Below are 72089 nucleotides of genomic sequence, written 5' to 3'. Positions count from 1 at the left end.
TATACTTTGACACTTTCTCTCTTCTATATGTAATTTTTCTTTCATATTTGACTTTTTATAGATTAAACAACCATAGATATTTCAAAGAAAGTTGGTTTTTCAGCCTTTTGCGTATTAATATTTGATAAATGGCAACGTGATTTTATAAAAAAATATGGTTTACATTAATGTGATCTCTCTTGAATCTTGACTAATATCAGACTACCATTTGATTATTCATTACCGACTTATACAATCAATTAATTAATATTTTTACATAAAACATGATATATATGTATATATTTATACTAGTAAATATTTATGATAAAATGAAGGGTAAAACTCAATTGTCATTAAAAAAATTATTATAAATGATTATTATCTTAAACTTTCGTCAGGTACAACACTCAATAGCCCTCTAACACAATAATTCCATTAAATATTTTTACAAAGAAACATGTTGTAAGGTAGATAAATAAAATGATGTGTTAAATGTCGTTGGATTCAACACTCAGTGGTCTTAAATAAAAAATATGTTTGTTCACTTTTGTAGATATTGGACTTGATATATTTCAATTTTATCTATATAAATAAGTTAAAGGAATGATATGCCCAAATTGATAGTATTAAAGATATTTTAGAGTACAAACTACAAACAAATTAAGTTAAAATGGTGGTAGACTAATTTGTCTGCATTTCATATTAGACTCGAATTATGGTCATAACATCTTTGTAACATCAATTTTATGACTAGATTAAATTTCCATCTCAATATCAGTACACAATCTCATCTATTCCGCACACACGTGATTTTTATTAGCACTTGAAACTAAGGGTGGGTCGGTACGATATATCGTACCGAAAATCGGTTACCGTATACCGTACCGAAAAAATCGGTATGAAATTTTTTCATACCGATATCGTACCGTATACCGAATATACCGAATTTTTGGTATATCGAACTTTCGGTATAGCAAAAATCTATACCATGTACCGATACCGAATTCAAAAAAAAATTCGGTATACCGGCAAAAAAGTCGGTATACCGAAAATTTTCATATATCTAATTTTTAAAAAAATTTATTTTTCGGTATTTCGGTATATACCGGTATACCGAAAAAAAAAATTTATCATATCGATACCGATACAGAAAATTTCGGGGAAATTTTTGGTATACCGATTTTTTCGGTAATTTCGGTAATTTTTTTCGTACGGTTGGTAGCACTTATCGCGTACGCCCAAATTACCCGACTCAATCAGATAAACAATTTTAATGTAGTAGCGTGAGTAGGGATCGTTCCCACGAGAAAAGTGAAATTATTTGTGTTCTTAAAAATACTTGAAATAAATAAAAGGGGATTTGGGAATTTTAGAATTAACTCCTATGCGAGAATTAAAATAAGAAAATCAATAAAATAACGAGACTTGGTATCGGTCGACTACACCCTTGAAATCATTCACTCGATCATCGATTCTCTAAAAATAATTAATTCACATCGAATATTCATCATTGGAAATTTAATTCCTGTTTCACCTTAATTTTAGTTAACTAGACAACAGCAGTCTAAGTTAACCCTTATCCCATAAACTAACCCAATACCAACGATCAGATTTAAATCCACGGTAGCATTCAAACTAGTAAAACTGATAAAGCTAGACAACCCATACACAAGCGGATGAATTTAGCCTAGTCAATTATTATTCCTACGATTTAACAAATTCAACAGCAGAAAATATTAATCATAGTTGCTTCGCAAATCAAAGGTTTCAAACAATTATGGATTTGAATTCTAATTTAGCATTCGACTGTATAATGAAATCCTAAGATGGCCAATCTAAAAATCTCATACACAAACATATCAATCAATTCAGAATAATTTTTGATACTTGATAAAAATCAAACAATGAAAATCTAAATCTTACAAGATAAATAAATTCAAGGGTTCGTCTTCCTCAACCAAGAATAAAAACAAGAAGAATTAAAATCTAAGAACAAGAAAGATAAAACCTAGCCGCCAGATTGTTCTTCGCGTTCCAAGCCGTCAAGAGTTCTTCAGAATCATCCTTTTTCCTCTAAAATTCGAGATATCTATTTTAATTAAGGCTAGAGTCCTTAATAATAAAAATTCCTAAATTACAGAATTTTTCCCGAACAGCACGTCTCGCTCGATCCGCAAGATGTTGCGGATCGAGCGAGAAAAAATTCCGAACCTACTGTTTTCATATTTTTTGGGCTGGCTCGATCCGCAAGATGTTGCGGATCGAGCGAGCAACTTTTTTCCCAGCGAGCAGCGATTTTGCAAAATTCATATCCAGAGATCTAGCCATCGGATTGAGCTGAAATTTGGACATCTGCTTCAAAACATGTTGAACTTTATTCTGGACGGTGGAGATCAGATTTTGACTTCTATAAAATTAAATATGATTTTTGGATCATTGCTGCTCCGTAATTCATTCTCGCGCAAAAGCTTTTCCATCTTTTCCTCGACAAAACGCTACGTCCTATACAATAAACACGGGAGAATGTAATGTAGATGCGATACATGAAATATGAACACAATGCTTAATTAAAACACATAAATGCATGCAAAACAACAACACAATGATATTAAAATATGCAACACAAACATGCCCATCAAATACCCCCACACTTACTCCTTGATCGCCCTCGAGCAAGTTATGCAAAACAATATGCAAACAAAACAAAACAACATAAGTAAGTATGGATCTTGACATCGTAGCCTCAGAAAAATCCAAAATTCAAAACTACGAACACTCTTGATTTTCTACAATCCACCTTCAGTTAAGCGCAAACGTGTGTGTGTGCCATGTTATTCCAGCTAGTGCAACTTCAAAAGACAAAGTTTTAAGACTGTTCGCCGACCTAAGAAACTTAAGTGTACGTTTCACCCTCAAGAATCCCTCATCTCAACAACCCTTTAACACAACACAACTCTCTTGAGATAAAATTACGTACCTCCGGATTTTGCACCCGGTATTGCAATAGCACCAATAATTACCCGCTGACTTAGCTATAACTGGCTAGGATATGAAAAATCATTCTATTTTTTCTTTCTAATCCCCTCGTCTATAGTCCGGATGGAGCATCAACCCCATTTACTCCGCATACTTAGCCTTGATCTTGCTCTTTTAGGATTTCAATCCTGTCAAGGCGCGGATGGAATTATAAATTTTTTTTTTTTTAGGTACGCCCAAGATCGTAGGTGTCACATCAAAAAATCATCAAGGTTCAAGAAACTATCAAGTTTCACAGACACCTATTGCCGTGCAATGGTCCAACAGACACCAACTCGTCTAATACCTCGCTACAGTTCACTGGTCAAACATGTGTGCTTAAGAATATTCACTACTCAACCTCAAGTTTCTCATATCCAATCAAGAGCAAATTTTCACAAAAAACTATTTTCTTACAATCTCTTCATATGCTATCAATTTCCATCCTACTTATGTAACAAGACAAAAACTAACAAATTAAAAAATTAACAAATGATACGAAACGAACTATATGCAAGTACGCAACAAAACAAATGCAGACAAAATGACAAACAACGAATGAAACTCCCCCCCACACTTAACCAAAGCATTGCCCTCAATGCTCTAGCACTAACAACAAAAATGCAAACACAAGATGAAAATGCAAGCGAAAAAGAAAAACAATACTCCCCTGGTTTAAGTGTCGACGTTTTCCTCTGCGATATCTGGCTGAATAACGGAAGATTCCTATTGAAACTTTGGACAACAGATGGGGTGGCTAGGTTCTGAAAAACAAGGTAAATAAAACAAAACAAAACAAAACAAACAAAGATGAAATAAAGGGAAAATACACTGGGTTGCCTCCCAGCCAGCGCTTGATTTTCAGTCATCGGCTTGACTCTCAGAAGCACTGCTCAAAGAGCGGCTGACGCCCAAAGTAAGTGTCATATAACACCACAAATGGGTCTTGGTTCCATATGCCCTCAAGCTTGGCTAGATGTAAACAGATTAAGCTCGTCACCTCAACAACACTCTGAAGCTGGAAAACATGGGAAGAGAAAATCTCTGTAGGCACTTGTAAACCAAAATATTTCGAAACTGGTACTCCATCATATGCTGTTTCTTCCAGTACATCTTCCGGCTGAGGTTCAATAATAAGAGAAGACTCAAGCACCTCTAAATCTTCAGCAGGAATTGATTCGCACTCCCAGTCCTGGTTCTCTGAATCATCATCATCGAGCAAAATTGGGTTGGTCATTGCTTGAGTATCTAGCTTCACCTCTTGTTCTCGATATTCATGGACGAGTGATCTCTTGATATTCTCCATGTGCTCCGCAAGTTCGCATCTAGACTTTTTCATATCTTCTATAGTTTCCACAGTCGATACCACAAGCTTTCTCATGATATCCTCTAGCGGATGTAAGATCAACTGCGAACAACTTCCCTCCTCCTTTTGAAGCTCGAATGGTTGGTCTGTAAAATCTGGGTATTGAGATTGTGAATACCAGTAATAGTCAAACTCTGCCATATCATCTAACAGGTGTCTCATGGTATCATCATCTCGGCAAAATATTGAAACACGGGCTGTGAAAGCTCTATCAATTACCCATCTTCTTGTCACTGCATCCAAACCACCAAGAAAATATGTTAGGAGAGAATAGTTAGAAAAATCACGATACCGGAAGATGGTTGCCAAATCCTTGAATCTCCCCCATGCTGCGTAGAATGGCTCTCCATGTTGTTGGATAAAACTTGTGAATACTTGTAGATTTGACATCTCAAAGTATTACACCATAAAAGTCCTCCTTCGCCTATGAAAAATTCTTTCTATCTCTGGGTCGTATGAAAACTCTTCTTCTTCCGAAGATTCACCTGCACACACGAACAAACCAGAGTAGCACTAGGAGGAAAAAAAAACAAAGAAACAAAAACAAAAACACAAATAAATTAAACGCCTTTCCTCGGAAACGGCGCCAAAATTTGGTAACGCTTAGTCGTATCACGCCCAAATTACCCGACTCAATCAGATAAACAAATAATGCAGTAGTGTGAGTAGGGATCGTTTCCACGAGGAAAGGTAAATTTAAAAGTGTTCTTTAAAATAAAAGGAGGTTTTGGGTTGAGATTAACTACTAAAAATTTTAGCAATTAAATAATTAAATTATCAATATCATGCAAGATTAAAAATTAACTGAGGAAATCAATACGAAATAAGACTTGGTATCGGTCGACTACACCCTTGATATTCATTCATTCAATCATCGATTCACTAAAATAATAATTAATCTCATCAAATATTCGTCATTGAAAATTTAATTATAGTCTCACCTTAATTTTAGTTAACTAGACAACAGCAGTCTAAGTTAACCCTTACCCCATAAACTAACCCAATACCAGCGATCAGATTTAAATCCACGGTAGCATTCAAACTAGTAAAACTGACGAAACTAGACAACACAAATACCAGCGGTTGTATTTAGCCTAGTCAATTATTATCCCTACGAAATAATAAATTCAACAGCAGAAAATATTACACGTAGATGCTTCGCAAATTAGAGGTTTCAAACAATTACGGATTTGAATTCTAATTTAGCATTCGACTGTATAATGAAATCCTAAAATGGCCAATCTAAAAATCTCATACACAAGCATATCAATCAATTCAGAATAATTCTTGATACTTGATAAAAATCAAAAATTGAAAATCAAAATCTCATGAATAAACTAAATCAAGGGTTTTGTCTTCCTCAACCAAGTACTAAAAATAAGAAGAATTAAAATCTAAGAACAAGAAAGATAAAATCTAGCCGCCAGATTGTTCTTCGCGTTCCCAGCCGTCAAAAGTTCTTCAGAATCCTCCCCAAAATTTGGTAGCGCTTAGTCGTGTCGCGCCCAAATTAACCCAACTCAGATTAACTAAATAACATGTAGTAGCGAGAGTAGGGATCGTTCCCACGAGGAAAGTAAAATTTATTTGTGTTCTTAAAACTACTGAAAATAAATAAAAGAGGATTTTTTGGATTTAAAAAAACTACTAAGCAAGAATTAAAATAAGAAAATCAATAAAATAACGAGACTTGGTATCAGTCGACTACACCCTTGAAATCATTCACTCGATCATCGATTCTCTAAAAATAATTAATTCACATCGAATATTCATCATTGGAAATTTAATTCCTGTTTCACCTTAATTTTAGTTAACTAGACAACAACAGTCTAAGTTAACCCTTACCCCATAAACTAACCCAATACCAGCGATCAGATTTAAATCCACGGTAGCATTCAAACTAGTAAAACTGATAAAGCTATACAACCCATACACAAGCGGATGAATTTAGCCTAGTCAATTATTATTCCTATGATTTAACAAATTCAACAACAGAAAATATTAATCATAGTTGCTTCGCAAATCAGAGGTTTCAAACAATTACGGATTTAAATTCTAATTTAACATTCGACTGTATAATGAAATCATAAGATGGCCAATCTAAGAATCTCATACACAAGCATATCAATCAATTCAGAATAATTCTTGATACTTGATAAAAATCAAACAATGAAAATCTGAATCTCACAAGATAAATAAATTCAAGAGTTCGTTTTTCTCAACCAAGAATAAAAACAAGAAGAATTAAAATCTAAGAACAAGAAAGATAAAACCTAGCCGCCAAGATAGTTCTTGAGCCTCTTCTGCGTCTCCTCTCCCTTCCCTATCAATATCTGACTTTAAAATTCGAGATATATCTTTTAATTAAGGCTAGAGTCCTAAATAATAAAAATTCCTAAATTACAAATATTTTCCCGAATAGCATGTCTCGCTCGATCTGCAAGATGTTGCGGATCGAGCGAGCAAAAATTCCGAACCTACTGTTTTCATATTTTTTGGGCTGGCTCGATCCGCAAGATGTTGCGGATCGAGCGAGCAACTTTTCTCCCAGCGAGCAACGATTTTGCAAAATTCATATCCAGAGATCTAGCCGTCGGATTGAGCTGAAATTTGGACAACTGCTTCAAAACATCTTCAACTTTTCTCCCAGCGAGCAACGATTCAGCAACTTTATAAATATGATTTTTGGATCATTGCTGCTCCGTAATTCATTCTCGCGCAAAAGCTTTTCCATCTTTTCCTCGACAAAACGCTACGTCCTATACAATAAACACGGGAGAATGTAATGTAGATGTGATACATGAAATATGAACACAATGCTTAATTAAAACAAATAAACGCATGCAAAATAACAACACAATGATATTAAAATATGCAACACAAACATGCCCATCAAATACCCCCACACTTAATCCTTGCTCGCCCTCGAGCAAGTCATGCAAAAACAAAATGAAACAACAAACAAACACATAAGTAAGGACGAATCACTCATATCATAGCCTCAGAAAAAAACACTTTCTTCTAAAAATAAGTTCATAACGACTCTCAATCATCAATGATGCACCTTCAGTCGAATGCGAACGTATGTGTGTGCCATGTTACCCCAGTTACATGCAACTTCAAAAGAACAAAGTTTCAAGACTGTTCGCCGACCTATAAAAATTCAGTGCAAGCCTCACCATCAAGAACTCTCCTCCCAACAATCCTTCAACACAACACAACTGCCTTGAGAATAATTACGCACCTCCGGATTTTACACCCGTTATTGCAATAGCCCCAATAATTACCCGCATACTTAGCTATAACTAAGACAAGATTAGAATTTCAATCCCCTCGTCTATAGCCCGGATGGAGCATCAACCCCATTTTATCCGCATACTTAGCCTTGAATTTGATCTTTTAGGATTAGGATTTCAATCCTTTTCAGGCCCGGATGGAGTTGTAAAATTTATTCTTTTTTTTTTCTAGGTGCGCCCAAGATCGTTTATGCCATATCAAAGAAATCATCAAGATTCAAACACTATCAAGTTTCACAAACACCTATTGTCGTGCAATGGTACAACAGACATCCACAATATCTAATACATCGCTACACTTCACTGGTTAAATATGTGTGCTTAAGAATATTCAACAAACAACCTACGGTTTCTCAAATCTGATCAAGAGTTAAATTTTTTTCAAAAATCATCATTTTTCAACTATCTCATCATAGGCTAACAATCATCATCCTACTCATGTAACACGACAACACTAACAAACTAACAAATGATACGGAACAAACTCTATGCATATACTCAACAAACGAATGCAAACAAAATGACAAAACATCGAATGAACTCCCCCCACACTTAACCAAAGCATTGCCCTCAATGCTCTAGTACTAACGACACAATCACAAATAACAAAATGATAACGAGATGCAAAATTAAAACAAAACTCCCCTGGTTCAAGTGTTGGCATTGTCGTCCTCTTTGGCCTTAGGCTGAATAATGGGAGACTCATATTGAAAATTGGTCTGCAGATGGGGCGGCTAGGCTCCTGAAAACAAAGAAAAAAAAACAAAAAAAAACAAAACAAAACAAAATAAAAACAAAACAAAAACAAAAAAAAAATGAAATAAAGGAAAAAAACACTGGGTTGCCTCCCAGCCAGCGCTTGATTTTCAGTCATCGGCTTGACTCTCAGAAGCACTGCTCAAAGAGCGACTGACGCCTAAAATAAGTGTCATATGACACTACAAATGGGTCTTGGTTCCATATGCCCTCAAGCTTGGCCAGATATATACAGATAAAGCTCGTCACCTCAACAACACTCCGTAGCTGGTAAACATGGGAAGAGAATATCTCTGCGGGCTCTTGGAAACCAAAATTTTTCGAAACTGGTACTCCATCATAAATTGTTTCTTCCAGTACATCTTTCAGCTGATGTTCAACAAGAAGAGAAGACTCAAACACATCTAAATCTTCAGTAGGAATTGATTCGCTCTCCCAATCCTGGTTCTCTGAATAATCATCATCGAACCAAATTGGGTTGGTCACTGCTTGAGTATCTTGCTTCACTTCATGTTCTCTGTGTCCTTGGGGAATTGATCTCTTGAGATTCTCTATGTGCTCCGCAAGGTCGCATCTAGACTTTTTCAGATCTTCTATAGATTCCACAGTCGATGCCACAAGCTTGCTCATGAAATCCTCTAGCGAATGTAAAATCAACTGCGAACAACTTCCCTCCTCCTTTTGAAGCTCGAATGGTTGGTCTGTAAAATCTGGGTATTGAGATTGTGAATACCAGTAATAGTCAAACTCTGTCATATCATCTAACAGGCGTCTCATGGTATCAGCATCTCGGCAAAATATTGATATACCGGTTGTGAAAGCTCCATCAATTACCCATTTTCTTGTCACTGCATCCAAACCATCAAAAAAATATGTAAGGAGAGAATATTTAGAAAAATCATGATACCGGAAGAGGGTTGCTAAATCATTGAATCTCTTCCATGCTGCGTAGAAAGGCTCTCCGTGTTGCTGGGTAAAACTTGTGAATACTTGTAGATTTGACATCTCAAAGTATTACACCGCAAGAATCCTCCTTTGCCTACGCAAAATTCTTTCTATCTCTGGGTCGTATGGAAATTCTTCTAATTCCGAAGATTCATCTGCACGCACAAACAAACTAGAATAGCACTAGGAGGAATAATAATAAAAAACAAAGAAACAAAAACAAAAAACACAAATAAATTAAACGCCTTTCCCCGGCAACGGCGCCAAAATTTGGTAGCACTTATCGCGTACGCCCAAATTACCCGACTCATTCAGATAAACAATTTTAATGTAGTAGCGTGAGTAGGGATCGTTCCCACGAGGAAAGTAAAATTATTTGTGTTCTTAAAAATACTTGAAATAAATAAAAGGGGATTTGGGAATTTTAGAATTAACTACTATGCGAGAATTAAAATAAAAAAATCAATAAAATAACGAGACTTGGTATCGGTCGAATACACCATTGAAATCATTCACTCGATCATCGATTCTCTAAAAATAATTAATTCACATCGAATATTCATCATTGGAAATTTAATTCCTGTTTCACCTTAATTTTAGTTAATTAGACAACAACAGTCTAAGTTAACCCTTACCCCATAAACTAACCCAATACCAGCGATCAGATTTAAATCCACGGTAGCATTCAAACTAGTAAAACTGATAAAGCTAGACAACCCATACACAAGCGGATGAATTTAGCCTAGTGTTGGGATCGGTTCAGAGGGTAGAGGGGGGGTGAATACACTCTGAAACTTTTCTTTTTCTTCTTTAAAATGATCAAGTGAGGTTTAGTTCACTTAATCAGTTTTCTCAACTTCTAAAACGTTTTGAACAACTTAAATAGTGCGGAAATAGTTCAGAGGTTTTAGTGATGCAAAGTTTATAATGCAATGTATGAGCAGGATGTAAGGTAAATGGCAGTAAATGCTAAAGCACGATTTTATGGAAGTTCGAAGGCTTAATCCTTCTACGTCTCCCCTTCTTCCACTTAGGAAGGAATTCACTAGAAGACTTTGGTTATTACAACGTCTTGTAATACACCCACTTCAGACTTAGGACTTATCCAATGCCTAATCCGAAACTCCTAGATTTACACAGATAAGATTCTCAGTTCTTATCAGACTGGTGGAAGCTTTCAGAGCAGCTTCAAGTCTCTTCAACACTGAGTATAGTTGAGTTGAGCTTCTCAGACTGCAGAGCGGTCGAGAGGCTTGAAAACCCTAGGATGATCCTTGACGATCAGATGTGTGAACTGTAGGCGAGGGTTTATTTGAGCAGCAGATGAATGATCTTGTAAGTGTGCTCAAGTATATCAGATGAGGACTTCTGATATTATTCAAGTGATTGAAATTTTTCTGAGTTGCTTGTCTCTCTTCGTTGTCTCGTATCACTTGTTGTTGTTCTTGTTGTGTACGTTTTTCTGAGCAATCTTCCCTTTATATAGGTCAATCATCAACGTCTTTATTTTGAACGTTCTGATGCTGCATTGAATGCACATTTAATGCTCATAAATGCATTGATGATTCTGCATGAGGATCGTACACTGCAGACAACTTCCAGGGTCCAAAACTGGAATAAACGGTCGAATGCTTTATCTGCAGTCATTCTGTGTTTTTGCCATTTTGGTACAACCTGTTGTCTTGATTTGCAGGAGTCAACAAATCTTCTGAAACGCCAGTTCTGCTTTTAATAAAAGATCCTGCAAAGAACATCTTGTCACAGGTACTTGTCTCGAGATATCTAGATAGGCAGTTGGCATTCTACCGGTAGAGATATTTGTCCTCTGCTGGTTTAAATAACCAGTCGATAGGCTTGTGACTTCAACCGGTCGAGAGATAAAGGCGGTTGACAAGCTTCCGGTAGATAGATTTATCCTCTGCTGGTTTTGATAGCCAGTCGATAGGCTTGTGACTTCATCCGGTCGAGAGCAAAGGCGGTTGACAAGCTTCCGGTAGAAGTTGTAGTAGATTCCTGAAATACAATGGTTGGCAGCACATTCCTATACAATGAGTTGTTGTTTGTTATCACCAAAATATCGGATTCAACAATTTCCCCCTTTTTGGTGATGACAAAACTTAAGTGCTCCAAGAATAGTTGAGAACATTAAAATGAACTTCATTGAGAGAATGAATTTCATTAAGTACAATAAGCATTTTTATTACACCTACAGAAAAAAATGCGGCTGCGATAAGTAAAGAAGAGATAAGTTGTTCATCTTTTGAACCAACTGGCTCCTCCTGACCTATCGCCTTCTCTTCTTCTTCTGTCGGCTTCTTCTTTTCTTCTGGACTCTTCTTCACGTCTTCTTGCCTCTGCTGCTCTACGTTGCTCTTCTTCCCCCTTTTTGGCATCACCTTGGTTGAGCCGAAGGATGACCTCAGTGAGTTGAGTGCCAATGCAGGCTTGCATAGTGTCTATTTTTGCATCGATTTGAGCAAGTAGAGTGGCTTGCATAGTGTCCATCCGATCATTCAACTGCTTATGAAGGCGATTTTCGGATCGGATAACTTGTTCGGAGACGGTAGAGAGCGTGTTGATTTGAGTGCGATGATGATTAGTGATCTCTGTGGACAGACGAGCAAGGTCTCGAGACACGGTCTCGAAATGCCGAATCATCGTCTGGCGTGAATTATCGACCGATAAGGATGAGTTTGTTATGTCTTGAGAGAAGGACCTAACCGTTTGCATGAGCTCATGAAGCCGATTTATCAAGGTATGATCTAGAGCTGCGGCCATGGCTTCAATTAAAGAATCATCAGTCTGAAGCATTTGCCCTTCTGGGTCATTTCTTGGTGAAACCGGGCTAGACTCACGATGATGTGGTGCGGGTGAATTTGCTGGAGAGCTGCCCGATGGACCTTCCAATAATGGTACAGTTGGAGATGTAATAGTTTCAACTGCAGCCAATATGGTTGGTGGAGTACCAGGATCAGCACTTGGTTCATCCATAATGAGATCTTCCATAAACTTTTCAGTAGATGGAGACGGTTGAAGTGCTGGATCAGCATCAGTCACTTGCTGTTCTGGAGATGCAGGTGATACAATAGTGCTTGATATCTCCGTTGGGGGCACTGTTGCTTCACTACTGCAAGGAGCCTCTGTCACAGAGGTGACAGGTATCTCTTGTGCAACCACTTCTAAAACATCTTGTGAATGACCGGGAGAAGTGTGAGCGGTCGTCACGGGAGAGGAGTGAGCAATCACAACTGCTTCCGGTTGAGTAACTGCTTGGACTGCGGTTGAGGAGGGGTCGACCGATGAAGATGCTGCCACATTCGATCTTAGAGCATATGATTGAAAGAGGTCAGCAGTGATGAGATCGGTCAAAATCCCATCTGAAGAAGGGAGAGCATAGACGTCTTCTTCACCCTGATCTTGAGTGAGAAAGGTTTTCATCATCACTTGTGCTTCCAGCACATAAGCTTGTAAACAGGCTGCTGAAGCTGGTGTTTTGACATTGTTGAGAGCTTGGAAGTGCTGAAGTAGTTGAGTGATTTGACGTAGACTATCCTGTAGTCCAGTCAAAATCACAAAGTCATCGGCGGCGGTAGGACTCTTGGATTTGAAATTCTTGACACGCTCATTAATTAGCAGTGATAGCAGGCTTCCTCGAAGCTTCAAGTCTATGAGATGTCTTCTTCCCAGAGCCTCCACGATGTCTTCAGTATCAGCAAATAGAAGCATCTTCTGCTCAATGACGTTTAGAGATTTCCATTTAGGAAATATTTGAGCGAGTGTCAAGTGAGTGCGGGAGTGATGCCATCTGTCAAAACGTTGTAGATGACGCTTGACAGTACGGAGCACGTGAGAGATGATCATATTGAGTTCTATCGTAGCTGCTGGTTGAGCCTTGGGTGTGTATATCATCACACCTTTCCCTTTGTCTTTGGGATCAGCTAGAGTGACCTCAGGAGCTGATGAGGCACCTTCCCGGATTATCACACCTTTTGTAGGACGAGGAGCAGTAGAAGCAACAACGGTGGTAGTCTCGACCGTTGGCAGGGTAGGAGCAAGTCCAGAAAGAGACTTTAGCTTCTTGTGCTGCCTCTTCTTCTCGCCTGCAGGCGTGGATGACACAGCTGCTTTGGAGACCGAAGGGGATGATTTGCTGAAGGCTTGAATCAGTGGAACATTCTCACGTGATTCATCTTCAGAGTCAGATTCGATGATCAGTTGACGCTTGGCAGACTTTTTGGTATGGACTGGTTTGGCCACGACCGAAACCGTTGAAAGCGGTTGAGGGATAGCAATAACCTTTGCGGTTGAGGGCAAGGTGTCGACCGCAGTCTCTTTCTTGTTCAGGAATTTGAGAATCGTAGACTTGTTGAGCCATTTGGTGGGATGCAGAGGCTCAGTCTTGGAAAAGTCCACTCCAAGGACGCCCAAGATGTGGCAGATTTGCAAAGCAAATCCCTCGGATTGCCCTTTGCCCCTGATCATTTCACATAGAATATTGAACAGAATGTCTGACCAGTTTATGTTGATCTTGGAGGCAATACAAGCCATGTATTGAAATTTCTCCAGCGTCACCTTGTCGTAAGATCCAGCCTTGGCCAGAAGATTCTTGGCCACGATATTAGTCAGTAGCCTGAATGGAGCTTTGAGAGATGTCTTCTGGGCCGGCAGTTTGATCGGAGCATCAGTAGTTGAGAACTCCTTCAACCAATAAGAGCAGTTACCATCTGGAAGATCCGTGCATTTTGTCAAACCCCTGGAGGGCAGATCAAATGTGCTGGCGAAGAACTTCTGATTGAAGGAGTAGACCTCTGTCTTGATCAAGCATTTGATAGTCCCATGCTCGATTTGAGCGGTTGCGAAGAACTCCTTCAGAACAGGCAAATCGCAGATGGCGCTGCATTCCAGAAATTTCTTCAGTCCAGAGGCTTCAAGCATGGTGAAGACTTCAGTTATTCCTGCGTTGTTTGCCTTAACAACGGAATCAAAGTTGATGGCGAGGCAAGTCTTCTGGATCGACATGATATCTGTAGATAAGAACTCGAGCAAAGAGTAAGCAAGAGCTTGAGAGTAATTCGATGGAGCGTTTAATACAATATGAAAGTTTTTAGCAAAGGTGAAAGATTGATATACGAGTGTAAAGAAGTATATATAGGAACCTATGGGCCATAGGGTGATGTCATGAAAAGTATTTTTGAAATTCAAAAAGTTTTGAAGAGCATAATCACGGCGCCCAATTAATGTCATTTGGTTCAAAGCACCAAGCTGCTAGTACGAAGCCTGTCAGAGACTAGTTAAAGGCGGATGATATGCCAATATTAATGGCAACGTAACAGCTAATCTATTAATGTCATATTGACAACCATTCCCCCTAAACACATGCATACTAACTTAAATCTACTAAGCCAAGAATATTTCGAAAATATGAAAACTTAGCGTCCGGTAGAGGCTTGGTGAATATGTCTGCTGCTTGCTGATCGGTAGAGATGTATTCCAGCCTGATTTCCTTCTTTAAGACATGATCTCGGATAAAGTGATGCCTGACATCAATGTGCTTTGTCCGAGAGTGCATCACTGGATTGTGAGTGATGGCTATGGCACTTGTATTGTCACAGTAGATTGGAGCTTCACTCGACCGAATCCCATAATCATTAAGCTGCTGTTGAATCCAGAGTATTTGAGCACAACAGCTGCCAGCAGCAAGGTATTCTGCTTCGGCGGTCGAGGTAGCAATTGATGTCTGCTTCTTACTTGACCACGAAATTAGTCTATCTCCAAGGAATTGACATGTGCCACTTGTACTTTTGCGATCAATTCTACAACCTGCATAATCTGCATCTGAATAGCCAATAAGATTAAGATTTGAATCTTTGGGATACCAAAGACCCACATTAGTAGTTCCTTTAATATATTTAAGTATTCGTTTGGTAGCAATGAAATGAGATTGCTTAGGTGCGGCTTGAAATCTAGCACATAAACAAACTGAATACATGATATCCGGTCGACTGGCAGTCAAATAGAGCAGTGAACCAATAAGGCCTCGATACATGGTTACCTCGACCGGAATTCCCCCTTCATCTTTATCAAGCTTAATTGATGTACTCATGGGGGTAGATACAGTTGAGCATTGTTCCATTCCAAACTTCTTTACCAATTCCTTGGCATACTTGGACTGATTGATGAATATTCCAGTTTCAAGTTGCTTTACTTGAAGTCCAAGAAAGAAGTTTAGCTCGCCCATCATGCTCATTTCAAACTTCTCCTTCATCAGTTTAGAGAACTTTGAGCACAACTTGGGGTTAGTTGACCCAAATATAATGTCATCAACATAAATTTGTACTAGTAACACATGATCACCTTTTACAAATTTAAACAGGGTCTTATCGACCGTTCCAATTTGGAAATCATGTTCCAGTAAAAATTTTAGCAAAGTGTCATACCAAGCACGCGGTGCTTGTTTTAATCCATAGAGAGCTTTGTCAAGTTTATAGATATATTGAGGATGAGTAGGATTGACAAAACCTGGTGGTTGTTCAACGTACACCTCTTCTTGAAGTAGACCATTGAGGAATGCAGACTTCACATCCATTTGATAAACTTTAAAATTCTTGAAGGCTGCATAAGCAAGAAAGATGCGGATTGCTTCTAGTCTTGCAACTGGCGCGAAAGATTCCTCAAAGTCTATGCCTTCTTCTTGTCTGAATCCTTGAGCAACAAGTCGAGCTTTGTTACGCACAACAGTGCCATGTTCATCGAGCTTGTTACGAAACACCCATCTAGTTCCAATCACATTTTGATTTTTCGGTCGAGGAACTAGATGCCAAACATTGTTGCGGGTGAATTGATTCAACTCTTCTTGCATAGCTTCAATCCAGCTGGCATCTGATAGAGCTTCATCTATTTTCTTGGGCTCTACCTGAGATATGAACGCGGCATACAAGAATTCATTAATCATTTGACCACGTGTTTTTCGAGGAGCAGAAGGGTCACCTATGACCAACCCAGGTGGATGATCTTTGTTCCACCTAAAATAATTCCCTAAAGGGTTGTCATCAATTGGTTGATGAACGTCCTCGTTTACTGGATCATCATTGGCTGGAGGATTGTTATCAACCGGTGGATCCACTTCTGGCCTTGTTTGATCACACCCGGTAGAGGGAACTGGATCATCCTTCTTTGGAGGATATAGATCACTGTCACTCTCTTCCTGTAGATTTGTGTTTTCCAGTCTGTGACTCAGATCATTTATGCTCCCTTGAGTTTGTTCTGTACATAGAGTAGATTCATCAAAAACAACATGAATGGTTTCCTCGACCGTTAGTGATCTTTGATTGAACACTCGATAAGCTCTGCTAACGGCTGAGTAACCAATAAAAGTTCCTTCGTCTGCTTTGGCATCGAAGGCTGTCAAATGGTTTTTGCCATTGTTGTGGATAAAGCATTTGCACCCAAAAATTTTGAAATAAGAAATATCAGGTTTTGTGCCATTCCAGATCTCATATGGAGTTTTGTTAAATCGTTTATTAATCATAGATCTGTTTTGAGTATAGCAAGCTGTGTTAACTGCTTCTGCCCAAAGTCTTTGAGAAACATTTGAATCAGCAATCATAGTTCTGGCTGCTTCTTTTAAAGTACGGTTCCTTCTTTCAGCCACCCCATTTTGCTGTGGGGATCTAGCAGCTGACAACTCATGCTTGATTCCCTGATCATCTAGATAAGTCATAAGAGTGGTGTTTAAAAATTCAGTCCCTCTATCACTCCCGATTCTATCTATCACAGTAGATTGTTCATTTTGCAAGCGTTTAAAAAGCTTAATCAGGTGAGGTGCAGTTTGATCTTTTGAAGAGAGAAAGATGACCCAAGTAAATCGAGAAAAGTCATCTATAACAACAAGAGCATATCTCATTCCCCCTATGCTTCTTACTGGTATAGGACCAAATAGGTCCATGTGAAGTAGGTCTAAACATTTGGAAGAAGACATACACCCTTTATTTTTAAAAGTTGCTCTCACCTGCTTTCCTAGTTGACAAGCAGGACAAACTTTGTCTTTTATAAAATCTCCTTCGGGCAGACCAGAAACCAAATCATGCTTCCTCAAGTTAAAAATGGACTTAAAATTTAGATGATTTAACCGCTTATGCCACAACCAATGTTTATCATGATGAGCAGTAAGACAAGTAGGTGAAGAACTATGTGAGCAAGACCAGTTTACCTTGTAGGTGTTTAGGTCTCGTACACCGGTCATAAGAGTCTCACCTTTGTCATTTTTTATGAGGCAAGTGTGTTTGTGAAACTCGACCGAATGATCATTGTCACATAGTTGACTAATACTTATCAAATTATAGCATAGTTTGTCAACAAGTAACACATCTTTAATAATGATGTTACCATGGATGATCTTACCCTTACCCACGGTTTTACCTTTGGAGTTGTCTCCAAAGCTGATCTTTGGTCCTTTGCACAACACCACTTCTGTTAGAAGTTCTGGATTCCCTGTCATGTGTCGTGAGCAACCGCTATCTAAATACCAGGTAGTGTCCTTGATAGAAGTGGTTTTCTCGCCCGTTTGGACTTTTAGTACCTCCTCAGCTTCTTCTTCGATGTCGGCCATAAGGCATTCCACTTTTTCATCATCGCTGTCATCTGAAGAGCTTCCGGTATTGGAGTTGTCAGAGTCAGACTCAGCCCACTTGTTTTTGCTTTCGTCTGCTACTAGAACCCTTTGGTCTCTTCCTTTTCTAAACGTCCTTTTATCCTCCTTACCCCTTCTTCTTTCGGAGAATTGCTTCTGATCATTGTTCTTAGGCTTGGTGCAGTCTGCAATGAAGTGGCCTGGCTTTCCACAGTTAAAACAAGTAGGACCATCGTTTGTATGGTCCGATTTATGATATTTTTTAAATTTAGAATTGTTTTTACGCATAAATTTACCAAATTTCTTGACAAAGAGTGTCATGGCTTCATTGCTGATTTGCTCAGCTGATCTCTTTGGAGGTTCCTCGACCGGTGGACGTATCACGGTTGAGGTTAAGGCCTTGGTTGGTTGAGATGTAGATGGTTCATCTTCTGTTCTCATGTTGAGCTCGAACTCGTATGCTTTGAGATCTGCAAAGAGATCATGCAGTTCAACCTTGCTCAAGTCTTTTGACTCTCTCATGGCCACTGTCTTGATCTCCCATTCTTTGGGCAGAGCTCTCATAACCTTCACAGCAATTTCACGGTTAGTATAAGTTTTACCTAAAGCTATAAGATCACAGATGATACTACTGAACCGTTCATCAAATTCAGCCATGGTTTCCCCTGGCTTCATTTTGGCGTTGTCATATTTTTGAATGGCCAGAGTGAGCTTGTTTTCCTTTGTCTGGTCATTCCCTTCACACAGCTGAGTGAGCTTCTCCCAAATCTCCTTTGCTGTGGAACATGACTTGATTTTGCTGAACATATTCTTGTCCAGTGTTTTGTATAGGATGTCCCGGGCCACATTGTCAAGATTGGCCTTCTTTTTGTCCTCAGTGGTCCACTCAGCTCTTGGTTTCTCAATCATTTGTCCTGCACCATCGGCTAGAGCTGGGTTGACCTTCATAATTTTGACAGGACCGTCTGTTATGACATATAGCATGTCATCATCCTGTGCTGCAAGATGTGCCTGCATGCGAATTTTCCAATCATCATACTCTTCTTTAGAAAACATAGGAATTCTGTTGAAAGAAGTCATGATTTGAAAACTTCAGATCAGCAGTTGAGAAAGGAACCCGCTCTGATACCACTTGTTGGGATCGGTTCAGAGGGTAGAGGGGGGGTGAATACACTCTGAAACTTTTCTTTTTCTTCTTTAAAATGATCAAGTGAGGTTTAGTTCACTTAATCAGTTTTCTCAACTTCTAAAACGTTTTGAACAACTTAAATAGTGCGGAAATAGTTCAGAGGTTTTAGTGATGCAAAGTTTATAATGCAATGTATGAGCAGGATGTAAGGTAAATGGCAGTAAATGCTAAAGCACGATTTTATGGAAGTTCGAAGGCTTAATCCTTCTACGTCTCCCCTTCTTCCACTTAGGAAGGAATTCACTAGAAGACTTTGGTTATTACAACGTCTTGTAATACACCCACTTCAGACTTAGGACTTATCCAATGCCTAATCCGAAACTCCTAGATTTACACAGATAAGATTCTCAGTTCTTATCAGACTGGTGGAAGCTTTCAGAGCAGCTTCAAGTCTCTTCAACACTGAGTATAGTTGAGTTGAGCTTCTCAGACTGCAGAGCGGTCGAGAGGCTTGAAAACCCTAGGATGATCCTTGACGATCAGATGTGTGAACTGTAGGCGAGGGTTTATTTGAGCAGCAGATGAATGATCTTGTAAGTGTGCTCAAGTATATCAGATGAGGACTTCTGATATTATTCAAGTGATTGAAATTTTTCTGAGTTGCTTGTCTCTCTTCGTTGTCTCGTATCACTTGTTGTTGTTCTTGTTGTGTACGTTTTTCTGAGCAATCTTCCCTTTATATAGGTCAATCATCAACGTCTTTATTTTGAACGTTCTGATGCTGCATTGAATGCACATTTAATGCTCATAAATGCATTGATGATTCTGCATGAGGATCGTACACTGCAGACAACTTCCAGGGTCCAAAACTGGAATAAACGGTCGAATGCTTTATCTGCAGTCATTCTGTGTTTTCGCCATTTTGGTACAACCTGTTGTCTTGATTTGCAGGAGTCAACAAATCTTCTGAAACGCCGGTTCTGCTTTTAATAAAAGATCCTGCAAAGAACATCTTGTCACAGGTACTTGTCTCGAGATATCTAGATAGGCAGTTGGCATTCTACCGGTAGAGATATTTGTCCTCTGCTGGTTTAAATAACCAGTCGATAGGCTTGTGACTTCAACCGGTCGAGAGATAAAGGCGGTTGACAAGCTTCCGGTAGATAGATTTATCCTCTGCTGGTTTTGATAGCCAGTCGATAGGCTTGTGACTTCAGCCGGTCGAGAGCAAAGGCGGTTGACAAGCTTCCGGTAGAAGTTGTAGTAGATTCCTGAAATACAATGGTTGGCAGCACATTCCTATACAATGAGTTGTTGTTTGTTATCACCAAAATATCGGATTCAACACCTAGTCAATTATTATTCCTACGATTTAACAAATTCAACAGCAGAAAATATTAATCATAGTTGCTTCGCAAATCAGAGGTTTCAAACAATTACGGATTTGAATTCTAATTTAGCATTCGACTGTATAATGAAATCCTAAGATGGCCAATCTAAAAATCTCATACACAAGCATATCAATCAATTCAGAATAATTCTTGATACTTGATAAAAATCAAACAATGAAAATCTGAATCTCACAAGATAAATAAATTCAAGGGTTCGTCTTCCTCAACCAAGAATAAAAACAAGAAGAATTAAAATCTAAGAACAAGAAAGATAAAACCTAGCCGCCAGATTGTTCTTCGCGTTCCAAGCCGTCAAGAGTTCTTCAGAATCATCCTTTTTCCTCTAAAATTTGAGATATCTATTTTAATTAAGGCTAGAGTCCTTAATAATAAAAATTCCTAAATTACAGAATTTTTCCCGAACAGCACGTCTCGCTCGATCCGTAAGATGTTGCGGATCGAGCGAGCAAAAATTCCGAACCTACTATTTTCATATTTTTTGGGATGGATCGATCCGCAAGATGTTGCGGATCGAGCGAGCAACTTTTCTCCCAGCAAGCAGCGATTTTGCAAAATTCATATCCGGAGATCTAGCCGTCGGATTGAGCTGAAATTTGGACAGCTGCTTCAAAATATCTTGAAATTTATTCTGGATGGTGGAGATCAGATTTTGACTTCTATAAAATTAAATATGATTTTTGGATCATTGCTGCTCCGTAATTCATTCTCGCGCAAAAGCTTTTCCATCTTTTCCTCGACAAAACGCTACGTCCTATACAATAAACATGGGAGAATGTAATGTAGATGCGATACATGAAATATGAACACAATGCTTAATTAAAACACATAAATGCATGCAAAACAACAACACAATGATATTAAAATATGCAACACAAACATGCCCATCAACGGTTTTCCGATATTTTGGTATTTTTCCCCACCCCTACTTGAAACAAAGCATTTGTGAGAGTCTCGAACATATATATTATTTAATCGCGACACATATGTAATTAAAAGACTATAGTTGATGGAAAAAAGAAGATACACTCAGATATGATAAAACGAAAATAGCCTAATGTCACGGATTTGGTCCTTCTAAGTTCACGTACGATTTTCTTATAAAACGAAAATGCGGGCTGACCTGTCTAACCCACAACCCACTTTGGTTGGATAGGAGTAGGATAGAGGATTTTCAATCCACCAAAATGGCGGGCCGACTCATCCCAACATGGGTTGGCTTGTCTAACAACTATACTTATAAGATATGACAGAATTGAACATTTTTCAATCGTACAAAAGAGTAGAATACCGTTTGGTGAGAGGATAACAATGAGTGTATTGGTCTAATCTAATGTTTACTCAAGTTCTATTATAATTAGAGTTAAAAAAAAAATTATGTTATCCAACTTTTAATTCAACATGATAATTTACATAAAAATAATAAAATAAAATTGCAAACCGATTGCGACCATCAAAACAGCTAAAAATCGCAAAACTAATTCTACATGTAAACAACAATTAATTTTTAAAACAATTAATCCACCGTATATGACAATTCGATTTAATTATATATATATATATATATATATAAATATATATAACTACAAAACCATATCGTGATGACCCTTACTCGCAACCTATGATGGGTTGCAACTACAAAAACATATCGTCGTGATGACCCTTACTCGTAACCTGTGGTGGGTTGCATTGAGGTTTTGGCGGACCGGGTTTTTTGACAAATGTAACAATAAGATACCTATATTTCGTATACAAGACAAAAATAAGTCAAGATCTTGAAGTCCAAGCTCTCCATAGATATAAGAAATTCGATATAAACGAGGCATATATGCTTGTGCATATATACGCATTAGCGTAGTAGTAGGATTGAGGATCAAAGAGAAGCCAATCACCATTCACCACATCAGGCACAAAAGTGATATGAATATTAATATAAATGAACTCTAATTAAAAATCTATCTATTCATTAAATGTAAAACTGAAAAGATTTCAAACGACAACAGCCGCACGTCCCGAGCCAGCCTTATTAAAAAAGAGAAAGACAAAAAGAGTAGGAAAGATAAATGTTATATTTTGTTGTTAGGATTAGGATACACGTACATACATACTAAAGAAAGAAAGAAAATATATAGCTTGACCAAATGTAAAATGTGCAAGTACAAGATATGAAAAAAATCAATCAAATATGTAAAAGATTCAACCTTTCTCCCTCTTTATATTTGGTCTTGGTTGTATAGTCCCATTCTTCCAAATTTGTAGGCGAGTCATTTGCTACCTCTCATCTCACTAGCTACACTTGCCATTTGTTCTTTCTTTCTTTCTTTCTTGCTTGTTATATATTATGGCCAAAGGAAGTGGACTCTCCTTTGATCCAGATCACCTTTCTTTGTATCCTTTCCTTCAACCCAACAAAACCCATCACCACCATTTCTTGCATCACAACACACACTCTTTTTCTTCTTCTTCTTCTTCATCGTCATTCATGGACCGGGGCCATTCGTCGTCTCCGCCGCATCCCACCACTATCCAGTTCCCTGTAAATCTTAACTCATGCGCCGATCATCATCATCATGATAGTCGGGAAGGGAAGAGGAAGATCATTGATGAGATGGATTTCTTTTCCGACAAGAAAGGCTGCGCCGCCGCCGCATCAGCGGATGATCGTCTTGTTCGAGAGGAGAACAATAGAGTCTTGGATTTCAACGTTAACGTATGTTGGAAGAAAAATAAACAGTTTTTTTGGTACAAAGTGTATGCTTTGTTTTTTTTTTTTTTTTTTTGTCGTTTGACGATTCGAACTCGTTTTTATGGTGCTGAATTATTGGTTTTTTTGATCAGTTATTGATTTGTTTTGAATTTATTACACAGACTGGTTTGCATCTTCTTACTGCTGGGAATACTGGCAGTGACGAGTCTATAGTGGACGATGGTATATCTCCCAACTCGGAGGACAAGAAAGCTAAAACCAGTGAGGTATGAGACCAAAAATCTGAAAATAATGATATCTATGGCACAAAATTTATGATTTTTTTGGTCGTCGAATCTTTGAATATCGATCGTTACAATGAAACACTTGATTCTGTCACTCTGGCAACAGGTGACAGTTCTACAAGCCAAGCTAGAAAGAATGAATTCGGAGAATCTCCGGTTGAAGGACATGTTAAATCAAGTGACAAACAATTACAATGGCCTTCAGATGCAAATGATTACACTTATGCAACAAAAGCCAATTGATCACAACGGAGGTTCTACAGAGGAACACAAGAATGGGAATGGACTGATGGTGCCTAGACAGTTCATGGATCTCGGGTTGGCGGTCACCAACGACACGTACGAGGCATCCTTGTCGTCATCCGAGGGGAGGATCGGCCGCGATCCTCCGCCGGAGAGTGATAAGGAAATGGGAGGAGGAGGAGGAGGAGGAGGAGAGGATCAAAGTGTTGAGAACAAGGTTGCTAGGCTAACCCCCTCCCCTAAAAGTGTCGATCAAGCTACCGAGGCTACTATGAGGAAGGCTCGTGTTTCAGTCCGGGCTCGATCCGAGGCTCCTATGGTATGTATATGCAACACTCGATTCAATAATAGTGTCTTTCTAGAATCTATATCAGGCTGGCAAAATCTGTTGAAACATAAAAATTAGTATATCTCACTTCCCACTATTTCGAATTTTCGCTGACACGCCGAGCTTCCGTGATCCAACATCCGGCTTACACATGAGTCCTCTGCTCATATAAATCGTAAAGAATTCATAAACTTGACCTTTGGGATGATTGACAATGTAGTCTAGCGTAAAATTCAATGATTTTAATTATCATCAAGATGTGTCCGAATCAAAATTTGTCAGCATCCCAAACTTATCTTTCACATTCAATAAAACGCTGCCTAAGATGGTCCAGGACCGCGCCTAATCACGCGTTCTGGCAAGACTTTGTTCATTAGCAAACTTGAATCAGCTGCCTTAAGTACCACTGCATATATGTAATACATGACGACTATGACTTAATAATTGAATCCCAAACTACATAGTTCTATTAGATTGTAAGACAACGCCTCATCACGCGTTCTGTTCATTCATTCGACTTCTCTCGGATAAAGATTGATTTCCATTTCTGTTTGTTTTTGTCATTTTAAATTGCATATAGTAAAATGGTTTTTTGGTTTGAATGTTTGAGTAGATCACTGATGGATGTCAATGGCGAAAATACGGGCAGAAAATGGCCAAGGGAAACCCCTGCCCTCGAGCATACTATCGTTGCACCATGGCCGCAGGTTGCCCTGTACGAAAACAAGTAATGCTTGCTTCTTCATCTCCCTTTAAATAAGATTTGTTCCTGTGTATCCTTGGTCTCATTTCATGTTCCATGACATGCTTCTAGGTCCAAAGATGCGCGGATGATAGAAGTATCCTGATTACAACATATGAAGGCAACCACAACCACCCGTTGCCACCGGCCGCGATGGCTATGGCCTCAACAACATCATCAGCAGCAAGAATGCTACTCTCGGGTTCAATGCCTAGTGCCGATGGCTTGATAAACCCGAATTTTTTGGCAAGAACTCTCCTTCCTTGCTCCTCGAACATGGCAACTATATCTGCATCCGCGCCCTTTCCGACGGTTACATTAGACCTCACACAATCCCCTAATCCATTCCCAAGGACGCCTTCGAACCAATTCTCGATCCCATTTCCAAGTCCACCTCAGAACATGGCTGGAAATGGGAATCCGGCTGCTTCACTTCTGCCACAAATATTAGGCCAAGCTTTATACAACCAGTCCAAGTTTTCGGGCCTACAAATGTCGCAAGATCTTGAAGGGGCTCATCAAATTTCTTCTTCGCTTCAAGTGATGCCGCATCAAGGGCAGCAAACACAGTTGACAGAGAGTGTAAATGCTATCGCAAATGATCCGAATTTCACTGCTGCATTGGCTGCTGCCATTTCTTCGATTATCGGCGGCCCGTATCAAGAAAATGGGAGTAGCATTAATGCCGATACTAATGGCAACGGCAACAACAAAATCAGCTCATCGGGTAATTTTCCAGTCAACTGATGATTCAGAGCACTGGAGTTTTGAAATAAACACTTCATCTTCTTATATATTTTTTGAATTTTTTTTTAGGGTTTTATTTTATTTTATTTTATTTTTTTCCTTTTCTTTTTTTTTTTTTGGATTTTGTTTTGTTTTTTTTTACAGATAGATAGGTATAATCATATAATACAATATTCTTTGTTTCATGTTTCGAATAATTATTGAAAGGGTGAATTGGTGTTCAGTCCCTAAATCCAAAAACAAATTAAGAATCAGTCCCTTGTCAGAAAAAATTTGTTTGCACTCTCTGGACCCACATTATTTTTTTCGAATAAAATTAAGTACAAAACATTGAAAATATGGTATAAATACAAGATATTTGAGCACTAATTGTTCAAAATCGAGTAAAAAAATACAATTTTGAGTATAAAATCTAAACATCTTTATTAATGTGAACTTGCAACATAGTTTGAGTACTCAAAAATCATATATTTGTATCAGATCTAACACATTGGGTAATCAAAAATCACATATGCGTACCATATTTTCAATGTTTTGTACCGATTTTCATCCAAATAAGATAAATTTGTTATTAATATCAATATTTTTTAGTACTCGAAAATCATATATTTATACTAGATCTAACACATTTGATACTCAAATATCATGTATTTGTACCATATTTTTCATGTTTTGTACTAAATTTCATCCGAAACAAAACATGTGGGCCCAGGGAGTTTAAACAAAGTTTTTTTCTGACAGAGACTGATTACCAATTTAAGTTTAGATTTGGAGACTGAATTATAAATTACCGTTATTGAAAGCCAAATTGTTATTCAATGTAGACATGGACTCTATAGAAAAATAATGGACTCTATAGAAAAATAATGGAGAAGAGAGTGTTTCTTTTTGTATGGATTCGGAAAAGTTTTTTTTTTTTTTAATGATGTGGAAAATTGTAATCGTTATTTTTCGATATGCACTAGATAAATCTTAAATTACCGCAGTAGCATGCAAACTGCGCTGGTTAGATAAATCGACTAACATGCTAGTCTAATAAGGTGTTGATAAGGATAATCGAACTCAAGTGCTCACTTGCTCCATTAATTAAGACATCCCATTGAGACCGAAAAAGTCTTCTTTCATTTTTTTTATTACGTGAAATTTGTAGTCGTTATCTTTCGGTTTCCACTAGATAAACCTTTAATTAACACAGTAGCATGCAAAACCATATTAGTCCAATAAAATATTGATATGAATAATCAAAATCAAGTGCTCACTTACTTCATAAATTGAGGCATCCCATCGGAGCCGGATGAGTCTTTTCTCTTTACTTGTCAACGCTCTCGCCTCTTTGTATTATTTATGCTTAAAGACAAAATTAATAGCGTAAAATGAGATGAAAATCAGTTGAGGCAATTTCTTAGATTAATTTTTTATTACATTTGAAAAAATTAAGAAGATTTTTCAAACGCGGACAAAGTTTTAATTTCAACAAAAAATTTGAAGATTTATTCTTTTCTTAAAAAAACAAGGATTTCTGTTTGTCTCTTCACTTGCTAAATTCGTCGTATTGTTTATGGTTGCCATTCTTTTGAGGTCATATTCATCCCAAAGTCAAGAAAGGAGTCCATGAAGAAGATTTTTTTATTTGTCGTGTCATTTGAATTTGTTTTCTAGCCTTTTGGCCCACAATTATGAATAAGATTGCTTCGAGAAAGAAAGGTAATATAATGTCATATAAAAATAAAAATTATAGAAACAGACAAAAAAAAGGCCTCATTACTGATCATGATGAGGCCTTGTTTGTGTTTGATAATTCATTCCTTTTTATCCAAAACATTATTCTATATTTTAAATGTATATTATTCCAATGGTAATTTTGATGTTTTCTAAATAAAATCAATATATATATATGAGAAATTTTCAGTTGTCCAACCATGTTTTTTCACTTGGTCCGCGACTACTAAAACCCAGTAGAGGGTTTTAATGGTTTTTTTTTTTTTTCGCATCACTAAAACTACTACCGGATTTTAGTGGTCGCAGACCAAATGGAAAAACATGGTTGGACATCTAAAAATATATATATATATATATATATATATATACACATTCAAATGATCCAAAATATTTGCCCAAATCTCCTTGGGTCAGAATTTTGCAGCGTTGAATGAGAGTCGAAGTGGGCTGTAAACGAACCGTTTAAACGAAAAACTCCTTGGGCTTGTTTGGTTCTGGTTTTGAGATTTGGGCAAATATTTTGGATCATTTGAATATATATATATATATATATCAAAATCAGAACCAAACAAGCCCAAGGAGTTTTTCGTTTAAACGGCTCGTTTACAGCCCACTTCGACTCTCATTCAATTGAACGCCGCAAAATTCTGACGCATCAAATCAAATTTTCAGTGTCTTTAGATTTATAAAAATTAGAATCGGAATCGAATTGAAATTACATTTTGATGATTGATAAGAATTTAAAATATAGGTAGTGTTTGGGAGAACACATTTTGAAATTTTGTTAAGAAAAAATTTAGAAGTACTTTTTAGAAGCTCTCTCAAATAATATCATAATAGTGTGAATTGATAATATAATTCTTTATATAAATGATATTAATTTGTAAAATTCGCAAAGAAAACTTGAAGTTTATGACTAAATTACATAAATATAATTTTTAAAAAATTTATTATAATTTCTAAAACTCAAATCCTATTAAATCACACGAAATTCGATCAATTTCATAATATTAACATGATAACAGTGTTTGGATGTCTAAAAAATAAAATTTGGAATTAGATTGGATTTTGAATTGGAATTGAATTTTAAATCCATGGATGAAATTGAAATTCATTTTAGTATTTGACAAAAAGTTAAAATATATTTTATAATTTAGTAGCATATATATTTTGGATAAATGATATTTTGTAAACAAAAAATTGATGAAAACTTAAAATTTATAAGTATATACATTTATTATTCAAAAAAAATTAATTTATTGTTTTTATAAACTCAAATCTCATGGAATCCAACCAAATTAATTTGTTAGGATTTCACTTAGTTAAATAAAATCTCATCGAATACCAATCTTGCATTTGAATATGTTGAATCTGACTTTTGGTGATAACAAAACAATATATCATTGTTAGTATGACCGCCATTCATATGTATAAGCAAGAAAAACGTCTAGCGAAAGATGTCAACCGATCTAAACATGTCAACCGACTGAAAGATATCAACTGACTTACAGATATCAACCGAACTCTTGGATATCAACTGATTCTCAGATATCAGCCAACTCAATGGAGGACCAGCCGATCTCAGATATCAGCCGACTCACTGGTCCTCAGACTTCAACCGACTTGAAGATATCGTCTGATACTTATTATCAGATCAATTGATGTCAACCAAGATACAAGTTTCAAGATCGTCTACCGATTTCATAAGACACAAAAAATTTGTAACGAATATTTGACAAGACAACTTAAATGCGAAAGGACAAAGCATTTAAGGAGCCGCCTGACAAAGCTCGAAAGGCCGTTAATAACATTTATTATGAATACATATTGAATGAACATTAAGGAAACCTCAAGTACAGATATTTTGAAGACGAACAGACTTCACTCCACAAAAAGAGAAATATTGTCTGGTGTATATCTGTCTGAAAAGATGTTTCTTACCGTTGACACAAAGGGATAGAGACGTTGAAAATCGAGATATATGTACTCGATTTATATGAAGCAGAAGTAAGAGACACTATCGTATTATCTGAAATAGACGAGCACTCAATACCTCTCCAACAACTTATTGCTTATTCAACCCTTCACTTAAACAGAAGCACGTCTGATCTTCTATGAGATCCTTCCATGGGTTACTCAAATCCAAGCTGTTGTTTCAAAAACACTTACTACATTCCAAGGATTTGAGATTCTAAGCTTTTAGAAGCTTTGTCATTCATCATCTACCGAAGAAGTTTGATAAGAACTTAGGAATCTTATCATTGTACATCTAGGAGTTCTATTTTAGGCAGTAATAAGTCCTAACTTGGATCGGGTGTAATACAAGATATTGTAATAGCCAAAATCTTCTAGTATATCCTTCCCGTGAGGAAAAAAGGGTGACGTAGGAGATTGATCTCTGAACATCCATAAATTAAACAATTCTGTGCTCATCTACATTATTGCATCACATCATATTTTCACTATTGCCACCTAGTTTAATGAGAGTCGTTTTTCGCACTATTTTAGTAGCTCTTATTAATCTAGGAAGCTGATAAATCGATTAAGTAAACTAACATTTGCTTAACCTTATCACGTTAAAGCATAAAATTTTTAAAGTGTGTACCCTCCCACCCTCTGCACACACTATCCAACAGAATCCTATTTTGCCAAACACTAAAATACTATTTTCAATTCCAAATCTCATCACATTCAGTCTAATTTCATGATTCCAAACACACTTAATTTAGTTGAATGAAATTTCATGAAAATTCATCATATATCAATCCCATTTCATAATCTATAGTTATTTTCTCAACCATACCAAACATAAACGTGAGTTTCATAGTATAATTAATGACAATTTTTTTAAACTATTATTGTTGATAGATTGTTAACATAAGTTCATAACTAATAGAAATCATTAACAAAAACCACACACTACGTACCTTAGATTGTTGTCGGATCCTTCAAAATGTGTGGATTTCAATCAATTCCATCCTCTTTACGAAATCCCCAAAATTTAGCTTAATGGTAGAGAATTATCAAAATCCATATATACAACTCTCAAAGATTTAACATGAGTCGATGTAGGATATTTAACACACTCTTTAAAGCCCAAGAATAACATTTGGAGCGTGAAATTTACAAGACTTAAATAGTTGGTCTATTAGGGTAGTCCAACATGAAACGGTAGATCTGAGATCCGATATCATGTTAAGATTATGAACTTGAATCTAATTCAACCGCTGAAAATGCAAAAGCTAGCTCAAAGGAGTCCAAGATTATGCAAATCTATATACACAACTCCCAAAACTTTTCAGACGATATGATATCTACTTTCACTAAAAATACATAATGGGTTCTATCAATATTGGAATAATATTTTGGGACAATGTGTCAAGAAAATTATACATTAATGTTAGAACATCTCCAACCCAACACTATATAACGTGAAACGCTCAAATAATGTTGGGTTTTTTTTCTCCAACTCTGTGCTAGGTTGGTGCAATAGTACTGTAACAGCACTATCTAGTATATTGAAGTTAGGTTTCGTTTTTTATTTCATTTATTAATTATAATTGTTATGGCTTTGTTTTATTAATTTTTTATTTATTTAATTATTGTAATTGTTAATGTAATGAATTTTAATTTTAATAATAATTATTATAATTATTGTTATGCCACTTTATTATTCTGTAAATTTAGCCTTTTATTTAAATTAAATTTATTTAATAAATATTTAAATTAATTATTGTTTCATAACTGTATATTTGTAATTGCTTAAAAAATAAACTTTCAATTAGTTGAAATATTATATAAACTATATAAAAAATTATTATACATTTCAATTTAATATTTAAATTTTAAAATAAATATTTTTAAAAAATTGAATAAGAAATTTAAGATAAGTAATTATTTTAATCAATTTTCAATAGAAATTAACTAAAGAAAAAATTAATGTAGTGATATTTTATTTAAAATGGTAATCAATATTTTGCGAAATAAATTATTTATTGTAAATAAATAATGATGAATATTTTAAGAATATATCTGTTAGTGTAAAGCTTAAAATTGATGAGTTGTAGATGAATTTTATATTTAGTATAGAAATTATACAATTTTGAAGTTAGTGTTGCACTGAGAAGACCTTAGATCCAACACAATAAAATTTTGGAATGCTGAATTATTATTATTATTATTATTATTATTTTAAAATATATTTCCATAAACAACTTATAAAAATTATATTTACTTTTTACTGCATCCATGGTGCATGGCACAGGAAATTGGGAATATTTCATGCTATGACTACCTCAAGCTAGTATTCTAAGGCTGCGTTTATTTACTTTGATAAATGAAGGATTACATAATTAATACCGACTAATCTTATGTTTACTTGCAAAATTGAAAATGAGTATAAATCTTTCGGCCCGATAATGATAGGATTCACAGATGATTTTTAGTCCTAAATTTTTCATGGAATTATAAATTTTTACAAGATGAGAGAGTCAAAAAAAATTTAATCCATCCAACTAAACATATTATTATTTATCCATAATCAATCTATATCCCATCAAATTATCTTAATAATTATACTTTAATCTATCCTTGCTCAATCTCATCATTTAAAGTAAACACATCCTAATAATGGTAGATCAATGGTGGATATTTACCAACTACTATGAAGTTTACTTAAACGCAAAAATTTTTGTAAGATTATCTTACAGGTAAATTTTGCATGTCTTTCAGTACTTGATCTGATCCATGAAAAAAAAAATATTTTTTATATCAGATATATTACTTTTCAGTACATATATTGATCGAACGATTGACATATCTCATAAATAAATATCCGTGATATTGTCTCAGAAAATACATGTCATCACTTAAAATTTGAATAGACTTCACATGAATTGATACATATGAAAGCCCAGCTAATTTGGGGAAGGACTTGCATTAAATTGGAACTGATAAAAACATGTGCAATATAAATGGGTCTCTTTTAATTTCTGGTCGACACATAATTGCAAGTTGAATCTTATTTTGATTGGCATTTAAATTTTGTGGTTGACTTTATCTTAGTCACTAATTAACCCCCAACCACCTGTATATTTTCATACATGAATTAGGGTTCACACAACTTTTTATGTACTGGGCAAAATACCCATCTATTAATGTATATGTTCAGAGCCGTCTTCAGAAAATTGGAGATCTTAGACGAATTTTTAGGATAATATCCTATATAATTTTTTTTTTATTAAATATCGATACGACTAGCTCATCTAATAATCAAAATTCCAAATTCTTGCAACTAAAAATAATGACAGAAGATTGTTGTGAAAGAAGAAGAAAAAATTAAAAATAAAAAAGAATTCAACGAACTCCTTAATTTCATGATTCATAGGTATGCATAATACAAATAAAATAAAATAATCAAACTAAAGAAACATGCATAATTTATTTTTCTCAAAAACAATCTAACAAAAAAAATACAAATTATAATTTAAATACTAACAAATACAAAGAATAATTATAATATCGAAAGGAGTATAAATCAGTCCATGAACCGAGTAAGCAAAACACAAGACTCTAGAATCTCAGAGATCGAAAATCAAATCTATTATTAAAAATAAAAACACCAACTACGTACAATACACAACTAGATCAAAAGAAAATCATAATCGATAATAATAAAAAAGACAGATAGTTAATGTAATTTGAACAACCTACCCCACTCCGAGTCGAGAAATTTAACGAGAAAGAGAGTGTTTTTAATAGAAAAAAAGGTTAATTCTACGTGTACACAGAGTCTTACACGTTGGGTTACACATATCACTTAAAATTACATGATTATCCTACATGCATTTTTGAAATATTTTTTCCAAATCAAGTGGAGGGATAATCATGTAATTTTAAATGTCATGTGTAACCCAACGTGTAAAACTCTGTGTACACGTAGCATTACCCTAAAAAAAATATTTTAAAGAAAAAATACAAAAATTTGACCGCCGTGTCAAAATTCAAACAAAATAATTAAAAAATTTCCCAAGGTTTTAATAGGAAAAACTAAATAACAATAATTATAAAAAAAAATTGCAAAAATTGAGGGCCTCGTCAAGGGGAGGCCTTAGATGACTGTCAAGCTAGGTGGCCTCCCTTGAAGTCGCCTAAATATGTGATACTTCGAGAATTTATAAATGCATACTAAAAGACAACAACTACGAGTTTCATTGTCATAAAAAAAACTCATATATTGATATTATATAAATCCGATTTGTGTTTAGAGGTTCATGAATTTTTTGAAAAAAATTAATTTAGTTCGTGCGCATTTGGGTCAATTAATATAATAATTAATTTAATTTCCTTTTATCGATTACTGTTATTATTATTGTATTTGAATATGGCCTCTTATCCGTGCATATAAAATATTCAAATTTGAGCCGGTGAACAACCTTTTTAATTAGAGTAAGATATAATCGATACATTTTTTTTGGTTAATTTTTTTAAAAATTTTATTTCTTAATGAAGTCATTACAAAAAATATCTGGAAAAATCTTACACATATATAATAATTTTTTTTAACCAGATAAATATATTTTTTGATGAATTTATAGAACTATATTTTTACTTGAGGATGTTTTTGAAAAAAAATATTTTGATCGAGCTAGTATTTTAATTAATATTTAAAATTATAATAGAAAGGAATAATATTCCTTACAATAAACATCTGACAAAATTTTTTTTATTCATGGATAATTTATGACATTTTCTTACATAATACTTGATCTAACTTCCACAATTGTAATTTTCCCAAAATCCTGGTCCGAAAACTACTTTTTCACTGAATTTTCCGCAACAAATTATGTGACTGGCAATGCGTCGGTGAGGTTGTAGAGTAAAAAGTGAAAGCCATGCATGTATTTTGATTGACTTTGAATTAGTCTCATATTATTATTATTATCTTCATTTTCATTTAATGCTCATATCTCCTTCTTTACTTCCCATCCGTTTAACGCGTCACATTGCCATGCATGCACACTCTCTGCATTAATGGCGGCGAAGAAAATATAGTGTAAACTTATCTATGATTGGTACTTTCTAAGTCCTATATATACTGATACGTTCCTGTAATGCTGAGCATCAAGATTGAAGTGAGAGTTCGATCTAAGCTTAAAAAAAGAATAATAATTTAAGCAATGGGGTTCTTCTCACGGAAATGGGTGTGTGCATTGGTGCTTTTGCTTGCGATTATCTTGAATTTGAGTGCAAATGCCTTGGGGGATAAGAAGCTTGAAAAGGATGATTGGAGAGGTGACGATTGTAGATTCAGCAGGAGAGGGTGCTTAGGGAGAGGTGGATTCGGCGGTCCACGAGGCGGACGTGGGCTAGGTGGAGGCGGAGGGCTGGGAGGAGGTGGAGGGTTTGGAGGTGGTGGTGGTGGTGGTGGCGGACTAGGAGGTGGTTCTGGTCATGGAGGAGGATTTGGTGCAGGCGGAGGTGTTGGAGGAGGTGGAGGTCTTGGAGGAGGCGTTGGCGGAGGTGGCGGGTTCGGTGGCGGTGGAGGTGGTGGATTGGGAGGTGGTTCTGGTCATGGCGGAGGATTTGGAGCAGGCGGGGGTGTTGGAGGAGGTGGAGGTCTTGGAGGCGGCGTTGGCGGAGGTGGAGGATTCGGTGGTGGCGGAGGAGGAGGTGTCGGAGGTGGTTCTGGTCACGGCGGAGGATTTGGAGCAGGTGGGGGTGTTGGAGGTGTTGGAGGAGGTGTAGGCGGAGGTGGAGGATTCGGTGGTGGTGGAGGAGGGGGTGTTGGAGGTGGTTCTGGTCATGGAGGAGGTTTTGGCGCCGGTGGAGGCGTTGGCGGCGGGGGCGGTCTTGGAGGAGGTGTTGGAGGTGGTGGTGGATTTGGTGGTGGTGGAGGTGGTGGTGTAGGCGGCGGTTCTGGGCATGGAGGAGGATTCGGAGCCGGAGGTGGTGTTGGTGGTGGTGGTGGTCTTGGAGGAGGAGGAGGCGGTGGTGGAGGAGGTGGAGGCGGAGGCGGCGGCGGCTTAGGTGGTGGGTCAGGTCATGGTGGTGGCTTTGGTGGTGGTGTTGGTGGCGGAGCTGGTGGAGGATTGGGTGGCGGAGCCGGTGGAGGTTCTGGAGGAGGCATCGGTGGTGGTGGTGGTGGTGGTGGCGGTTTTGGGGTTGGAGTTGGCATCGGTGTAGGAGTCGGAGGCGGAGTAGGGAAAGGCACTGGTGGTGGAATCGGCGGCGGCGGCGGCGGCGGAGGACACTGATCATCTTGATAATGGGCTATATAATCACTGCTTATGGTTGAATTTTCTGTGTGTTTTAATATGTAATGTGTAATGAATGATACAAAACCAAACCTATTGCTTTCTTTACCAAAATACTCGAAAAAAGAAAGCTTCATTGTAATCTCCATCGTCATTTTTATATATTATGATTAAGAAAAGAAATACTGTTTCGTTTTATCAACCTTCATTTAGGAACAAAGCATTATAATTTTGAACGGCTTGCATGTCAAAATTTATGAAGTGAAGAAAAATGAGGTAGTTTCACAATTCACATATATATTAATGCGCATCATTTACACACGAAAGAGGGAAAAAAAAACATTTAATAATTAGGTTGTTGAGCGGTGGCATCATAGTACATACATTTATGATTTTTTTAAAACCTAAAGTATTTTTTTTACGAATATTATTATTATTATTATTATTAATATTGTTGTTGTTGTTGTTGTTGGTTTTTTTTTTGTGACGTGGTAATCTGCAGACGTTATTTTTCGGTGCGTTATGGGTAAACCCCGGACTAACGCAATAGTATGCAAATTACGCTAACCCCCAGAGTAACGCAATAACCTGCAAACTACGCTAGTCAAGTAAACTACATTGAACAAACTTTGTGTGACATTCTAGTCCAAAAAAGTATTGATAGGGGAAAACAAACTATTGTTTTTTTTGTTTTTGTTGTTCCCGGTTCCTCTCAAATCTCAACCCTTTCTCGTGTGGAAAACTGACTCCAACGTCCTTTTCAAAACGTGTTCCTATAAAATTATAACTAATCACGGGCAACTCTCAGGTGGACCTCGGATTGACATGAGCTAGCTCCACATGAAATCGTGTGGGTTCATTGATCCAAGGGTTGCATGTCAAAATTTATGAAGTGAAGAAAAAGGTCGCGGCTATATATATATGGTGTTACGTACTTTTCGGGCTTATATGGACAACGGGCACAGTTAATTAGTACAAGGGCATGGTAAGGTCGGGGTCTCGGGGATCAACAAGGTGACAAAGGCGGCGGTACTTGATCGTGATTTTCTAAGTGGATTCGACCACGATCACTTTATGTTTCTGGGTTTCATTCCCTTAGCTTGTAGTACTTTAATTTGATTAGGTCCAAGGGCGGATTCAGTATGTAAGGTTTGGAGGTGCCACATATGAAGTGACGACAATGTTTTCCAGCGAGGTCTATTAGTTTTGCTTTTTTGACTTGCTTTATTTTCTTAAAACTTTATGTTTGATTGTGAGAATTTATAGAAAGGAAAAAAATAATAATAAACATTACGTCCGAGAGTCGCAAGATTTGTCACTGTTAGTGAAATCAAATTTGAACTTAATAAAATCCTATTTTTTTGTCATTTTATATTTTATTTTAAAATTTTAATTTAAAGTTCGGAAGTATTTTTTTAACAAATTTTTAGATCTTTTTTAATTTGAAAAAAGTGAGTTAAAATAAAATTTTAAAAGTAAAGTTTTAATTTTATAGGAAATACTCAAGCTTAAAGTCAATACATGAAAACAAAAAAAAAATAATTCAATTTAATAAAAGCATAATAATATATATTAAAATTGACTCAATCATTAAAATTGACCCAATTAAAAAATATTGAAGATGTGTACATTAAGGCTTATTCTATGATGCATCGGGTGAATTTCACCCGGTGCAGCATCAACCGTCCAATAGCCCGGGCCCCACATAAATATGTGGGGCCCGGGCTCCTTTTCATGGGGCCCGAGCCCCATGAACGGCCCAGATCCACTGGGTGAATTTCACCCGGTGGATCATAGAACTTCCCGTACATTAATCCATGAGCCCAAGACAAATAAATAAAAAAATTGGAAAGAGGAAAATTTTTAAAAAAATAATTGAAAAGAGGTCATTCAAGGGAATCGAACCATGGGCCTCTCCGGCTCCTCCCCTCCTTTGGCCAAAATAGAAGCGGCTATGCCATCTAAGCTAAAAGGCTAAGTGTTAACTTTGATAGCTTATTAATATATATATATATATATATATATAAATATTTGATAAAAAAATGTCATATATAATACTAAAATTTTTTAAAATTTTCGCCCCCGGACCTGATTAGGGCTGACAAAAAATACCGAAATGCCGTCATACCGCCTTTACCGTACCGAAAAAAAATAAAAAATATCGAAATTTTCGGTATCGATAACGGTATAAGATTTTCGAATTTTCGGTATTTCGGTATACCGAAAAAAATCGGTACGATACCGTGTATACCGATATATATATTTTTTAAAATAGTATAAAAAATCGGTATACACGGTATCATACCGATACCGTACCGAATTTTGATATTTGGTATAGTATCGGTATGAATTTATGTCATACCGAAATTTCGGTATACCGACATGTCGGTATATCGAAATTTTCGGTATGGTATCGGTATCAAAAATTTCGGTATCGAAATTTTCAGTATGATATGCGGTATACCGTACCGAACCACCCCTAGTCCTGACATAGACCCGCCCCTGATTAGGTCATATATATATAGATTGCACTGTTGGATATCTTTGTATTATTTTCATTTTGCAGTAGCAAAAACCAGGGTATACAACCTGCCTGTAAATTAAATTGTAATATATGAATATTATATTGTGCATACTTTGTTTAAACAGTTTAAATTTAGTTTGATAGTCTACAAAATTAATTTTGATACGAGATTTGGAAAGATTTTTATTCTTCTAATCTTTTTGAAAGGATCTCGAGCTAAAGAGCATAATTATAAGCATTAATTAGATCTAAAGGAAAATATTAATGTTTAAGAAAATGATTCATTAAAAGCTAAAGTACTTATTATATGGCGCGCCCGTGGTTTATTAACACATTCTCATTCTTTTAATATGGTTAAGGTAGTGTTTGGAAGAGCTTCTTAGAAACAATTCTCAGCTTTTTCGTTAACAAAAATTTGAAATTTTGTGAAATTTTGTTAACGAAAAGCTGAAAAGTGCTTCATAGAAGCTGTCTCAAACACTACCTAAGTGTTAATATCCCTTGCTTACCGACTTTCGAAATGTTAGAAAAGGGGTAGCTGTTCCCATCGTGAGACTAAATGGGAATCTCCAGCGAAGAGTATGCTTAAACTAAATACAGATGCATGTGTTAACGAGAATCTGGATCGGTATAGCATTGGTATCGGGGTGGGTTAATGAGATCCTATATAATGGGTATTAACAAAATCATGTATCCGATGGTCAATATTTCTACACATAAATATAATTAATGAGATATTGTTTTTGTCAAATCATGGGGTATTAGATTTATGGTTAAGGTAAAACCCTTAAAATAGATTGAACTTTACCCTGAAGTGATAGGAGAGATCGACAAAGAAGAGTCTTATTGGTTTTTGGTAATTATCATATTAATCAACCCTTCTCGGTTATTCATGGTGAGCTACTAGCTATTCTAGAAGGGGTTAATTCGGGGCGGCCTTGCATCAAGGCGGGCAGGGCCCATGCCCAGAGCCCCACCATGAGTGGGGCCCCCATATTTATTAAAAAAATTTTATTATACATATATATTATAAATATTATGTATTAATGTATATATTTCAATTAATTATTATTATAATAGTTATTAAAAAATCGAAGAATACTTATGCATTTTCAACAACAAAGATATCACTCAAACTGATATGTTTAATCTTCGCTTCATTCATCACCTCTCAGTTTGGCGTTGTTTGTCGTCGGTCATCACTTTTCATCGCCTCTCCTTGATCTTTGACATTCTTAGCCTTAAGTTTTATAACTTGATGTTCGACCAATTTCTTCTCGGCCTCTGTGTGCATTAAAATTTAACTTATGACCCGTTCAATTTAATTTTGATTTAATGTTAGATTTTAATATTTATAGTTAATTTCATGCTGTGGTTGAAAATTTATGGATTGAAGTTACGGATTTCGATACTTAATAGAAAGTTGGGAGTTTTATTTAATTTATCTTTGATTGGCTAAATTAAATATTTCTAAATTAAATTAGCACTTAATTAAATTGTGAGTTTTGATGGTTCAATGTGATATTTTTTTGGATAATTTCATAATTATATTCACAAAATATGAAGACAATTTCGTATAGCTCGATTATATTTGTTTTTTCAAATGAGAGTTGATATTTACACTCCATTTTGTGTTACCTACACTCCATGCACTTCATGTGTAGAATGAAGTGCAAAATTTATTCACAAATAAAGTGCAAATAACAAAAAATAGAGTGTAAATATCAACTCTCTTTTTAAATTATTGTAAGAAACTCGCTCTTATTTTAATCTTTGCCCCGGGTCTCATTTTCTTTTGGACTGCCCATGGGTTAATCTTGTTTATGATAGGAATTTTGAGGATTTTAAGGTTGCTATGGATTTTTTATTGGTTGTGCAAGCAGTTACAACTACACAGAAAGATCTGGGCTACCCGAGAATTTGTTTCACATATATAGATCAAGAAGAGATTGCATGTTCCTGTTATCTAGGATTTTATTCATGTCTATCGATCAATGAATTTTGTAGCGCACCACATTGCTTCTTTTGCTTCTTACTCCCAATCATCTTTGTTTGGATGAATGACGAGTTTCTGTCGTGGTTGGTTAGACTTGTAATAGATGATTATGGTGAATAAAATTACAAGTTTCCCAAAAAAAAAATTTTTTTTTTAGTGTTAATAATTGTAAGCTTTTTTTGTTTTTGTTTTTATTATTTTTTAAAAAAGATTTAGATTAAGTTTGTAAATTCTTATGTGTACCCAACCAACAAGATCATACAACAAGATCACGCAGAAGTTGCCCCCAAGAGGGTGTCCAAGTTGATGGAGCAGTGAACTCTTGGTCAAATGTCAAATGTTCGATTCTCCGATCCCTGCCAACACTTTCTTGGACTAACCTGTCACACATGGTTTTCCCAGTGTGGTTTATCCGACTAGCGTAGCTTGCAGGATATTGTGTTAGTCCGAGGGTTTTACCCAGAGCTCACCTAAGGGTAGCAGCTGCGGGTTCCTACCTCACAAAAAAAAACAAAAAAAGATCACGCAGAAGTTGCGCAGAGGCTTTCCCTTTTTTACTCATGTTTCTGCGTCTCTTGCACTTCTTCTCATCACTTCGCGCTTCTGCTGAAATCTCACACCTCTGCACTTAGATTCACACAAAAGCGCTTCCTTTTACCTTTTTATTTATCGATTTTGTCCAGGAATTCACGCAGATGCGCCTATTTTGTGCAGAGGCGCTACTGTTGCATGTTCCATTCTCGCGTAGATGATTTCTATAGCACGCGACAATATTCAAAAAATTATATCTCACAATCTAACCGTCGGATTGAGTTGAAATTTTGACAGTAGCTTTAAAACATCCTAAAATTAATTATGAACGGTGAAGATTGGATTTATGTATATTAATAGTTCCCAGTAATTTTCTAAATTTTCTGCTCCTTATTTTATCCTTCCTCTTCTTCTTGGTAATTTTCTCCCAATCCTTGCATCTCACAAAACAAAAAAAAATATGCATAGAATCCACTCGATACATCACAAAATCCAAGTCAAATCATATATAAATTAAGTGCATAAATTGCACTTATCACCGAAGCACCGACAAGAGAGCTCATAGAAAAGGGCTCTCTTTTCATGACCCCGGTAACAAAGACCCAAAGAAAACTAAGTCTAAAGTGAATGACAAAGATCCTGAGGGGAGCTAGAAAAATAGTACTCCTAAAGAGGGGGAATCAAGTGCTCACACAGTTCACGACGTCTCTGACAAAAATAAAACCACTAATCCAACCCGTGGAGATGGATCTCACACATATGTAACTGGAGAGAATTCGTCAGCAATCTTGACTGCAGGTCGGAGCCCGTTCACTAACGTCATTCTATCTGAAGCATTGCCTAAGGGATTCAAAATCCCCAGCCTACCTGAATTCGATGGAACTAGTGATCCTCAAGATCATATTAACAAATTCTACACAAAAGTAGATTTGTATGACATCACGGATGCTGCTTACTGCAAGATATTCCAAACAACGTTATCAGGACGAGCTCTCACATGGTTCATAAGATGTCGTCCGGATCTATTGCCAACTTGGACCAACTCACCGAGTGTTTCATGCAGCAATTCTCAATTAACAAGAAATACATGAAAACAACAGCATAATTATTCACAATTGTTCAAAACAAAGGGGAAAGTTTGAGAGACTATGTTAAGAGATTTACTCACGCGGTTCATGTAGTTCCACACGTGAACCTTGATATGTTATCTGGAATAATGCAGCAGAACTTGCGTCCTGGAAGGTTCAAGGAATCTATAGCAAATCCCCGAACACCTTGGAGGAGCTGTTGTCTAGAGCCAAAAAATACATACGCATCGAGAAAACTGATGAGTTGCACTCCTCGGGAAAAATAAAACAATACGAAAAATACGATGAAATATAACGCAGGACAGAGATTCATGTAAATTTAAAGAAGCTCTATACTCATAGAGCAAACACCTGCGAGCTGAAATAAATTGTTTATCGCTGCTTTATTTGCTCTGCAGATCGAAACTTTTCTTTAATTCTCTTTTATTTTAAGTTTAATAATAAAATTACGTTGATTTATTTACTTTTCTATTTAATTATATAGGAAGACACCCAACTCCGTCAACAAATGCTTAACTCATACGTCACGACCCATGCAATCCTTAAGGCTACTCATCCATTAGAGGCTTGGCCAGCCCTGTAGGACTACCCAAGCCACGATGCTGTAAGAGATCAAGATGACAAAAATACAGTCCCGGGATACCTCACCACCTAGCAAATAGAGTGGGTTCAGGACTTCTCCATGAGACAAAATCTTGGGAACTTGATCCATTCCTAAGTACTCCATGTTAAGCACTACATTATTTCTCCTAGAGCATAACAAAAAGTCATAGCGACTATAAAAAAATTCATGAAGTCATAGCGAATATAAAATCCAAAAAGTCATAGCGACTATAAAAAATTCAAAAAGTCATAGCGACTATAAAAAATTCATGAAGTCGTAGCGACTATAAAAAATTCATGAAGTCATAGCGAATATAAAGAAAAATCCAAAAACTCATGCGACTATAAATAATTTATGAAGTCATAGCGAATATAAAGAAAAATCCAAAAAGTCATGCGACTATAAATAATTTATGAAGTCATAGCGACTATAAAGAAAAATCCAAAAATTCATAGCGACTATAAATAATTTATGAAGTCATATTGACTATAAAAAAAATTTCAGAAGAAGTCATATCAATTATAAAAAATTTATAAAGTCATTCTATAAAAAAATTCATCAAGTCATCATAACTATGAAGAATTCACCAAGTCTTAGAGATTATAAAGAATCATAACCCCAATGAGTTACATTGAATGCATCAACCTAAGAGGTTACATGGAATACACTAACTCAATGGTTTTCATCGAAAATACTACTCCGAGGGATTGCCGATGCATTCCCTCAAGATATTGCATAAAAGACTAACCCCCAAGACGTTAGCAAATGTCACTGTCGACAATGTTATACGTGGTGATCCTAACGCATCTTCTCTCTCACAAGTGTTAGAAAAAATCATTGTTTGGAAGTATTGTCGTGGTCTAAACCGGCAAGAGGGTTTAGGATTCTCCGCTCCCTAAAAAACCATCGTGCGGTTGGTCCTATCACATGACCTCCAAATCAACACACACAGTACTACATGATCATTATCCGGCTACGCCTTCTTCATTCGCAACTCCAGCGAGTATCATTAGGAACTCATCTTTGTTATGGGCTTTAAACAAGCCATCACTGACTTTTGTCAGTGGCCGTGAAAAAGCCATCACTAAAAAAAACATCATCAAAATTATTCTACATGGCGGTTCAACTCCCGTATGTGAGCAAAAGCGATAACCGTCGTTATACACCGCGGTCCAATTTATGGAAATAGTGAGAATTCACTCATTACTTTAACTATCATCGCTAGGTTCTACTAGATCAACAAACATGTTGGTATTTTGGTTAACCTTCAAAAAGGATAATAACTTATCCCGAAGCGGAAAACCCACCAAATATATATATTTTAAAAAATATATATCTATTACATCCTTACCACTACCACTCAATGCAACTCATCAAGTCATAATATTTTTAAAATATTATACAAAATTTGTAAAGTGAGAAAATCAAAATTCTCACAATTTTATGATGAAGCAGATCATGCATTTAAACACAAATAAAATAATTATTATCAAACACATACAACAACAAACAACATGTGCGTATATGCATATGCATGTATATACATGCATCTATCCATCCCTCTCACGGCCCAAGGAGTTCATCGTCGTGCCATACCACAGCCGTCACTACTCTCCTCTCTCCAATCTGCTGCCAACGCGAGAACCTCCTTTCCAAGATCTGATGTCGCACCTCTTTTCTCTTACAGATCAGGAGGCTTTCGAGAAAGCAACTCCAAGGCTGTAAATCGAAAATCACCACCCTCCTTGCGCGGCCACGCTCCTTGTACAGACACAACATAACGATGCCGCCTCCCGTCGAGCCAGATCAAGAAAGCTTGGAAGCTAATCCATGGCTGAAAGTTGACATGAGCCATCATCGAATCAACACTGTCGTCGAACCTCGTAGGTCACCGATGTCTCGCTGCCGTCGCACCACTGGACCGTCGCAATCGCATCACCGCCGCACCACCAGCTTGCCACCGGATCACCGTTGTTGCACCACCAAAGGGCCGTCGTCGCACCACCGCTGCTCCGTCACCACGCCACCATCGCACCACCGGAGCTCTGGGATCTTCTCTCCGCCACGCCGCCGCCCTCTCATGGTCATGGACAATGATCCATGGTTATGGTGGAGGATTGAATAGATGGGGATTTACACACAATACATACACACATAGATACACATTCCATATTCCCACATATCACATAATATACATATAGATACATATTCAAAATTAACGTGGGGATGATAGGTGAGAGGAGAGAGGGAAAATACACCATGTCAAAGGTGATTTGTACCTGCCATATAAATTCATTGTTTTTACCTCTACTAATTATTTCTGACCCGCGATCACGCAAATACTGCAAGAAAGATACAGAAATAATTTCATGTTAGTATGTTGTGATGGAAGTCATACGTGTAGTGACCCTTACCGAGATCACCTACTAATCAGAAACATAGGCATGCAATTAACTTAATTAAAATAATAAGCCAGAATAAACTGCGGAAGCCATAAATATAATACAATCCCAAGAAAAAGAATCTGCAAATACCCAAATAGTTATACAACCAAATCGAATAATGTATCAACCCAATACAATAAAATAAAACCCTAGGCGAAGCTCCAGCTGGCCATCCACTGCCTAGCTCCTCTTGGATCCACCCGACTCATCCAATCGCAAACCTGCCCCATGGAATAGGGTGTCCAGATACACAAAGTACGAGACGTGAGCATAAAATTCTCAGCACGAGAGTATGAGTATACATAAATGCAGGTGTACAGCCTACGGACTAGAGGTCAAGAATCAGATAACAAAGACAGAACGGGCCCTGGTATGTAGCACGTTGTGTCGTCGCTTTAGGAGGTGGCTCACATACCAAAAACCAGTGGATACTCCAGACCCAAATCGATGGAAGTCCATCCACTAACAGGATAGGGTAAAACCCTACTAACAGACATCTCAAAAGAGATAGCTCAAGATGCACATGTATCACATGTATGCAGTATATAATCATGTCATATAAATCATGCAGTCACATAATACATGCATACTCAATCAGGATATCTCGAGCAGTACTTTCGTACCTCAAATACTAGGCAAGCTCTACCAGCTCTAGGTCCACGCCTATAATCCGCACTACACTGCCAAATGATACTAATATCATTATAGTGCTCTAAAATCCTAAACTAATCTATTGCATACTCCTAAATATTTTTAGGAAGCAAAAGCTATACTTGCGTCCGTCGTCAGCCCGTTGTTGTCGCTTGCCTCAAAACTAGGCCACAGCTCCGCTACCATGCCTGGATCGCTACATTACTTCCGAATTCCCAATGGAACGCCTAGAATTCCCTATATTTAAGCTAGAAGACTAAGGAATCGAGAGAAGGAAAGTGATTGGTGCACTCAAAAGTGAGGCTCGACATCCCTATTTATAGACGGAGTTCGGGCCGTCCGAACTGGCTTCGGAGCCTCAAAACACGTTCGGGCCATCCGAACTCGACTTCGGGGCGTCCGAAGTCCCATCAATGCGTCAGCAACGATGTCATCTTGCTGACGTAAGCAATGACATAATACTGGACTCCGATCGGGCCGTCCGAACCTGCCGACGGAGCGTCCAAACACATTCGGAGCCTCCGATCCTGGCTTCGGACTGTCCGATCCCGTTCGGAGCCTCCGATCTTCCCTTCGGAGTATCCGAACTCAAGGTTCCTAATTGCAATTATTTCCCTTAATTACCTGATTTGGTTTCGGGCTACTACAATACGTGCTGAATTTATAATAATTATTTTCGTCAGAGTTCTACTAGATTTTTACAATTATTATTCTGGCAGGACTTTGATTCATATCCAATTACACTGCAATCATTATTTTGACATGATTTTATTTCCTACTATCTGCAATTTCATTGCATCATAGTCCTACTACAATTACGACATCACAGGTCGATCCCCGCAACCTGACCGGGTTGATCCCCGTAATTTTTGCAGTGGCAAACAATACTCGTGGTTGGAAAATAAATTTCTAAAAATATTAAATGAAGTTCTGAAAATATTCTAACACCTACTATCTGCACGTGACCCGCCCAAAGGTGGGGGACCTATGATGGGTTACGACCCAAATTTATTTTCTCCTATAAGCAGACTCCTGCTACATGTCTAATGACATACTACTCCAAAAACTCTTACTCTCGACCATCTCTACTAAACAGGACATGCCCGAGAGTGGGGGGCTTATGATGGGTTATGACCCAATTTGATTTTTTCCCGACGCAATCTCAATGACTCAATCCATTTGGTCTCATATTATTTATTTGGACACTTTATCAAGGCCCATAAATTCTTACAAGCCCATAAAAGGCTCAAGCCCATGAAACTCTCCGACTATCTATAAATAACTAAAGTCCTCTTATTATTAAGGTACACACTCTATAGTCACATGCTCTAGTTCTCTAGAACTTTTATTGGGCAAATACTGACTTGAGCGTCGGAGTGTCTTCGTCGGGAAACCCCTAGCGCCTCTCATTTTGCTTTGTGATGCAGGTAACAACCCACGAAGTTCGGTCTTTGGAACAGTTTGAGTATTAATCCGGCTATCCAGATCTCCACAAGTTACCCCGATTTTCTCTAATCGGGTAATATCAATTTTTTTGCTACATCATCTAGTGATCAAAGCACTGGAGTTTTGAAATAAACTCTTCTTATTCTCATATATTTTTTGAATTTTTTTGGAGGTCTTTTTTTGTAGTGACCGCACCGTGATCACCTAATAATCAGAACTTATGCATGCAATTAAACAATAATCTAAATCAGAGTAACTGCGAAATTAAAATAAGTCAAATATCAGGTAAGCAAAACCTAGTGGTCAACCCTGCTATCCAACCTTAGTCACCACCTAACATCTATAAAGCCCGAAATTATTTAATTTTGATACGAAATTATTTAATTTGAGAATATATGGAGTTTAGATTTAAATTCTAATATTCTTAAATTATTTAGGATTGAAATTGAATTAAAAGATTTGACGAGGACTGAATTTTAAGACTTAAGGGGCTAAAGTGCAATTGGTGGAATTAGTGGAGGGCACTTGTTGCTTTAATATATATGAACGTGTATGTGGTATGTTTATCAGATTCAAGACTTAAGAAATCGAGAAATCATATTTCCAACTCCATTCTTCATCTTCAATTTTTCATAACTTAAGATCCTGTTATCCGAATTTAATTCCGAAAATAATGTTGTGATCCTATATTCAAGAGTTTCGATTTGGTGTAAGTTTTCTTATGTTCCAGCATGTTTTGAAAGTTGAATATTGGGAAAAATCAGACTTGAGCATGATTAGTTGTTTTGAGATTATACGTGTTGTATATTCAAAATCGGGTTGAAGTACGGGTATCGGTTGCCTTTGTTATGATATGTCCAGCCTTGGTTCAAACCTTTGTACCTTTGATATGCTGATTTATGATGATATATGCTGGTTATGAGTTGATATAATTGTGTATGGAATACGATATCGTTTTGGTTATCGATTTTTAGTCGTTACGCCGTCGATTTGCGATTTGAAGCCGTTTTGAAATCTTGTGATTGAGCTGAGTTTGAAGTGAGTTATTGCTGATGTTATGAGATTATTTTGCTGTGTTTTCAGACTTGAAATCAAGGGAGATCAAACGAGAGCCTCCAGTTTCAAACCAAAAAGGTTTGCAATTAGTTTGGTCTTGAAGACTTATGTATGGTTGAGCAGATTTTTGATATGTGTTCTTGGTGATATATTTTCTGATTTGAAGCACTCAAGAACCCAGATATAATAAGGTATAAGACAACATCGAGAGTCAAGGATTTTAAACTCAAGAATGAAGCTTCTTGAGTTATCCCGATAAATCACATACTTGTTTTATTGTTTATTATTGATGTTGTTGATCCATTTCAGGTAGTGAATCTTTATTTGATATGATATGATATGAGATATGAATTGATTCTTATGCCAAGGTCTGATACGACCTTATTTTTGATTCTGATGAGATGACGATAGATGGATATCCATGTCAAAATCGTATATGAATCTTGATGGCAAAGAGTGTGATAGGAATCAATTCTTTATATATGCGTTATCTTACTCTATTCTTGAGTCGAAATGTTTAGAGTCAATATGGTTTTATTTTAACGCATGCATATGTTGATTATACTAAGAATTATATTCTCACCGGATGTTTCCGGCTGTTGTCTTGTTTTGTATGTGTGCATGACAACAGATGGGGCAGCAGCTAACCAGAGACAACGAGGGTAGCTCGAGTAAGAGACTTAGAATGTGGTGACTCGGGTTTTAGAAGAAGTGATGTAACATAGACTTTATTAAGCATGTTAAAAAGCCATGATACTTGTGTTAAGTTTGAAAAACACATGTTGAACTTATGTATAGTTGAATTTGATGGTTTTAAGCTTTTAGTTTGTTGTAATGCATGCTTGTAAACATGGTTTGCACTTGGTATGAATGTATGTGTATGTTTTAGATCTGAATTATCATGTTTTAGAACCAAAAGAGCAAGTTTTGGAAGAGATGGAAATGGCCAAGATTGAGCTGCAAAAATAGGGTGTTTTTTGCCCAGAGCTGAGCCCGAGCTGCACTTTTTGGCAGCCCGAGCGCAGCCCCAAGATCTCAACCCAAAAGTTGAGAAAAATGGGTGCTCGAGCGGCGGAAAAGTGCCGCTCGAGCGCACCCCTAATTGAAATTTTTTTTTTGTTTGATCTTATTCCTTACTTGTTTAGTTAATGATGCTTATTCATTAATTGCCCGGAAGAATCGAGATTAGCAACCCGAGGTCCCCACAACAGGTGGTATCAAAGCGAAGTTAGTTCTTGGACTGAGTTAGAATGAGGGGGTAGATCGAGTCCATTTGACTGATTTATTTATTAGTAAAGCACGATTATGATTTGACTTTATTCATTGCTTTACGATTTATATACGTGCTTATATACCTGAAGTGATTGGAAGTATGTGCTATTGGAAGCGCTTATCGCGTACGCCCAAATTACCCGACTCAATCAGATAAACAAATAATGCGGTAGTGTGAGTAGGGATCGTTCCCACGAGAAAAGGTAAATTTAAAAGTGTTCTTTTAAATAAAAAGGGGGTTTTGGTTTGAGATTAACCACTAAAAATCTTAGCAATTAAATAATTAAATTATCACTATCACGCAAGATTAAAAATTAACTGAGGAAATCAATAAGAAATAAGAATTGGTATCGGTCGACTACACCCTTGATATTATTCATTCAATCATTGATCATCTAAAAATAATTAATCTTATCAAATATTCACCATTGGAAATTTAATTCCTGTTTCACCTTAATTTTAGTTAACTAGACAACAGCAGTCTAAGTTAACCCTTACCCCATAAACCAACCCAATACCAGCGATCAGATTTAAATCCACGGTAGCATTTAAACTAGTAAAACTGATAAACCTAGACAACCCATACACAAGCGGATGAATTTAGCCTAGTCAATTATTATTCCTACGATTTAACAAATTCAACAGCAGAAAATATTAATCATAGTTGCTTCGCAAATTAGAGGTTTCAAACAATTACAGATTTGAATTCTAATTTAGCATTCGTTTGTATAATGAAATCCTAAGATGACCAATCTAAAAATCTCATACACAAACATATCAATCAATTCAAAATAATTCTTGATACTTGATAAAAATCAAACATTGAAAATCAAAATCTCATGAATAAACTAAATCAAGGGTTCGTCTTCCTCAACCAAGAATAAAAACTAAAAGAATTAAAATCTAAGAACAAGAGTAGAATAACCTAGCCGCCTTGATGAATTTCTCTGCTCTTCAGCCGTCTAAAATCTCTCGTTCCATCCCCCTATTCTGCGGTCTAAAATATGTATTTATATTGCCCTGAAAAGCCCACAAAATAAAGCCCGCAAAATAGGGTTTTAAATCCCGAAATTCTATTTTTTAAACCTGGGCGACACCCCGCTCGATCGGACAAAGTACACGGATCGAGCGAGTGGATTTCTCAAACTCTCTGCCTTGATTACTCAAATGGCCCGCTCGATCGGACAGATTACTCGGATCGAGCGGTGGTATTTTTCTTTGCAAATCTGTACGCACAGACATTATGCGCAACTTCCTTATTTCCTTGCGAGATTGCGCTTCTTTTCAGCGCATCATGCTTGTGCTTCATTGCGCGATAGCGCATTCAACAGGGCCCCTCAATCTCACCTTGCGCGTTTGCGCTGTACAATACCGCAACAAATCTTCTTCTTCCTCAAAGCGCAGTAGCTCTCCCCACAAGCGCGATAGCTCTTCAAATCTTCTCTTCTTGTGTACAGTTAGAGCCTTCGTTAGAGCGATAGCACTTCTTCAAGGGCTGTTCGTTAGAGCTGTTGGGTAGAGCTGTTCGTTAACAGCTCTAACGAACCGCTCTACTTTTTCATCTTTTTTATTTGCTTCTTTTCTTCAATTCTTTTGCACTCCAAACTTTCTTCATAAAATATTGTTTCCTACACAATAAATCCGGGAGCATGTTATGTAGACATGATGCATGAAATATAAACAAAATACTTAAATCAACTAAATAAATGCATGCTAAACGACAGTAAAAATTCATTAGAATATGCAACTAAAACACACCTATCAAATATCCCCACACTTAATCCTTTCTCGCCCTCGAGCAAGTCATGCAAAACAAAATGAAACAAAACAAAAACATAAGCAAGGATGAATCATGCAAAGCATAGCCTCAGAAAAAACCACTTTCATCTAAAAATAAGTTCATAGCGACTCTCAATCATCAATGATACACCTTCAATCGAATGCGAACGTGTGTGTGTGCCATGTTACCCCAGTTACATGCAACTTCAAAAGAACAAAGTTTCAAGACTGTTCGCCGACCTATAACAATTCAGTGCAAGCCTCACCATCAAAAACTCTCCTCCCAACAATCCTTCAACACAACACAACTGTCTTGAGAATAATTACGCACATCCAGATTTTGCACCCGGTATTGCTTTAGCCCCAAAATTACCCGCATACTTAGCTATAACTAAGACAAGATTAGAATTTCAATCCCCTCGTCTATAGCCCGGATGGAGCATCAACCCCATTTTATCCGCATACTTAGCCTTGAATTTGATCTTTTAGGATTAGGATTTCAATCCTTTTCAGGCCCGGATGGAGTTGTAAATTTTTTTTTTCTAGGTGCGTCCAAGATCGTTTATGCCATATCAAAGAAATCATCAAGATTCAAACACTATCAAGTTCCACAAACACCTATTGTCGTGCAATGGTCCAACAGACATCCACAATATCTAATACATCGCTACACTTCACTGGTTAAACATGCGTGCTTAAGAATATTCAACAAACAACCTACGGTTTCTCAAATCTGATCAAGAGTTAAATTTTTTTCAAAAATCATCATTTTTCAACTATCTCATCGTAGGCTAACAATCATCATCATATTCATGTAACACGACAAACACTAACAAACTAACAAATGATACGGAACGAACTATATGCATATACTCAACAAACGAATGCAAACAAAATGACAAACCATCGAATGAACTCCCCCCACACTTAACCAAAGCATTGCCCTCAATGCTCTAGTAATAACGACACAAACACAAATAACAAAATGATAACGAGATGCAAAATTAAAACAAAACTACCCTGGTTCAAGTGTTGGCGTTGGCGTCCTCTTTGGCCTTAGGCTGAATAATGGGAGACTCATATTGAAAATTGGTCTGCAGATGGGGCGGCTAGGCTCCTGAAAACAAAGAAAATAAAACAAAACAAAACAAAACAAAATAAAAACAAAAAAATGAAATAAAGGAAAAAAGACACTGGGTTGCCTCCCAGCCAGCGCTTGATTTTCAGTCATCGGCTTGACTCTCAGAAGCACTGCTCAAAGAGCGGCTGGTAAACATAGGAAGAGAACATCTCTGCGGGCTCTCGTAAGCCAAAATCTTTTGAAACTGGTACTAATGGAAAGGAAGGATCTTGGGGATGTGTGTATGATAATACTATCGATGAGCTCATATCGATAGACTCTTGAACTCCATCATCCTCAAACTTGAGTGGCAAAAAATTTCCATCATACGCTATTTTTTCCATAACATCTTTCGACTGCGGTTCAATAAGAAGAGAAGACGCAAACGCCCCTAAATCTTCAGCATGATTTGATTCGCACTCCCAATCCTGGTTCTCTGAGTCATCATCATTAAACCAAATTGGGTTGGTCAATGCTTGAGTATCTTGCTTCACTTCATGTTCTCGGTCTTCATGGACGAATGATCTCTTGATATTCTCCATGTGCTCCGCAAGGTCACATCTAGACTTTTTCAAAACTTCTATAGTTTCCACAGTCGATGCCACAAGCTTGCTCATGATATCTTCCAGCGAATGTAAAATCAACTGCGAACAACTTCCCTCCTCCTTTTGAAGCTCGAATGGTTGGTCTGTAAAATCTGGGTATTGAGATTGTGAATACCAGTAATAGTCAAACTCTGTCATATCATCTAACAGGCGTCTCATGGTATCAGCATCTCGGCAAAATATTGATATACCGGTTGTGAAAGCTCCATCAATTACCCATTTTCTTGTCACTGCATCCAAACCATCAAAAAAATATGTAAGGAGAGAATATTTAGAAAAATCATGATACCGGAAGATGGTTGCTAAATCATTGAATCTCTTCCATGCTGCGTAGAAAGGCTCTCCGTGTTGCTGGGTAAAACTTGTGAATACTTGTAGATTTGACATCTCAAAGTATTACACCATAAAAGTCCTCCTTCGCCTATGAAAAATTCTTTCTATCTCTGGGTCGTATGAAAACTCTTCTTCTTCCGAAGATTCACCTGCACACACGAACAAACCAGAGTAGCACTAGGAGGAAAAAAAAAACAAAGAAACAAAAACAAAAACACAAATAAATTAAACGCCTTTCCTCGGAAACGGCGCCAAAATTTGGTAACGCTTAGTCGTATCACGCCCAAATTACCCGACTCAATCAGATAAACAAATAATGCAGTAGTGTGAGTAGGGATCGTTCCCACGAGAAAAGGTAAATTTAAAAGTGTTCTTTAAAATAAAAGGAGGTTTTGGGTTGAGATTAACTACTAAAAATTTTAGCAATTAAATAATTAAATTATCACTATCATGCAAGATTAAAAATTAACTGAGGAAATCAATACGAAATAAGACTTGGTATCGATCGACTACACCCTTGATATTCATTCATTCAATCATCGATTCACTAAAATAATAATTAATCTCATCAAATATTCGTCATTGGAAATTTAATTCCAGTCTCACCTTAATTTTAGTTAACTAGACAACAGCAGTCTAAGTTAACCCTTACCCCATAAACTAACCCAATACCAGCGATCAGATTTAAATCCACGGTTGCATTCAAACTAGTAAAACTGACGAAACTAGACAACACAAACACCAGCGGTTGTATTTAGCCTAGTCAATTATTATCCCTACGAAATAATAAATTCAACAGCAGAAAATATTACACGCAGATGCTTCGCAAATTAGAGGTTTCAAAGAAATACGAATTTGAATTCTAATTTAGCTTTTGTTTGTATAATGAAATCCTAAGATGGCCAATCTAAAAATCTCATACACAAGCATATCAATCAATTCAGAATAATTCTTGATACTTGATAAAAATCAAACATTGAAAATCAAAATCTCATGAATAAACTAAATCAAGGGTTTTGTCTTCCTCAACCAAGTACTAAAAACAAGAAGAATTAAAATCTAAGAACAAGAAAGATAAAACCTAGCCGCCAGATAGTTCTTCGCGTTCCAAGCCGTCAAGAGTTCTTCAGAATCATCCTTTTCACTTTAAAATTCAAGATATCTATTTTTAATTAATGCTAGAGTCCTTAATAATAAAAATTCCTAAATTACAGAATTTTTCCCGAACAGCACATCTCGCTCGATCCGCAAGATGTTGCGGATCGAGCGAGCAAAAATTCCGAACCTACTGTTTTCATATCTTTTGGGCTCGAGCGAGCAACTTTTTTCCCAGCGAGCAGCGATTTTGCAAAATTCATATCCGGAGATCTAGCCGTCGGATTGAGCTGAAATTTGGACAGCTGCTTCAAAACATCTTGAAATTTATTCTGGACGGTGAAGATCAGATTTTGTCTTATATAAAATTAAATATGATTTTTGGATCATTGCTGCTCCGTAATTCATTCTCGCGCAAAAGCTTTTCCATCTTTTCCTCGACAAAATGCTACGTCCTATACAATAAACACGGGAGAATGTAATGTAGATGCGATACATGAAATATGAACACAATGCTTAATTAAAACACATAAATGCATGCAAAACAACAACACAATGATATTAAAATATGCAACACAAACATGCCCATCAGCTATTGAGAATAAATCAGCATAGATTCTTGATCAGACTTGATCTCTTGAGAAGGCATACTTGTGCTAATCAGAGGAAGACTGAAACAAAACTGTAGTCTGAGATATATTGTTGAATTATGCACTAATCTGTTTAATTATCAGATATGCCTCGAAGACCAGTGACAAGACAGACTGGCACAGTTCCGTTTCCAGAACAAACAGTGATAGAACCGACAGTGGCACAAGCAACAGAAGCACCGAGAGTAGAATCGAAATTGCCACGAACAACAAAAATTCCAAGAACTAAACAAGATAGTACTTCCAGATATATGATGGATGTGACTGCTACTCCGATGGAAACTCTGTTGAAACGCTTTCAGTCGTTTAAACCGCCAACACTAAACGGAACTGAGAATTTTTTGGAATGTGAGAGTTGGCTCGAGGATATTGAAGAGTTATTTGAATTCCATGACTATAAAGATGATCTTCGAGTCAAATTGGTTATACATGAACTACACGAAGTTGCGAAAGGTTGGTGGATAGCAACACGTAGAGCACTGGAGCAACGAGGTACGGTCATTACGTGATATGTTTTTAAAACTTCTTTCTATCAACGATTCTTCCCAGTGTCTTATAGAAATGAGAAAGGAGCAGAATTTGCTAGCTTGCAGCAAGGGCAATTGAACATTGAACAGTATGTTGCCAAATTTACGAGTCTGCTGAAATTTGCTCCCCATATAGCAGACAGTGATGAAGCTCAAGCTGAACAGTTCATTAACGGGTTGAATCCAAATGTTTTTACCCTAGTGAATGCGGGATGACCAAACAACTTTGCCGATTCTCTTAATCGTGCAAAGGGAGCAGAAGCTGGGTTACTGAGATAACGAGGAGCACCGTTTGTGCCATCACCAGCAAGACAACCCCAAGAACAGCCACATATTCCACCACCACCTCGATTTGAAGGAGGAGGTTCTAGCAGTGGTAAGAAAAGTTTCTTTAAAGGGAAAGGAAAACAATTTAAACGTTCTGGAGGTAGTTCGTCAAGCTTGAGTGGTTCCAAACAGTTTAGAGCGGGACAAAAGTCTAGTGGTTCTGAGGTGTATTGTACTAAATGTGGAGTTCGTCATGCCAGCGACCAGTGTCGAGGAGTTTTTGGCAGTTTCCATATCTGCAACCAACCAAAATGGAATAATATAAACCTAATAAAACTAGAGTCCAAAATAAAAGAGTTTCTAAAATTAATAACTCTTTCCCGACAGCGACGCTCGCTCGATCGGTAAACATTGACCGATCGAGCGAGCAAAAATGTGATCTTACTGTTTTGCAAACCTTGTTGGCCGCTCGATCGGTAAAATCTTGTAGATCGATCGATCAAAAATTCCAATGCCTATTATTTTCATCTTCACATGCTCCGCTCGATCGGTAAGATCTTGCAGATCGATGAAGCGCTACAGGACATTTTGCAAGAGTATGTCCACAACGAGGGTCTAGAGGTTCACAAGGTGCGGGATCATAGAGACTAATGGCTCAATTTGAGAGACAGACATCTTCTGTTCATTCATTCCAACCATAGACTCAGCAACAAGGTAGACAAGGAGGAAGTCAGACAGTAAGTCAACCATCGAGACAGCAAGCTCAAGTGTTTGCTTTGACTGAGGAGCAGGCACAGGCATCACCTAATGATGTGATAGCAGGTACTTGTTCTCTTTGTGGTTATCCTGCTTATGTGATAGTTGATACAGGAGCTTCTCATACCTTTGTTTCTGAACAATTTGTGTTATTGCATTCATTACCTATCGAACCATTATATGTTATTGTATCTATTTCATCACCTTTGGGAAAATGTATAGTATCTACTAACTCGGTTAGAAATTGTACATTGCAGTATGACGGTAATGAGATTGAAATAGACTGCATTGTGCTTGGCTTATCAAACTTTGATTGTATTGTTGGCATAGACATGTTAACCAAGTACAGGGCTACAGTTGATTGTGTTCAGAAGGTTGTACAGTTTAGATCTGAAATGGCTGATGAATGGAGATTTTATGGTAAAGGTTCAAAATCTCGTATTCCTTTGATATCTGTTCTATCCATGACACATTTATTGCAAAAAGGAGCAGAGGGGTTTCTTGTATATGTAGTAGATGTGATGAAAACTAGCCCGAAATTGGCTGATTTGCCAGTGGTTAGTGAGTTTGCTGATGTCTTTCCTGACGAGATTCCATGATTGCCTCCATTTCGAGAGATAGACTTCAGCATTGAACTGATGCCAGGTACGCAACCTATTCAAAAGAACCTTATTGAATGGCACCAGTTGAATTAAAATAGTTGAAAGAACAGTTGGAAGATCTATTATCCAAAGGATACATTAGACCGAGTGTCTCTCCTTGGGGCGCACCAGTACTATTTGTACGAAAAAAAGACGGATCAATGCGACTGTGCATCGACTAACGACAACTGAACAAGGATACGGTAAATAATCGTTATCCTTTACCTCGAATTGATGATTTTTTTGATCAGTTACACGGTTCGTCGATATATTCTAAAATTGATTTGAGATCCGGCTACCATCAATTGATAGTAAGAGATGAAGATGTATCGAAAACTTCTTTTCGAATGAGGTATGGTCACTTTGAATTCATTGTAATGTCGTTTGGTTTGACAAATGCTCCAGCGGTATTTATGGGTATTATGAATCGGGTGTTTCAGAAATATCTTGATGATTTTGTTATCATATTTATTGACGATATTCTGATCTATTCCAAGAACCTATGAGATCATGCTGACCATTTGAGAACAGTTCTGAAGACTTTGAGAGCAGAAAGATTGTATGTCAAGCTATCAAAATGTGAATTTTGGTTGAGGAAGGTAATACTTCTCGGTCATATTATATCCGGAGACGGTATTTCTGTTGATTCGAGTAAGGTTGAAGCAGTGATCAGTTGTCCTAGACCGACGTCTGTACCAGAGATACGGAGTTTTATGGGTTTAGCATGTTATTATCGTTGATTTATTAAATATTTCTAGAGTATTGTCAAACCTATTACTCAACTTACACAGAAGAATGCATCGTATATCTGGACTGAAGCTTGTGAATATAGTTTTATTGAGTTGAAGAAGGGCCGACGAGTGCAGCAGTCTTGACTATCCCTTCAGGTACTGGTTATTTCACTGTTTATTGTGATGCTTCTCACAGGGGACTTGGATGTGTGCTAATGCAGCAATATCTTGTTGTTGTTTATGCTTCGAGACAGTTAAAGTCACATGAGACTCGATATCCAATTCATGATCTTGAATTGACAGCCATCGTCTTTGCACTGAAGATTTGACGTCATTATTTGTACGGTGAGAAATTCGAAATTTATTCTGATCATAAGAGTTTGAAATATCTGTTAACGCAATCTAAATTGAACATGAGACAACGAAGATGGTTAGATTTGTTAAAGGACTTTGATTGCAAAATCAAATATTATCCAGGGAAGTCAAATGTTGTTGCAGATGCCCTAAGTAGGAAGGTATGTGCTTTATCCTTATCTACTATAGGTGTATCTCATTTGATTGAAAATTTTTGCATTTCTGGATTAACATTTGTTACATATATGAGGCCTATTCAAGTTTGTGCGATTCGAGTTGAACCTGAATTGTTGATTCGAATCAAGGATGCACAAAAAGAAGATCAGGGTATTCAAAAATCAATTGAAATGGTTAAGTCTGGACATCAATCTGAATATAAGATCAGTGCTGATGATATCTTATATGTGAATAACCGACTTGTTGTTCCAAATGTTTCTGATTTAAAACGGCAGATATTGAAATAAGCGCATTGCAGTAGATATAGTATTCATCCTGGTGGCAGGAAAATGTGTAATGATTTGAAGAATCATTACTGGTGGAAACAGATGAAAGAAGATGTCACTGAATACGTATCTAAGTGCATGAATTGTCAACAGGTAAAGGCTGAGATAAAGAAACCTGGTGGTTTGTTACAGAGTTTGTCAATTCTTGAATGGAAATGAGATCATATTTCTATAGACTTTGTGACAAAGTTGCCACGTTCATCCCGAGATTGTGATGCGATTTGGGTGATTATTGATAGGTTGACGAAATCAGTGTGCTTCATTCCATACAAAATGACATATCGACATGATCAGATGACAGAAATATATGTCAGAGAAGTGGTAAGATTGCACGGAGTGCCTAAGTCTATTGTGTCTGATCGTGACCCTCGATTCACATCTCATTTTTGGCACAGTTTAAAACAAGTTTAGGTACTCGTTTGAATTTGAGTACTGCTTATCATCCTCAAACTGACGGACAGTCAGAACAAACGATTCAAACTCTTGAGGATATGGTGAGGGCTGTAGTACTTGATTGAAGTACAAACTGGCAAGATTCGTTACCACTCGTGGAGTTCTCGTACAACAACAGCTATCTGACTAGTATTGAGATGGTTCCATTCGAAGCATTATATGGTAAGAAGTTCAGATCACCGTTGTACTGGGATGATGTTACAGAGGTACCTGAGATTGGTCCTGATATGATTAGAGAGATGACTGACAAAGTGAAACTCATTCAGAAGCGAATGAAGACAGCTCAAGACAGACATGCAAAGTATGCAAACGTGAGACGTCGACCTTTGATTTTTGAGCAGGGAGACAGAGTATTCTTGAATATTTCACCTTTCAGGGGTACTGTTTGATTTGGCAAGCGAGGAAAGTTATCTCCACGTTTTATTGGACCGCATGAGATTTTGGAGAAAATAGGTAATCTAGCTTATCGACTTGCATTGCCTCCAGCTTTATCTAGTATTCATGATGTGTTCCATGTTTCGATGCTGAGGAAGTATCAGCCTGATTTATATCATATTATCCAAGTAGATGAAGCTGAACTTGATAGCACTCTGAGTTATTTCGAGAAGCCTATTCAAATTCTCGATCGAAAAAAAAGCAACTCAGAAACAGGACTATTTCGTTAGTTAAAGTTCAGTGGAGTCGACATGGCCTTGAAGAAGAGACATGGGAGACTGAAGAAGACATGAGACAAATATTTCCTCATCTATTTTCCTGATGTGAGTCGTATTCAGTATTTCTGTTATTTCTTTATCTTATGTGTGTATAGATTTCTTATGAATTCGAGGACGAACTCAAGTCTTAGAGGGGAGAAATGTAAAGCCTGAAATTATTTAATTTTGATCCAAGATTTTTTAATTTGAGAATATATGGAGTTTAGATTTAAATTCTAATATTCTTAAATTATTTAGGATTGAAATTGAATTAAAAGATTTGACGAGGACTGAATTGCAATTAATGAAGACTTTAGGGGCTAAAGTGCAATTGGTGGAATTAGTGGAGGACACTTGTTGCTTTAATAGATATGAACGTGTATGTCGTATGTTTATCAAATTCAAGACTTAAGAAATCGAGAAATCAGATTTCCAACTCCATTCTTCATCTTCAATTTGCCATAACTTAATATCCGGTTATCCGAATTTAATTCCGAAAATAGCGCTGCGATCTTCTCTTCAAGAGCTTCGATTTGGTGTTTTCTTATGTTCCAGCATGTTTTAAAAGTTTAATATTGGGAAAAATCAGACTTGAGCATGATTAGTTGTTTTTGAGATTATACGTATTGTATATTCGAAATCGGGTTGAAGAACGGGTATCGGTTGCTTTGTTATGATATGTCCAGCCTTGGTTCGAACCTTTGTACCTTTGATATGCTGATTTATGATGATATATGCTGGTTATGAGTTGATATAATTGTGGATGGAATACGATATCGTTTCGGTTATCGATTTTTAGTCGTTATGCCATCGGTTTGCGATTTGAAGTCGTTTTGACATCTTGTGATTGAGCTGAGTTTGAAGTGAGTTCTTGATGATGTTATGAGATTATTTTGCTGGGTTTTCAGACTTGAAATCAAGGGAGAACGAACCAGAGCCTCCAGTTTCAAACTAGGAAAGAAGGAGCAAGGTTTGCAATTAGTTTTGCCTTGAATATTGATGTATGGTTGAGCAGATTTTTTATATGTGTTCTTGGTGATATATTTTCAGATTTGAAGCACTCAAGAACCCAAATATAAGAAGGTATAAGACAACATCGAGAGTCAGGGATTTGAAACTCAAGAATGAAGCTTCTTGAGTTATCCCGATAAATCACATACTTGTTTTATTGTTTATTATTGATGTTGTTGATCAATTTCAGATAGTACGGATCTTTATTTGATATGATATAATATGAGATATGAATTGATTCTTATGCCAAGGTCTGGTACGACCTTATTTTCGAGTCTGATGAGACGACGATATATGGATATCCATGTTAAGATCGTATACGAATCTTGATGGCAAAGAGTGTGATAGGAATCAATTCTTTATATATGCATTGTCTTACTCTATTCTTGAGTCGAAATGTTTAGAGTCGATATGATTTTATTTTAACGCATGTATATGTTGTTTATACTGAGAATTATATTCTCACCGGATGTTTTTGGCTGTTGTCTTGTTTTGTATGTGTGCATGACAACAGATGAGGCAGCAACTAGCCAGAGACAACGAGGGTAGCTCGAGTGAGAGACTTAGCATGTGGTGACTCAGGTTTTAGAAGAAGTGATGTAACATAGACTTTATTAAGAAGCATGTTAAAAAGCCATGATACTTGTGTTAGGTTGGAAAAACACATGTTGAACTTATGTATAGTTGAATTTGATGGTTTTAAGCTTTTAGTTTGTTGTAATCCATGCTTGTAAACATGGTTTGCACTAGGTATTAATGTATGTGTATGTTTTAGATCTGAATTATCATGTTTTGGAACCAAAAGAACAAGTTTTGGAAGAGATGGAAATGGCCAAGATTGAGCTGCAAAAACAGGGTGTTTTTCTGCCCAGAGCTGAGCTCGAGCTGCACTTTTTGGCAGCCCGAGCGCAGCCCCATGATCTCAACCCAAAAGTTGAGAATAGTGGGCGCTCGAGTGGCGGAAAAATGCCGCTCGAGCGCACCCCTAATTGAAATTTTTTTTTTTGATATTCTTCCTTACTTGTTTAGTTAATGATGCTTATTCATTAATTGCCCGGAAGAATTGAGATTAGCAACCTGAGGTCTCCACAACATCCCTGTCCCCGGGATAACTACCTGCAACTGCCCCGTGGAATAAGGCATCCAGCCAATAGAAAAACAACCGGAATTGAGCCTAACATGCTCAGTACGAGAGTATGAGTATATACTATTATATGCGCATGAATGCAATTGAACTGAGTACCAAGACACTCAGGTCAAGAAACAAGCTCATAGGTCGGGCCCAGGGTATATAGCGCGTTGCGCCGTCGCCTCAGGAGATGGCTCATATACCCAGTGGATAATGGTGACCTGATACTAGTACATGTGCCCAACCATCAAGGTGACCTGACACAAGACTTACGTATCCAACCATCCACAAACTTGTAGGGTGAGCACCATACTACATGATATCTCTAAGGTAAAGGCTCAATATGCTCATGTATGCAACATACAGTCGTGACATGCTGTATATAAAGACATATAAAACATGCAATCACATAATCCATGCAAACACATAATACATACATACTCAAATTTGTATATCTCGAATAATACTTCCGTATCTTACTAAGGCAGATCCTAGAAGCTCCCCTTCTAGATCCAAGCCTACCATGTAGCACTACAATGCATAAATACCATGCATTATCTAACATGACAAACATCACCTACTAGGCTCTAAAAGCCTTAATTAAACTATAGTCTACTCCCTATTTACTATAGAGAACAAGATCCATACCTTTATCCGTCGTCAGCTCGCTGATCTCGCATGCCCCAGAGCTTGGGCATAGCCTAGCTACGACCCATATACGCCTCTCCAGAGCTCTACCGCTTGGCTGATACTGCGGACACTATCCGCTATAATAAAAAAAATACTAATTCCAACTCCAACTCTTAAAGAAAGAGTCCTGAAACCCTTAAAATAAAGGCATGACGGGAGAGGAGAGGATTTTGAACGATTACAAATGAGGCAAATCCGACCCCTATTTATAGGCGTTGATCGGACGGTCCGATCTTGTGCATGGATGCCACGTTCCGATTGGGTGAGATCGGACGCTCCGATCCCACTTCGGAGGATCCGATCTCCTTGCATGTGGCTACGTGTGTAATTCTTCTGGCCACGTGCATGGCACTAAGTTGGACGATCCGATCATCGTTTGGACTCTCAGAACTCATCTGTTGCTTCCAAACTCCATCGATGGCTCCGTTCTGGTTCGAACCCTCCGAACCAAGTTTGGATCCTCCGAACTGCCCGAGCCCAAATACGCCCATTAACCATTTTTCGGCATTCTAGACCCAATTCCTTGGTGCGTTAGTTCTTATTCAAAAACCCTTTAATCATATTTTATTAACTCTAAACATGATTAGCAACTTAATCTTGCAAAATAAAACTGGGCTACTACATTTTTTTTCTAGAAAAAGAAAATTATAGATAGGTAGGTATAACGATATAATACAATATTCTTTGTTTCATGTTTCGAATAATTATTGAAAGCCTAATTTTTGTTCAATGTAGACAAAAATTGAATAGAAAAATAATGGAGAAGAGATGTGTTTATTTTTGGATGGATTCGGAAATGGTTTTTTTATTTTTAATGACATGGAATCTGTCGTTGCTATTTTTCGGTGAACTGGATAAATCTCGAATTAACGCATTAACCTGCAAACTACGATAACCAAGTAAACCGCACTACATGCTAGTCTAATAAAGTGTTGATAAGGATCATCGAACTCAAGTGCTCACCTGCTTCATCAATTAGCATATCCAATTGGGGTCGGGAAAGTCTTTTCTCTTTACTTGTGGATCTTTTCAACGCTCTTGCCTCTTTGTATTATCTATGCTTAAAGACAAGATACGGAAATAACATAAAATGAGATGAAAAATGGTATGGCATAACCTACCAAAAGTAGTTACTATATAGGCCTCAAATTTAATAAGATAGAAAAGATGGAAGAGGTAGAGATAAAGATAAAGATAGAGATATATCTGATATTTGTTTTTCTTAATTTTCTCTTATTTTCTTTTTTCCACAAAAATTTAGAAAGAAATTCAACGACAAAAAGAACATTAAAAATAATTCACTTTCATGAAAGACAAAAAATGTAATAATTCAGAAACCATGTTAGCTCTATTTATGGGGAAAAAAACTAAACTACAAAAATTGCCTAAAATTTACATATCAATAGAGCCAAAATAATAATAATAATAATAATTCAGAGAGGGCGTGCATTCTGATAAAAATTATTATGGATGCGTGACAAAATGTGGTGTAGGATGGTATGCATGAGAAAATCCAGCGTGCATATTGGGAAACCTGCTATTATTATCGTAACCATTTTGCAGCTTTTAGCAAAATAGGTATGGCGAATTATCATCAGGTATCAAAATTCTTTGATGGCAAGTGTGCTTAAGGCTCGGTACTTTAAGAATTCTGATGTGATGGTTGCTGGTCTTCGTTATAACCCTTCGTTTGTGTGGAGATCACTATACTGGAGTCGTGAGTTACTTTAAAAGGGTTTATGTTGGAGGGTTGGGGATGGTAGAGTCATCTCAATTTATTCAGACAAGTGGATAGTTGGTTTGCCTTCAAATAAATGTTATTCAAATCCAATGGCCGATATTAATATGAAGGTGTCGAGTCTGTTAATTTGGAGGGTGTTTGGAATGAGGGTTTGGTCAAACAAATATTTTATGAGCTTGAGGCGAAAGAAATTCTCGAGATGCCATTGAATCGAAGAAGAGCCGAAGAGGGGAGGACATCAGATTTTGGAAGAGTAGTGAAAATGGGATGTATATTGTTAAATCGGGCTATCATATGGAGACAGATAGAGGGCATCCTTGTAACGCCCCAAAAATTTATTACTGAATTAATTGACAATTAAAATAATTATTGAGTTGATAAAATAATTATTGCTACTAAAAGAGTTATAGAGTGTATTTACAAAATACACGTGTCAATTAGTCAATGAGTTTGACTATTCTTGAATATCTGATAATATTGATATTTTGAGATAATTATTGAAATATTGGAATTAAAATAATTATTTTGCCAGATAATTAAATTTTGGAAAAAAATATTTGGCCAAGTTGACTGGTCAAGTGTTGGGTGTTTGGTCAACGCCGGAGATTGACTCAATTTATTTATTGAGAATTTACTTGTCTAGCTGACAGGTCAAAGTTCGCTATTCCAGATAATGGTAAAAATGTGTTAAATTACATATTGGAGTAAAATAACACAAGAGCATTGAAATGGATCAGACCGGGTCATTTTAGGACAAATTTATATAATATTAAGTGTGCTCTCTTTTATGCACGAAACACCTAAAACACACACTAAACCCTAACCCCCATTCACGCCCCTCCCGTCGCCGACCGCCGGCCGCCGCCCTTCACCGTCGATTGAGCATGCCATCTTGTAGCTCTCGTTGAGGCGGTCACAACCATAAAAATAATCGTGAGTTTTGGTGTCCGATTTGGCGAGCACGAAGTCGAGAACGCACGACCATTGTTCATCATCTTCCTCGCACATTTTGGTCGGGTTTTTGCTCGATTTAGTTGGTTTTTGAGCTTCTAAATGGTAGTAGGTGATGTTTAGAACCTTTCCTAAGCTTATTGCATCTTTTTTCTGGTCGAAATCGGGTAGATCGGAGCTTCGAACGCTGCCGCCGTCGCCTGTTTTTCTCCGATCTATGCCGCCACGGTTGTCCGATCCGGTCGTGGCCTAGTGCGTTGGAATCTTCTCGTTGAGCTATACAATCCTGCCACATTTCATAAATTTTGGAGCTGATTTGCAGATCGCCGCCGCGCCGCCGTTGTCTTCCCCAATTTTCCCGCGACCACCGAAATGTTAACCCTTTTTTACCGGTTCGGCGTGATGGATCCAAATATCAAAGTTTTGATTCTAGATTCAAAACCGTGAAGCGGTGAGAACGCAATAAAGTTCGAAAATTTTTGGTCAAATTTTGACCAGAGTTGACTATAGTTGACTTTTGATCTTCATGTGATTTTTCGTAGATCGGAAGCTAGCTAAGAATATTTAGAGGCAGAAATCAGTCATTTAGGAAATGGAGCTTTCCACAATTGGGAATTATGAGATTCCCGAGTCTCGATATACGCAACCGCGATTGTATAAGTTTTTCACGCGTTTTAAACGCAAAGGCATGTTATACTCTTCTTTGCTCACCCATTTAGATCAATATATTCACTTTTTTTATGATTAAATCGTGTTGTTACGCTTGTATGTGGATATGGTAGCTCAAGTTTTAATTCATGAATCATTCACATTTTTATGCATTGTGACTTGGTTTTGGATGATTTTTATGTCATGACTGGTCTTAACTGTTGTTCACTGGTTTGATGGTTGGGTTAGGTCCCTTTGGATTTTTGTTTAAGGTGGATTGAGCTAGTGTTGGCTAAGTGAATAGCTGGACGGTTGTAAGGTGATCTACCTAGTGTGCAGCTCGGGAAGGGCTCAGGCAAGTGGGTTGTCCGGGTCAGATCAAGTGTATTAGGGTCTTATGTTACGGATTTGGGTCCGGGTTATTTTATTTTGGGTCGGGTAATTATTTAGGAGTCCAAGAATTTAGTTATTTTATTGGGCCAAGTTGTTGGGCCAAGCTTATTGGGATTAAGATATTTATTGAACCTAATTTACTAATTGGACTAAATTTGTTAATGGGCCTAAGCTGTTTAATTTACTAATTGGGCTAAATTTGTTAATGGGTCTAAGTTGTTTAATTTATTAATTGGGCTAAATTTGTTAATGAGCCTAAGTTGTTTAATTTATTAACTGGCTAAATTTGTTAATGAGTCTAAGTTGTTTAATTTATTAATTGGGCTAAATTTGTTAATGGGCCTAAGTTGTTTAATTTATTAACTAGGCTAATTTTGTTAATGAGTCTAAGTTGTTTAATTTATTAATTGGGCTAAATTCATTAATGGACGTAAGTTGTTTAATTTATATGTTGGACTAAATTTGTTAATGGGCCTAAGTTGTTTATTTATTTGGTTGGACTAAGTTCTAAGTTGAGCTAAGTACTATTGGGTCAATCTAAATCTAATGGAGTCATTTTAAATGTGATTGGGCTAGTCTAAGTATTTTTGGGTCTGGATTAATGTTATTGAGCCGGTCTAAGTTTATGAGCTTTAATTAAGGGGCAGCAACTCGAACCAGCCAGCGGCAAACAAAATAGCCCGTAAATACATATTTAATTTATGTATATGTATATTTTGATATAAGAATGATTTTTATGGAAATGAATTAAATATATATTTACGGATAGAATTTTAAGGAAAATGATATTTTTAAGTTCATGATTCACGCATGTATTTTTATGTTAAGATTATGGGCATGTAAAAAAATATTTTTTGAGAAATTAATGTGATTTGTGACAAATACGGGACTGGAGGTCGGGATACCGGGCCCGATTACCTTTCCACTTATGATTGAGCCTATGGATCCCCAAAAGTTGGGTGAAGTAGCATAGGGCGTAGGGGAAACACCCCATAGGTCGCCACCAAGTACGTTGGTTTTTAGATTGATCAATGCTTATGGTTGCACTTCACTGATATGACCACATGAAATGATTTTTATGATTATGACATGCCATGGTTATGTTATGTATTTATGTTACGTATTATGTTATGATTAAGATTACGACGAGTTTATGTTTATGATTCAGTATTATGCAACGTTTTCACGATCATGCATGCATTTTGACACTTGATGATATTTTTATATGATATGTGCTTGCATGCGACCTTATTATGTAGTATTTGTTATTAAAGGATAGAGCATGCTGAGCCTTTAGGCTCATTAGATCTAAATGGTGTGCATGTGAGTTTGATGTTATTCAGGAGATTTTGGTCCCGACTGGTGGTGAAGACCTTTGTGCATCCGTGACAAGCTAGCACACCCGTGACCTTCGCCAGCTCATGTTTAAGTTGATTTAGTTTACGATGAGATATTTTATGTATTGAGCTATTTTCCGCACATGTTTACTATTTCTCACTAGTTTGCATACTTTTGATATTTTAGTCATTTGCATGGATTTCTAATGTGTTCGAGTATTTAAACTTTTGACATGAAATCGATTTTTATTATGTATTAAATTGTATGAATAATTATTTTTTAAGTGTAGATGCATATATGTAATATAAAAAAAAAAATTTGAGTAAGGATCGTTTCAATCATCCTCTGCACCAGTCATCACATCCTTTCCTAGAATGGTGGAAACTCATTTGGGAACTCCGTATTCCTCCTAAAGTGCGAGTATTTTTATGGAGAGAATCCAGTGATTACATTCCAACTAGCACTAATTTGGTAAGGAGTCATGTGTCTACTAATGGAATCTATTCATTGTGCAGATTAGATTATGCCACTACCTCACATTGCCTCCTGTTTTGTAATGGAGTGAGAAATATATGGAAAAACTTTGTTTTTTTGAGCATTTTGAAGCCATTGCAGAAAGAATCGTTTGTAAATTGTTGTTGGATAGTTAGGCATATGAAGAAAAAAGAAGAAGTGGAAACCTTTGCGATGATGGTATGGGCAATTTGGGTGGAAATTTGCAGATTGAATCATGATGCTAACTGCCAAAAAAGGGGTATTAACATTTATTGGGCTTTCTTGTTGTTGGATGCATTTAGAAATAGCTATGAAAGTGGGAATTTCGTATCTTCAAGGTCGTGTATTCAGACAGAAAGGAGCTGGAAACCACCCTTAGTTGATCAACTAAGAATGGAGGTAAGAATTTGTATAGTGTCAGGATAGTGGTGAGATTGTCGTGGAGTGATTCTAGGAGCAAAATCTCGATCTATTACCACTGTTAATTCGGTGAAAGCTACGGAATTAGAAGCTATATATTCGTACTGGGATGGAATTTTGTGTTCAGCAGGATTTCTCACGAGTGTGTGTATTTTGAGACTCTTTGCTTGCGGTTAAAGATGTGAATCATATAGTTGAGAATCTTGGGTTGATTGGTAATCTGATAATGGATATTCATGAAGGGCTAAAATCTACCATATTTATTTCCCTCAATCACGTGAGAAAGTCGGCAAATCGATTGGCTCATTCATTGGCGAGAAAAGCTCTAGCTTCTGTTGATGATCTTGAATGGTTGTATGGTGTTGTTCCTATTTGGTTGTCTGTAATGGCTATCAAAGATTGGATTAGTTAATGATATGAATATTTTCTCTAAAAAAAATAAAAAAAAAATAAATTTTTTTATGTAAACTGTGGATTGCACCCCAACAAATTCGTATGATGAAATGCTAAAAAGATATTGATGTATAATACGAGTGATAAAAATAAATAAATATTATATGATTTATTAGCTTGTGGGTTGATTGTTGTTTCATAATGGTAGTGTTTGGAAGAGTTTCTAGGAAATACTTTTCAGATTTTATTTAACAAAATTTTGAAATATTCAACCATACCAAACATAAATGTGTGTTTCACAGTATAATTAATTATAGCCATTTTTTTAATATCATAGCTAATAACAATCATTAACAAAGACCACACAGTACACCCTTGGATTGTTGTCCGAACCTTAAAAAATGTGTGAATTTCAATCTGTTCCATCCTATTTATTGAGATCCCCAAAAGCTAGCTCAATGGAAGATAATTGTTCAAATCCATATATATAATTCCCAAAAAACTTAATTCAATCGATGTGAGATATTTAGCACGCTCCTTAACGCTCAGGAATGAACATCTAAAATGCATGTACTGTTTACAAGACATAAATACGTGATCTATCGACTATCAGGACAGTCCAACAAATAACGATATAGGTGACCTGATCATGTACTAACAGGTCCAACCATCCACTAAAGAATAAGGGGCTGAGCGATCTCACCACAGGCTATAACAAGGTATATGCTCAACATAATAATGCATGTAGCATAATAATCGTGATATAATATATACACATATAACATATTGTCAGATAAACTTACAACACATAGAATATGCATATTCAACTAGGGTATCTCGGATACTACGTCTGTACCTCTATCAAGCAACCTAACACTCTAGCTCACAAGTCCAAGCCTATAATCAAATAAGTATCATATCACTTAATGCTTACTAAAAGCCTTAGCTAGCTATTCCCAAAAGCTATTAAGAGTCTAGACTAATACATGTGTCCGTCCTTAGTCCTTTGAAGTCGAAGGCCCAGCCTCTTGGCACAGCTCCGCTGCTACTCCGAAAGCGCTACGCTAGTGCCCGAACCCCGATCGAATGGCTAGAACAACCAGGAAATCACTGACTACAAGGGAGGAGATTGGAAAATGAGCGAGGGAATGAAAGCTCGGATGGCCACTTCGGAAGCTCCGATCTCCACTTTTGACCTTCCTATCCCATGCATGCATCGACATGTCTAAAGTCTCTTAACACCTAAGTGGATGCCTGAGTTCGGATGTTCCAAACTCCCACGCATCTGTGTGTAGTTGGCACCTCAAACTTTGCATGACCTAACCTAGTTCGGACGTTTCGATCCCAGTTCGGATCTTCCGAACTCTGCCTCTGCTTTCGATCTTGCTTCTGAGCAGTTCGAAGCTCCCGAACTGCCTTCGGATCTTTCGAACTCTTCGAAGGGTTTCGAAGCCTAGATTTTTATTCTAAATTCAAATATCAAGTCGATTTGTTTAAATTAATACAAATGGATCGTGTTTAACTATTAATCACTTTAAAATGAGAATCGAGTTACTAAAAGAGAATGACCTTATATCGTAAAATATTTTTTCATAAACAATTGATAACAGTTATATTTACCTTTTACTGCATCCATGGTGACATGGGAAATCGAGAATATTTCATGTTACTTATTTTTAGAATAATATCCTAAAGATGGATCCAATGATGAACATTAATTTACCAACTTATAATATGAAGTTAATTAAAATACAAAAACTCTTATAAGATCGTTTTGCGGGTAAATTTAATGAGACAGATTTTTTAATTTACCTTATCCATATATGAAAAAATATTATTTTTTTAATGTTAAATGTATCACTTTTTATTATATATATATATAGATCGGGTCGACCTATCTTATTGATAAATATCTTAGAAACCGTCTCAAGAGACCCATCTCACTTAAAACTCCATGTACCTAGCTCACGTGAATTGATACATAAGAATCAAGATTATAATTTGGGGGAGGACTTGCATTAAATTGGAACTGATAAAGACATGTGCAATATATATGGGTAGTACGCAACTCTTCTAATTTCTGGTCGACACACAATTGCAAGTTCAATCGTATTTTGATTGGCATTTAATTTTTGTAGTTGACTTTATCTTAGAGTCACTAATTAATTAACCCCCCAACGAACTTTACATTTTCATACATGAATTTAGGGTTCACACAACTTTTTATGTACTGAGCAAAATACTCGATCATATATGTATTAATTAATGTGTTGGTTTCAGAGATTATAGTCAATGAATTTTTCTCAACATGTCACTGACAATGCGTCGGTGAGCTTGTAGAGTATAAAGTGAAAGTCATGCATGTATTTTGATTGACTTAGAATTTGAATTAGTCTCATATTATTATTATTATTATTATTATTATTATTATTATTATTATTATTATTATTATTATTATTATTATTATTATTATTATCTTCATTTTCATTTTCATTTTCATTTAATGCTCACATCTCCTCCTTTACTTCCCATCTGTTTAACGCGTCACATTGCCATGCATGCACGCTCTCTGCATTAATGGCGGCGTAGAAAATATAGTGTAAACTTATCTATGATTGGTACTTTCTCAGTATTATATATACTGATACCATCCTGTAATGCTGAGCATCCAGAGTGAAGTTGAGAGTTCTAAGCTTAAAAAAAGAATAATAATTTAAGCAATGGGGTTCTTCTCACGGAAATGGGTGTGTGCATTGGTGCTTTTGCTTGCGATTATCTTGAATTTGAGTGCAAATGCCTTGGGGGATAAGAAGCTTGAAAAGGATGATTGGAGAGGTGACGATTGTAGATTCAGCAGGAGAGGGTGCTTAGGGAGAGGTGGATTCGGCGGTCCACGAGGCGGACGTGGGCTAGGTGGAGGCGGAGGGCTGGGAGGAGGTGGAGGGTTTGGAGGTGGTGGTGGTGGTGGCGGACTAGGAGGTGGTTCTGGTCATGGAGGAGGATTTGGTGCAGGCGGAGGTGTTGGAGGAGGTGGAGGTCTTGGAGGAGGCGTTGGCGGAGGTGGCGGGTTCGGTGGCGGTGGAGGTGGTGGATTGGGAGGTGGTTCTGGTCATGGCGGAGGATTTGGAGCAGGCGGGGGTGTTGGAGGAGGTGGAGGTCTTGGAGGCGGCGTTGGCGGAGGTGGAGGATTCGGTGGTGGCGGAGGAGGAGGTG

The 72089-nt window shown here is 37.0% G+C and overlaps 1 protein-coding gene across 2 annotated transcripts; it reads left to right on the top strand.

Moving 5' to 3' along the window:
- Window positions 1-22773: 22773 nt before the first annotated feature.
- LOC140887517 (WRKY transcription factor 6-like) lies at window positions 22774-63261 on the top strand. Of its 2 annotated transcripts, XR_012151912.1 has the most exons (6): window positions 22774-23234; window positions 23393-23497; window positions 23622-24077; window positions 24700-24813; window positions 24901-25727; window positions 63157-63261. XR_012151912.1 is itself a non-coding variant. In XM_073294783.1 (5 exons), the coding sequence occupies exons 1-5, from the start codon at window positions 22866-22868 to the stop codon at window positions 25573-25575; spliced, it is 1719 nt and encodes a 572-aa protein (XP_073150884.1). In that variant the 5' UTR covers window positions 22774-22865; the 3' UTR covers window positions 25576-25788. The 2 variants fall into 2 exon arrangements, 1 of the variants encoding a protein (XP_073150884.1); XM_073294783.1 differs by lacking the exon at window positions 63157-63261 and having other exon boundaries at window positions 24901-25788.
- The last annotated feature ends 8828 nt before the right edge of the window (window positions 63262-72089 follow it).

The sequence above is a fragment of the Henckelia pumila genome, chromosome 3 (assembly GCF_033568475.1).
Source record: "Henckelia pumila isolate YLH828 chromosome 3, ASM3356847v2, whole genome shotgun sequence".
NCBI classification, from domain to species: domain Eukaryota; kingdom Viridiplantae; phylum Streptophyta; class Magnoliopsida; order Lamiales; family Gesneriaceae; genus Henckelia; species Henckelia pumila.
The sequence above is the reverse complement of the archived record's forward strand: the minus strand, read 5'-3'. Positions and strand labels throughout refer to the sequence as shown.

Excerpts from the sequence above, each read along its gene's own strand:
- LOC140887517 (XM_073294783.1), top strand. The coding sequence starts at position 22,866 with ATGGCCAAAGGAAGTGGACTCTCCTTTGATCCAGATCACCTTTCTTTG. Across the intron at positions 24,078-24,699 it reads CTCGATCCGAGGCTCCTATG|ATCACTGATGGATGTCAATG; the intron begins GTATGTATATGC and ends ATGTTTGAGTAG. Across the intron at positions 24,814-24,900 it reads GTTGCCCTGTACGAAAACAA|GTCCAAAGATGCGCGGATGA; the intron begins GTAATGCTTGCT and ends ACATGCTTCTAG.